Source organism: Sabethes cyaneus, chromosome 3, assembly GCF_943734655.1.
Source record: "Sabethes cyaneus chromosome 3, idSabCyanKW18_F2, whole genome shotgun sequence".
Taxonomy (NCBI): Eukaryota; Metazoa; Arthropoda; class Insecta; order Diptera; family Culicidae; genus Sabethes; species Sabethes cyaneus.
Window position 1 is genome coordinate 228,195,671 of NC_071355.1, and position 72,089 is coordinate 228,267,759.

Below are 72,089 nucleotides of genomic sequence, written 5' to 3' on the forward strand. Positions count from 1 at the left end.
TTAAAGTAACGGCCTTTTATCCTCAACAAACACATCCTTTCGTTGATCGTTTTCCAGTCCATTACGCGATCTTGCATTTTGCCTAACACTTCGAAAGCCGTTTCCAGCTCGTTGGTCGCTCTACCGTTCTACTAAAATTGGGCAATGCCGCGACGGATCCTCCATACCTTATCGCCTTCGCGATAGATCTCCTGCAGTGCCGCAATATCGAACTTTCGGAGTTCTAACTGATCAAGCACCACCCTGTTGCCACGCACGAAGTTTTGCGATATGCAGTTCCAGGTATCAAATCTCCATTCCATGTCCTTATTTCGTCGCTTTTGTCTACGCCGAATGTTTCGAGTAGAATTTTCTCAACTCTTGTTAGTTTTTTTTGGGTTTAGATAGGTAGATAGGTAGCCGTACTAAGGCCTACGCTACCGAGTCTCGTAATGAAGCTGCCATTTTGAAGTGTCAAAACACACTGTGCCTCCTTCCCTGTTGGTATACGACCTTAGTTTCCATCGGGGTTAGTTACCCGATCTCCGATAAGGCTGCTCGTATTCCGACTGGTACCACATGAAGGTAGTTATAGGAGTTGGTGGATAAGGACCTGCTAAGGACCACTATGGGGTATATTATATGCATTATCCAACCATTTGCCATACTACAGCAGTGGTTTCCATAATAGGTCATACTAAGGCACAGTATAAAGGCTTCAAACAGTAAGGATCGGAAACACACAACACAATAACACACGTCGGTCGGGACGTTTCTGATCGAAACGGGCCCAATCGGAATATAGAATCGAGGCGAATGTTTCAGATCGTCTGCTTAAATACGCTTGCAGCCATTTCCAAGTATCAGGACAGCATAATTAAAAAAATAGAATGAAGAGCAGTGGACCCATGTTGCTTCCTTGAGGAAAACATTTGATGAGCGGGAACCAATCCTAAAGCGGAATGCTTTGATGGAAAGGTACGATTTTAGCCACGCAACTAGCTCTCCAGAAGCTCCAAGACGAGACAATTTACAAAGCATTTTTATACTGTGGTCAATGTTGTCAAAAGTGGGTTTCAAGTCTGTATGAATCACATTCATCTGGGCATTACCAGGCTCGCAATATACCTAGAAGTATTTAAAGTGTAGTAAACTGATATCCACTGGGCGGCCAGGCATAAAGCCATGTTACAAAAGTGATATAAAAATAATGCAAAAACCCTAACAAAAGGGCACAACTTTAGCATAAAAATGACAAAAATGGTAAAGAGACATAAAAAGAATGGATTTACAGATGTATTAGAATAGCATAAAAATGCTACAAATACAATGGTGAAACAAAATTACGTACGACACAAAGAACTCCACAATTAAGTGATGATTCAAAACTGACTTGAATTCTTCATTTTGCAAAAATATAAAAACGGCTACAAATCCAGAACACTTGAATTTCAGTCAAGCATGCAAATAGCTGTAAAGTAGATTGTCGAAAGGAACTAGTAAGATACAGAAGACGTTAATTAATTGATCTTTTAACTGGCTGTCCACATGTTAGTTGTAAGACAATTATACTTCAAATCAATCTATCACAATAAATGGTGCTATCAATTTCGTGGAATATTTCGTGGAAATTGACGAGTGCAAATTAGTGTTGTAAATGATAACCCAGAATAGTTATTTATTTTTTCGGTTCAACCGTAGTACTAAGCAAGCTCCTTCGTCCACGGCATACCAGCTTCAAGCCAGTTATTTCAAGTTGACTAGTGTTACAAGTCTTGGAAAAATTGTCAAAATGCAAAATCATCGCCCATAAATAGAAGATGTGGTGGCCTGATAGCTTAAATCCTAGTGGAACTACAAACTCTAGGAAACTGATAAAAATTATAAACGGCGTACAGACATTTAGGCTATTTAAACATAATTCCATTTAACAAATGTATATAAATGTTTTAGTACAATTATTATCAATACAACGAATTATAGATTTGCGTAACAAACTGTTGAATATTTTCAATTTGTCAAGCGCTGTACCCACCTTCTTAGTCTTACGTGAACCCCTCGTTCGTTCCCCTAGGCACATACCTCCATCTTTTTTTTTCTTTTCTTTAATTTCAGGCTTGAAATATGGCCAAGTTATAAGAATATTACACATATTGTCACAAATAACAGAATTGATGTGGAAAAAATACAAGACTGGCACTAACATAATAACAAAATGACACGAATGATAAACAGATATAAAAAGGATATAAAAATGATTCACAGAAGAAGAGTAAGAACGATAAAAGAGTATAAAAACAGTATAAAACGATGTGATAACATCTTTTATAAAAATACATACATGCAATTATATAGAGCATGGAGATAATCCCAAGTAGCAACATGGGTTTTATTACACGCACCAAAATTTGCCTTAAATTGTACCTAAAAGACGAATCAAGAGGATTTTCACATAATAAAAACAATTATTTCAATACAATGATGATGTTTCATACGCTTCCGATTTACGATAAAATGCTTAGAGCTATGTTTTCCTATATGATTGAAACAATGCGGATATTTTCAACAATGCATAAGTCAAGCCAAACCTAATATTTACCTAATACAAACACTGTTTGTTCAGCTAAAGATGCTGAAAGTGATCCTTTCACAAATGCAGACTGTAAACGCGAGTTGCAGTAAATTAACGGGTGGCAACTAAAATTTTGAAATTTTTTCGCGGCCCTTATGCTCAACAACAAACGAGCTCAGAGAGAAATGAGAGTAGGTATGTGTTAGCTCTCTCTCTCCTCTTTTTATTAATATTTTTTGTTTTGTTTATGCTTGCCCAGTTTTGCGAAAAATGGCGTCGAAACCAGAAGCATTTCGGAAGCGCGTTGTACAGTTCTACCAGCTGCAACAGAAATCTCGTATACGATACAACATTTAAAAAGTAAATATGTTGCGGCTTTGACTGTTTACCATATCCTAAGATGCCCAACAACTATTCGCAAGTAAGGTAGTGGAAGACCAGCCAGAACTATGGACGCAGAAAGACATCGTTCTCTTTCTCGTTTCTTTAACAACAAGCTTTCTGGTTTGGCTATCAATTAGGATGCACCAGACGAATGTTTGAGGATAATTTTGATCCGCTTTCTACGAAAACATCATGCAGATGGACAATACGTGTTTTGGCCGGATAGAGCATCATCGCATTACGCCAAAAAACACAATCGTTCCTGAATACCCATTCGATTCCATTTTTACCCAAGAACCACGACCTGAAAAATCTGTCTTAGTGCGCCCAATCGAAGATTTCTTCGGAATTTTCAGTTCCTTGGTGTACAAAAATAACTGGAGAGCCACGAATTGCAAACAGTTGATTGGTAGAATCAAGAGATGCATTCGCAAAGTGGACATGACGGCCGTACAACGCTCTTGTTTCGACGTTAAACGAAAGCTTCGCCGAACAGCCGATTACGGACCGTTTTCAAATGTACACTATTTTTTTTTCAACAATGGATAATGTATCTTTAATTTCGGTAAATCAGATCTTCTTCATGTATCTTTGTCTTTTTTTGACAGCTTGAGAAAAAAATTCCAAAATTTTAGTTGCCACCCGTTAGAAGGAAGAAAGGCGGTCGACTGAAAAGAACTAATAAAGTAGGAACACCGATGAAGTCAAACGCTTTCAATGAGCTGTCCTGGTTCAATGGTTAATCTATCAATGACGAACGTAATTGAATTAAGGTTACGATCCCCAATAGAAATGAAAGAAAGATGCTCAACCCAATCTTTCACAGGTACCAAGACCAACATTCGTGCGGTTGTCGAAGAAAATAAACCACTCGAACTTTCCTGCTCGACTGCGAGGTCTCTTCTTCGGGAGATTCGCAGCAGACAGGTCAAAGCAGGTATAATGGTTTACTGGCAGTGAATGTACTAAGGCGTACAACATAGACCAACACAAAACAAATTCTATGAATGAAATTTAAATGTCGTGTCTGAGCCCACAGTTTGCAGCAGTCGCCACGATATTGTAGCATTGTAGGAGCGTCTTCGTTCGGTTTACCTGCACGCGCGTACTCTTTGATTCGACGCCCCCACATCCATCTTGCCGGTTTGTTTTTTTAATGAATGAAAACCAGTGCCAAATGGAATTGTCTTAGCTAGGTGGTATTAAACTTTCTACTTATGGATGCTGCACAGGAAGAGATTCATCCGAAACGCTTACTCGAACTGAGTTGGTGGTGGATATATATTTAGAAGTTTCACGAGTAAATGTCAGAAGCAAACCAAAATGAATTCAATTAGAATAATAAAAAACCGACTGTTTCTGAATAGAGGAGAATTAATGTAAATGTAATCTTCTCCAAAGCGCAACTTATTAAAAAAAATGGAATTTGTTTGTTCACCGGTCGTCAACCCCGTCATCCGAGCCGCTGGTTGTTGGTTGACATTTCCTGGCGATTGTTTGGAGCAATAGTTTAGAATTATTCAAATTTCATGTGACACATTCTGATGAGAAACGCTCCGCCGTGCGTGTTACGGTGGGAACGGATCTCTGCCTGCCTGCCAGCCTGCTACTGCTGCTGGTCCCGGTTCGGTTCGGGGTGAAAAGCCGAATCGGCGGCCACTGCTTTTGTGTCAATATTTGTCCAGGCCAGGAGGAATAATCTCTCCAATAGTGCGTCTTCGTTTCTCACCGCCGTCATCACATCGTACCGCACCATGGTGGTGGTGGTAGTCATTGGGGAGGAGGAGAACATTAGAAATTTCATTCATAAAACATCGAATACCATGGTGCCGTGGTGAGGTGAGCTCGCCCCGGGTGCATGTCGATTCAAGGAGCATTTCCTGTACCGTCATTTTCAACATTGCCCGATGTGAATGAGATTCGATGTCAATATTCATTAGATGCTACCAAATAACTGGTGCTTTGTGAACACGCACGGTTCGAGAGCAAGGGGTTGATGTGATTTCGTTCGTTTACTCACTGGACGGATGTGTAATATTTGATTGTCTGATGTGAAACACAAACGAACCGCTAGCGGAACTCGTAACCTTACTGTATCCTGTTGACATAACAGTTAAACAGTAAACGTTATGCAGTTATCAATCGTATAGCGTGCTAATGATTTCTAAAATAGAAACAAAGTCTAAGACCATAGATTTGTTCATGGCTTCAAAATTAGACTAAAAACATGTGAAAGTCATCAGCTCGACCATCACACGAAGTCCAGCTGTTGTAAGATAAATTAACCTGTCACAGCCTGTCGGCCAGGTCATGACTAACGAACAGCAAGTTGCTTCGAAACGACGAACCGCACAAGTTGCATAAATTGTCCCAACCCCTTGGGCCACTAAATTCACCTGTCCATATTATCCACGGTGGACGGCCCCAACCGGCCACTAATTTATTGAAATTACCCCCCCAAAAGTGCGTTTCACCTTATTGGGCAGCTAATTGATGAAATCTTTTCCGATAGACCATAACTTACGGCCACGACAAACAACCTGCCACGACAGTCATCGTCGTCGTCTTCGTTGTTGTTGTTGTTGTCGATCGGACAATGCCGGCGACATCCAAAACGGGACATGGCTAGAAAACCATGCTAAGACAACAAATCCAGCTAACAACCCACGCGCCTCCCAGTCGACAACGTGACGGCCGGGGTAACATAAACAATTTTCTAAATAACATAATTTGCATCTAAATTTCCCTTCTCATCTTCGGGGCTGCCGCGGCTCTCGGTTTTTGGGACAAGGCGGGCAACGTAACAATACATCGCACCGTTTCGATCGAATCCCGTTCCCGGCGGATCCGTTTTGGCATTCGTCGATTCCGGAGAGCAATTCCAACTCGGAGGCTGCTGTTGGCAATAAAATAAAACATCAGAAATCAAGTGTACAACTGTCGATTCCGATTTCGAGATGGGTTGCCGGTTACTGGCGGGTAGGCTTGAGATTGTTTTCCTTTTGGCTACGTCCCTTATCTAGAGTTTGTTTGCTCCACAGCCTGTTGGCAGGTATGCTAGTATTTCAGCTTCGATGAATTGAAACATAAAATATATGTTCAACATCGCTTTCTAATTAATTTGAACGGAATAAATTAATGGGGGAAGGCCGGGCAACCCGTTTCCGAAGGTTGTTTGAATGGAACAACCGTACCGGTGATATCACTGATAAAGACATACACCGACCGGAGGGAATTGGTGAGTTTTGGTTTGGTAAAGGAGCGTTCAGACGACCTGGGTGGTATCTGATACACATATGTCTGAGTTACTGGTCGCACAATAGTTAAACCGAAATGACTTAGTGAAGCTTCCGAATCTACTGGAGTAACTGCAGTTAGACGCAAATATGGTCTGCTGATTTCTAATAGCTTTCCGTAAGCAACCCAACTGGATATGTTGCAATTGCAACTTTAGGAAGGTGGAGCAACGAATCGTTAAATTTAAAACTGCCGATTGCAGGTACGAGATCGAACAACCCAAGAGTAGTAACTTGTTATCGCAGATTACCGGGTTTTGCGATGGTTTTTCGTGAAGTAACTGTTCCACAATCGACAGCAATAAACGGTGGAAAAACAAATAAGAGTACACGAATTCATAATTTATAATTATAGCCTGGTGACTACTACCGGCTACGAACCTGCCGAGTCGGGACAAAACCACGGCGCTCACGACGACCATCTCCGTATAAATTCCGGCCAGAAACAATGCAACCGAAAGAGAAAGGCTCGACGGCGGCGTGGTGAGAAGTTGGCCCGTGGAACCCTCAACAGAAGCAGCTTCTGTTTCTGCAGCAAAGCTTTGCTTTATAATCCTTCGCAAAAGCATCGCATCGGGAGGAAAATTTCCCGCCGACCAAAGAGGCACCTTCTTCTTCTTCTTCTTCTTCTTCTTGTTGTTCGATTATATGTTCTTCGGGGGCACTTTATGGATCTCGCCGGAGAGTATGATCGCGATATCGTAAATATATATTGTCGATTTTTTTTCGCCCCGTATCCCACCACCGCACTCCGGCTGGTGGATGCACTTGTGGTCAGAGCAAACACCGGAATGTGCTTTTGATGTGCTTTGGTGAGTTTTTAACTGCAACTGCCGAACCGATAACGTGCGACCGGTTACAACGCGAAGCATCGAGGTGGATGATAAATCGGAATTAAGGTCGGTGGAAGTTCGAACCCGTTTTGAAATCTACTTTTTTTTCGAACCAGAAATTTGTTTTATTGATTTAATTTTTAATTCGAATTAATCAACAATCGATAATAATAATTTAATAATTCAGCCTATATATCGAGATGCTTTTAGAGTTCAAACCAGAATTATAAAACCCGAATTAATCCACCTAGCGGCGTGACCTAGCCTTTCTACTGCCACAATAATCATTATTTAATTTCTAAAGAACTTAATTGTAGATGTATAGATGTTATATTAGACTATATTTTTAAATATTTAAATATATTTAAATTTTAAAAATCCTTATTTGCCAGTAAAATTCACAACGTATTGTGTAGAATAATTATATTTTCTTTCCTTGGGTGCGTAAATACATGTAAGCGTCATTTATGTTACTTAATATGTAAACACAAAAATAATGTAAACACAAAAGATAATTTTTACAGACATGAATGAATATGTATAGAAAATTGGAAATTAACCCTCTAACGGGTCTACAGACGGCCTTAACTTTCGGGCTTCAGAGCCACATACGAAACTTGTTTTGAATTGACAATATGAAGTATTTGTTCATAGCAGATTTTTTGATATTTTGATATTAATACCATGCATTCAAAAGTTAGCATCTTTGAAAAACAAGAGTTCAGAAAAATTATTATTATATTTCACTTATGAAGAAAAAGGATATCTACAACAAAATGATTGATCTCAAAATTTTACTATTAGTTTGCTTGGCTTCAATTTTGCAATATATCTGAATTAGACAAAAATTACTGGATAGAGCATTAGATATGAAAACGAGAAATGGAACTATTTCTTAGCTAGCGCTCCTTCAGATAATTATTTTTGCATGAAAATCAAAACTTAAGCTTCTTTTGAATGTACTTTCATGAAAAGATAGTCATTAGCTTGATCGCTTCGTTTTTACAATGTTAGAGGGTTAGGAAAACAAGACGAGGTCGAAAAATAGTGCCAAAGCTGCGCCATAAACATGCTTGAGAATGGGAAATACGATCGATATGATTCCCAGTGCTTGTTTTTTTTGATTTATTTATTAAAACATGATACATGACATAAGACATCTGTCCTTTAAAATATCACTAACGAAAACAAATCTTACAAAATTTCTACCGTGCAACGTTTACTTCCTATTTTTCATATAATTCTAAGCTCTAGTATCTATTGATTGAAAAGAGCATCTATTGATGTGCAGAATTTGTTTGGAATTTGTACAAATTTATTTGGAAAAATCAACTAACTTGTATTTTTGATTCAATACACCACTATACCTACATGCTTAAATAAACTGCTTTTCTTCGCTTTTTGCTTTTCTTGTACAATTGTGAGTAACAGCAAGTGAAGAAAATGACAATTGAAATCTGAAATCAAAGAAAAGAAAAAACTTTTCGATTGAATCCCACTATTTAATATTTATTTGCAACAGATACGTAGTTCGCCTACGACGTGCAGACTTCATCAGTGTCTTATTTCAAAGCGTATACGTATCTGTCGCGAATAAATATTAAATAGTGGAATTTAGTCGGTAAAAGTTTTTTCTTTTCTTTAATTTCAGAGTTCGTATTCCACTAAGAGGCTTCAAAAACTTCAGACAATTGACATGTTTCTCACTTTTCTTGAATTTCATTGCAAATTTTAAAATTGCAAATTGTCATCACATACATACATACATACATACATACATACATACATACATACACACATACATCACACACATCTCATACATTGAATACAATCAACATTTGATTGATATGTTTTGATTTCACACGTTTTAACGGTTTAATATACGGTGCTTAAGTGTTAAAGTTTGAATAACTTTTGAATGAAGCGTCCGATTTTAAATAACTCGGTTTCGTTTGATAGATCTCAGCAGTAATTTTCAAATAATCATAAAATGTGTGATGTTTTTCATTGAATTAATGTTTATATGTTTCAAAAATATGTTTTAAATACTATTTTTTCACATTTCTTTATGTAACTTTCAAACTACAAGTCCAATCGTCATGAAATTTGGAAGTTAAGGGTTTGCAAGGCTCCTCTTTCATATGCAATCAATTTTGTTCAAATCGGTTAAGAGACCTATGAGATAATGAAGTCCCATATTTTTCGTATTTTTATACATAACTTTTGAACTAAAAGTCCGATCAGTATGAAATTCAATAGCGACCAATGGGACACCTAGACCTTTCATTTGACACTAAGAACATTAAAATCGGTCCAGCCATCTCCGAGAAAAGTGAGTGAGATTAAAAGCGTCACATACACACACACACACACACATACACACACACACACACACATACATACACACACACAGAAAATGCTCAGTTTTCGAAACTGAGTCGAATGGTATATAACATTCGGCCCGCAGGACCTTCTTTCCATTTCCGGTTTTCCAAGTGATTTCTATACCTTTATACTATATATTTATATAGTAGAAAGGCAAAACTAAGAGCGGTTTCAAGTTTGTTTCCTCGTTAAGATAATTAATAAAAAAATTTCTTTACAACTCCATAGATCATACTACGAGGCTTTTTGAAGCAACTTTAATAGTTTGTCCCAGTTTGGCTTGAGTTTTCCTTAATCTAATTCGAGTACTGTGAAATCCGGCTATTTCAATATGGCTAATTATCCCAAGTCCTCATTCCTCAGGCATCACTTAATACGGCGGAACTGTTTGGTAATCAGTAATAACGTCTTGCACATTAGTGGTTGTGGTAGAATATAACTAGAATATTCCCGGACAAAAATATCGTATTGTTGTTAGTAGTGTCCGCTTGTGGGTCATAATTTGAAACGAAATTAGATTTAAATCAATTTCAAAACAAAATGAAAAATATTCGCTATCAACAAATCAATTCCAACCAAACCAAAGAGTAGAGAAACACAAGTAAAACCCTTTTTATATTACAGTGGACTCTCGGAAAAGTTAAACGATTGGGGGTCGATTCACTTTTCTGAAATGTTAACTTTTCTGAGTAGTTCTAAGAGTCATTGAAAATGATAAACACGAAAGCGAAAAATATATTCTCGGATACAGGATACAAATTTTTAAGTAGGGTATGTTGCTACATCGTCGTAAGTGCCTATTCCCGTCCTATCCAACACAAATTATTAAAAATATCAGCATTTTTATGACACACAATGCGAAACTAGTTATTCCCTAATATTTTAGTTTGTTGTCTATCACATGCGATCAATCAAAGTGAGCTGAGATCTATTTAAATGCTTTTTATCATTAAAGAAGTCCTACGTTCCGACGTCTTTTCGTGCGACGAAGAAGAAAATGTGGACTAATAGTTTTAATTTCCGTCATTCGTAAATGAAAATAACTCACGCAGGGCATTGTCGTTATTCTACAGCCAGGAAAACTTGCCTGATCTGCAGAAATTTTATAGAATAACATTTGTTATTCCGTCCAACACAGTTACATGCGCGTTAACTTCGTAAACATTTTTGTGATTTTTAGTTCGGACGATGAAAAATTTTTTTGGACGGATTTTAAAACGGTACGACGAATTTGAGAAATAAAGTCATTTGCGTAATTTCAATAATATGCTTTAATAGTCGCTTTTCAGTGATTCCAAAGTTCACGGATCGGATCGGTAAGTGTGTTTTAGTCAAATCAGCACAAGAATTTTTGGAGTATTCATTAAATCTGTCCAACAAATGATGAAAATTAGAATAGCTTTACTTATTACGACGGGAATTAGAAAAAAAAACCCAATCTGGAAGTTGTAACGTAAAGAAATATATAGCAAGATCTTTATGAAATAATACTTAGTTCCTTTCAGTAAACTTAAAATAGTCGGTTATACTAGTTTACTTTTGATTTTTCGTGATCCACAACAACGTTTCGATAATGTTCGTGCTTAGGCGTCAAGAAACCGAAAAAATGAGAAATAAAGATAGATGAAAAACACATGTGCGTGAATGAACGCTTTGGACAACCAAAAAATTCAAACTCTCAGAAAAGTTAGGGCAAAAATTAACTTTTCGGAGTGTTGCACGGGAGCTGATATTCGTTACTGTAGATGGTGCAAACTCAGAACTTTACGATGTAATACCAGGAGTTCTGCAAGGCAGTCATTTGGGACCACTTCATCCTACTGATAAATGAACTGCCTACCGTAATTGATAATGCCCTCGTATCAATTTACGCTGATAATGTGAAACTCTTTTATCCGGTGAGAAAGCAGGTAGATTGCTTAAAGCTTCAAAGAGATGTGCAACATTTTGAGCGTTTCTGTTCAGCAAGCAAGTTGAAAATCAATAACGAAAAATGTGCTGCCATGACGTTTACATGCTGCTCAAATCCGTTAATATTCGACTACAGCTTGGATGGAAAAAGCATTAAACGAGTGAGCAGGGCTAAGAACTTAGGAGTCAATCTAGACGCAGGGTTGACTTTCAACGATCACGCGAATACGCTGATTTCCGAGTGTCTTGCACTATTTGCTGTAGTAAGACGATTCGCAACAGATGACCCGTAAATTGCAAGCGTGGTGTGCAGGCCAATGAATGCAACATACATGAACAAAATTGGAAACGGTATAGAAAAAAGTCGTTAAATTTGCCGTGAGAGATTTAGGATGGAGAGGAAGTCTTCCGGAATATAAAGACTTGTGCTGGAAAATAGGTACCAGATTGTGGACGTTAGCTTTTTTCTCAATTTGCAATGAGGACGATACGACAGCGATTATTTGAAATCCAGAATAACTGCTAACCAGAGTACAGTAGTTCTGGGGGGACCAAGGCCCTTCAGTCTAGATCACCGTCGAGCCGAATACCATTTTGCGAAACACCAATTCTCGGTTGACCATAACGCGGAATATAGAGTTTCGCAGAATACCATTTCGCGAAAAACCTTACGCGGAATGTACCATTTCACGGAAAATCTTTTCGTAGAAGGTACCATTTCCCAGGGGTGACCCAACTGAAGGAAAGTAATAGAGGTCAGTAGATATAGGAAAATAAATAAACCTAGATAGAGGTTATCTCTACAGGGGGCTGACCCCCCCCCCTGCAGTGGCCGGCGCTTCCGACGGCAGGTCGCCGGCAACACTCGCGGCCAGTGTCCGTTTCGCCCTGAATCATCTAATGTTACTATTGATAGTTTTTGGTGGTCTTGTTATTGACTAATGTTTCATGAAAGAGTCTAAAGTTTCTCGAGTTTGAGAGTCCTTATCCCCCTACCACAGGGGTGAGGGGTCCCAAACCATCATAAAGAAATTCCTGCCTGCAAAACCCCCACATGCCAAATTTAGTTCCATTTGCTTGATTAGTTCTCTAGTCATGAGGATATTTGTATTTCATTTGTATAGGAGCCCTCCCACTATTGCAGGGAGAGGGGATATAATTCCCCTCCTAAACAGGGGAGGGGTCTCAATCCACCAAAGAAAAAAATTGCTTGTAAAAACACCCACATGATAAATTTGGTTCCATTTACTTGATTAGTTCTGGAGTTATGAGGAAACTTGCATTTGATTTGTATGGTACACCCCCCCCCCCCTCCTCAGCCCTCCTAAAAAGGTAAGGGGTCCTAATTCATAATAAAAAAATTCTTGCCTCCAAAAACCTTCACAAGCCAAATTTGGTTTCATTTGCTTGATTAGCTCTCGAGTTATGAGGAAATTTGTATTTCATTTGTATGCAAGTCCTCCCTCTTAAAGGGGAGAGGGATGATAATTCCCCCTCTAAAGAGGGGAGGGGTCTCAATTCACCATAGAAAAAATTCTGGTCTCTAAAAACACCCACATGTCAACTTTTGTTCCATTTGCTTGCTTAGTTCTCGAGTTATGCAGAAATTTGTGTTTCATTTGTATGGGAGTCCCCCCCCCCCTTGTTAGTGGGTAGAGGGGTCTCTAATCATCATAAGAACCTTTCCTAGCCCCAAAAACCCCTGTATGCAAATTTTCTCGCCGATCGATTCAGTAGTTTTTAATTCTATAAGGAACATACGGACAGACAGACAGAAATCCATTTTTATAGGTATAGATACTCTAATAGATGACGGGCGAAGTCCATCATTCTTGACAATAAACAATCTTAAGGGGGCATAGTACTTTTTCAATTCTAAAAAATCGAATTTTTTTTTATTGTTTATATCAAAAGATTAACATTTTGACCATATGTGGTTGAAGCCGTTTCGATGAATTCCAAAAAATGACAAAGTTACAGTTATTTGTACCCCGCATGTCTGGAGCGATTACACAGCGCATAAAAACTTCAATGCCGTTTTTCTCGGAACCAGGTTTTCAAAGTCGGTACCATAAATATCTCAAGAACGGCTCAAGCAATTTTCATGATTCTTTTTTTGTTCTAAAGCCAATAAAATTATCTAGTGTTTGACCCATCCTTTATTCGATATTGCAATTTTTGTATTTTTTAGAAATGTTTAAAGTCAATTTTTTCGACGAAAACCCTTACTTTTATGTTTGAATGTCCACCATTTTGTTATGCGTTCGAACTTAAAAAAAAGATGGGTCAAACACGAGATAATTTAGTATACTTTCATGTGGTTTTGGAATTTTTCAATTCGGATAAGCCCCCGAGCGCCAATCCATGGTACCGCAATTCATGTTTTTTTCGATTGATCATGTTCAAGGAGCCGTAGGGGAGGGGGGAAGAGGTTCCCATATGTAAACAAAATTGTAAATATTAGTCCAAAATACAATGTTTAGCAAAAAACCCAAATCGATTCGCCTTCCGCGTTATCGAGTAAAAAATATTTGAAATAAGACCAAAAATATGGTGTAAAAAGTACTATGCCCCCTTAATTTTTCTGAACAATTAACTTTTAAGAGAGTTAACTTTTACGAGTGTCCACTGTATAATAATAACAACACGAAAACCGTATTGAAAACAACACGGTGCCACCGGCATCCAAATGATTCTATCTTAGAGCCATCTATGCCTTCGCTCTCTCTTAGTACAAACTGCTGTATGAGCACCTTGCACACTGTGCAAGCTGGTCATTAAAGAGCAATAAAGTACACTTTGAATACATCGACGTATTTCGCACTAAAGTCAATGATGAATGTGGCAAAATTCGATTGCCGTCCCATTGCTTCTTGGCATGGAATTTTCAATTTTGCTTTTACCCCTACCCTACTGCAAGTTGCAGCAGCTGCTGAGAACAAACTCGAAAGTTTCTCATTTTAAGAGCACATTGAGAAAAGTGTGAGTACGAGCAAAGTACTTCTCTATGTGTGGATGTAATTCACATCTATTGCAGCACAGCAGTTCTCCTCATTGTGATGAAGCGAAAAGTTACGCTTTGTTACAATGAGTGAGAAAATAATAAGGTTACCGACGATTGCTCTAGAAAAATTGCTATTTACAAATAGCCAGCCACTCTTATCAAAAACCAACATTACTAAGAATTCTACAAAGTTTAGTCTCCTCCTCCATTTCTCCTAAGTTTAGTCGTCATCTCATTTTTACGAAGTTAAGATTTTTTTTCTCATTTTTTTTTAATTTTAAAATATTTGTTCGTGTTTTTCGAAGAAGCATGCAAAATTTGGAAATGGACAAATGAAAACTCTGGAAGTTATGAGTTTTTATATTTAGGCGCGTGTACGAATGTGAAGCGAGCGGTTACGTTTAATCGATGCTCTAACCTACGAGCAGCCGAGACGCCTTTGATGCGTTTAAGGGTGATCCCAAGTAGCACACTTTAGGTTCATTTAGTTGAAGCAACCGGATTACGACTGAAATTAGTCATAATTCGGTTACCACAACTACTTTGTAACAACCGTGCTAGTAGGGATGTGTCGATGAGGCGCGCGTGCTCCTCAGCTCGTTTGCATTAACGTGCGCACCTCGATATGAAAATTCATAGCGTCTAGAGTTTTCATTTCTACATTTCCAGTTTTTGCATGCTTCTTCGAGAAAGATCAACAAATATTTTAAAAATAAAAAAATCGAGGAAAAAGTCCCAACTTTGAAAAAATTCCAATTGTCTATAAAAATTCACTATTCAACTATTGGAAAACAATTGAGAATCCCGTAGAAAGTGCATTTTCGATCCATGGCTGCCCGTCTCCAATTTCTCGAATGTCCCACACTTTCCAGATCTTGCTCTACTTGGTCTAACCATTGAGCACGCTGCGCACTTCTACGTCTGGATTCGAAGCGAACACCATTTTTGCAGGATTGTTCTCTGCGCTTCTCACATTGTACCTTTTCTGGATATTGGGTTCGTCGAAAAGCTGCGCCAACTCGTAGTTCATCTGTCGTGTCCATACACCGTTCTCACAGACACCGGCAAAGATGGTCCTAAGCATACGACGTTCGAAAACGGCCTGTGCTTTCAAGTTCCCGTCGAGTGTTGTACATATTTTGTGTCCGTCTTATTAGCGTTTTGTACATGCTACATGTGGTACGGAGGTGAAGCTTACCTGACCTTAAGGTCTTGCGGAGTCCGTAGTAAGTACGACTTCCGACAAGAATACGTCTGCGTATTTCTTTGCTGTTGTTGTTATCAACGACACGAGGTATACAAATTCATCAACTACCTCGAACTCATCCCCGTTGACTAGCACACTAATACCTGCTAATAACAGGTACTTGATTCAAGACGTATTCATCACTAATCAAACCTTCATTGCTTCGCGCCTCAGTTTGGTATACTGCTCAGCAACTGCCTGGAACGTCCTTCCGATAATGCCCACGTCGTCGTCAGCAAGACAGATGAATTGGCCAGATTTATTGAATATCGTGCGCCGGATGCTTAAACCCAAACGTTTCATAACAACTTCTAGCACGATGTTGAACAGGAGACAGGAAATACCATCGTCTTGTCGAAGTTCCCTGTATGTTTCAAACGATAACGTGCCCGAAATCCTCACACAGCACTGTACACCATCCATCGTGGACTTAATCAATCTTGTCAGTTTTCCGAGAAAGCCGTTTTCGTCTATAATGTTGCGTAGCTCTTCACGGTCGTTAGTATCATAGCCGGCCTTGAAATCTATGAATAGGTGGTGCGTAGGGACTTGAGATTCGCGACACTTTTGGAGGACCTGTCACAGGACCTGTCCATTGTTGATCGTCCTCATATTCCAACTTGTCGAACTGCTAGTATATTGGGCATATTACTCCCTCCTACCGCTCTAACGGTAGCTTTTCTACTTCCCAGATCCTGACTATCAGCTGGTGCAGACAGGTAGCCAATCTATCTCCGATGCCATCTTTGCCAGCTGCCTTGTTGATCTTGAGCTGCTTGATGGCTTCGATCACTTCACCTATTGTGGGGGTCGGCGCATCACCATCATCCACCGAACTGATGTATTCATTACTCCTGCTGCCTCGTCACCGCTTCATTCAGGTGCTCCTTGTATTCCTAAACTTACTCATATGGCTATCGATTGGCAAATCATGCGCTTCAGCATGTCGTCAATCACGATAACAGCTGTACCCATCAGCGCGTGTGTATTGCCGCAGCTCTGGTTATACGAACCTTCTTTCTTTAACGCATCAATAAAGACAAATAAAACAGTATTGTTGATAATAATTAACTCTATAATTGTCGTATAGAGACCACTTTTTCGAATTCTGTTTGGCTGAGGTGCAGTAATCAAAAAAACAAAATTGTGTAGGCCTAGACTCCCATTGATTGAAACTTCGGGTCCCCATCCTGTAACGACGTAATTAATACGGCATCGAACTTTAAATAGACGGAGAACGTGCCTCAGTGTGCCCCACCCCGAGCACGCCAGTGCTTATGGGCATTGGCAACAAACTATTGTAATTCGCGCATGATTTGTAAACTGGCTTTATCGCAAACAGACTGACGGTTGATTTTGTACTACTGTAAACATCAGAGCTTGACTCTGCCCGAGTAGGAGCGAAGAGCAAAATAATATCAAAATGTGTTATTGGAAATCGAATGACACATATCAAAATTTGATCTTGTTTTGGCTGACATAGTTGGTAAAATAACAAAAAATAATATTAAAATTTTACTCATTTAAGGCCAAAAGAATAACTACTTGTGTTATTTGAATAACAAAGCAATAACATGACTGTATTCAGAGCTTAGAATAACATATTTTAGTATTATTAAGGTGTTGGATATCAAATGCAGTAGTATACGAGATATGAAAAAATCATTTTTTTAAATATTTATAATCTAAAATCTCTTTAATCAATAAAAAAAATTGTATGAAATATATCAAATGTCATTTTAAGGCCAAAATAAGATATGATAACAAAATAAGTTATTAAACTGTTCTTACAACCACTGTTTTAAATATTTTCTCAATAACAAAATGTGTTATCAATGTATCTCCATATCTTCAATAACAAAATATACCATTATAACACAGTTTGATATTGTTTTTATATTATTTTGCTCTTCACTCCTGCTCGGGTGTTCATCTTCATGTACAATCACACACCAGCAAAAGTAGGAAAATAGTTTGCCAGCTGGAACATGCATATGATTGTTACTGAATTTTTGAAATTGTTGAGTATCAGTTACTTCAAGTGTAAGACACCTTAAATGCAGTCCGAATTATTAAGAAAAATAAATAAGGCTTTTCAGGCAACAGTAGGTTTCTTGAGTAATTTGTAGTTATTCTAATTAGAATGTCAGCATAGGGGGCTGAAGGTTAAATCATGGCGATGCGTACATAATTGGCGTGATCTGGAAAATTGCTTTACCGTGAGTAAACTTTCGATATAAATCACAAAGCCACTTAAATATTCCCTACAGTATTGCTAGAAGTGGTCAAAAACATGCACCACTTGAAGTTTTTTGTAGTGATTCTATCTTTCATAGCGTCATTTGGAGGTAACTGTTTGATATAAAAAATAAATGTAATCTAAAACGCTGAAATAGTAATTATTTCAGCAAATCTTGAACCCACCGGAAATCATGAGGAGTTTGATTACCGAACCATGGTCTCGGTTGAGGATCAAAGGAGATATGGCAGACGATTTTTCTTTTTCTTTAAAGCCTACAGAGATGTGTCCTTTCTTTTGTATACCCGCGCGAACGCTGATCGTGCCCAAACCATTCGATGGAATTCTTCAACTGCCGATATGCAGCAGTTATTTTTCAACCCCAACCATCCTACACGATTCATAATTCACGGCTGGATGTCAGGTGGGGGCTGGGAACCTAGTCACCAAATTAAAAATGAGTATTTGAAAATTGGTGATTTTAACATAATCGTAGTGGATTGGGGAGCTGGTGCATCAAGTTGGCCTTATTTTCTATCCAGAAAGCGCGTTGCATCGGTGGGAGAAGTTGTTGCTCGACTGATCGATAACCTTGTTGCCTCATCGGGAATATCTTACACAGACATCACGCTAATAGGATTCAGTCTTGGTGCTCATGTAGCCGGCAATGCTGGAAAGTATTTGAAGGGTAAACTGGGTACTATTATAGCTTTGGATCCAGCTGGACCAGAATTTTCTTATGGCGATTCAGATATTTTGCACCAGGATGACGCCGAATATGTAGAAGTTTTACACACTAGCAAGTTTGCCGGATTCGAGGACCCATTGGGTGATGCAGATTTTTATGCCAACATTGATGAGCGGAATCAACCTGGTTGTATATTTCTAACTTGTCCCCACAGCCGTGCTCATGAATATTTCACGGAGTCGTTGAACAGTCCAATAGGATTTTGGGCGACGCCTCAGCAATCCTACTTCACTGTCACCAACGATAGAAATCTACGGATGGACCAGAAAGTTGCCATGGGTGGCGAGCCTTCGAACAGAGACCGTGGAGTACGAGGTATTTACTACTTCGAGACCAATAGTGAGCCGCCTTACGCCATAAAGAACGGTATGTCCGACTCCCGTATGGTTGAGCTGGAACCTCAACTATGGAACAGCGTGGATATTTCTATATATGTTAATTAGGCAATAGAGATGTGACATTTTAGCAAATTTAAAAGTACTCGGCTATTATATTTGTGTTGTGTGACCTGTGTATCTGCATGATGGATCCTGAATTGTGTTGTTTCTTCAAAAATGCGTCAGTAAGCGTTAATGATTAGGGAAGTTTTTTACGCCCGCCGTATTCACCAGATACCGTCCGCCGTCCGTCTGCCATTGATTTCGATCGCGGAAAAACACCATTACACTATATAAACTAATCTCAAGTTTTTAGTCTTGACCTTGAAATGCGGTCATACATATATATTAATATTTTTTTTTGAAACGATGGTTCTACAATTGATGAAGGGGAAAGAAATGAAAATTTTTTGGTGAAGGAGGGGAAGAGCGAAAAGGAAGGGGGGGGGGGTATTGGTAGCTATGCTTGACAAGTAATCATTTTGACTCCTACCTTTTGTCCAATGCTGGAAGGTGCATGAGTCGAACCAAGCTGTAATCTGAGATTATAACCGGATTCGAACCCACAACACCCGCCAGGGCATGTACCAGCGAACCACAGAGCCGGGGTGGCTCTTGCCGTATCAAGAATTCCTCTCCACTGTATTCGGTCCTGGGCTACTCGTCGCCAATTCGTTGCGCGTTTCGACACACGCAAGTCGGCTTCAACCTGGTCGAACCATCTAGCACGTTGAACTCCTCTATTCCTGGTGCCGGTGGGGTTCTTAAAGAGAACGCATTTCACTACACAGTCGTCCGGCATCCGTGCGACGTGGCCGGCCCACCGTAATCTCCCAACTTTCGCCAGGTGTATGATGGGAATCTCTGCAAGCAGTGCCTGTAGCTCGTGATTCATACGTCTACGCCACTCTCCACTTTCAGTTTGTACTCAGCCAAAAATAGTCCGCAACACCTTTTGTTCAAAAACGGCAACTGCATTATGTCTTCCATAAGCAAAGTTCCTGTCTCAAGTCCGTAGAGGACTACCGGTCTTATTAGCGTTTTGTACATCGTCAGCTTTGTGCGGCAGCGTATGCTCCTAGATCGAAGCGTCTTTCGGAGGTAAAAGTAGGCTCGATTTCCAACTTGAATGCTTCGTTGGATCTCCTTACTCGTATTATTGTCGGCGGTGACCAGCGATCCCAAATACACGAACTCATCAACCACTTCCAGTTCATCGCTGATGCTTACAAAACGTTATATTATTCGATGAGGTCTTTCGAGATACTGTACCCTGTGCTCTGTGCTCTATGCTCCGAGCTCTGTGCTCTGTGCTCTATGCTCTATGCTCTGTGCTCTGTGCTTTGTGCGCTGTGCTCTGTGCTCTGTACTCTGTGCTCTGTGCTCTGTGCTCTGTGCTCTGTGCTCTGTGCTCTGTGCTCTGTGCTCTGTGCTCTGTGCTCTGTGCTCTGTGCTCTGTGCTCTGTGCTCTGTGCTCTGTGCTCTGTGCTCTGTGCTCTGTGCTCTGTGCTCTGTGCTCTGTGCTCTGTGCTCTGTGCTCTGTGCTCTGTGCTCTGTGCTCTGTGCTCTGTGCTCTGTGCTCTGTGCTCTGTGCTCTGTGCTCTGTGCTCTGTGCTCTGTGCTCTGTGCTCTGTGCTCTGTGCTCTGTGCTCTGTGCTCTGTGCTCTGTGCTCTGTGCTCTGTGCTCTGTGCTCTGTGCTCTGTGCTCTGTGCTCTGTGCTCTGTGCTCTGTGCTCTATGCTCCGAGCTCTGTGCTCTGTGCTCTATGCTCTATGCTCTGTGCTCTGTGCTTTGTGCGCTGTGCTCTGTGCTCTGTACTCTGTGCTCTGTGCTCTGTGCTCTGTGCTCTGTGCTCTGTGCTCTGTGCTCTGTGCTCTGTGCTCTGTGCTCTGTGCTCTGTGCTCTGTGCTCTGTGCTCTGTGCTCTGTGCTCTGTGCTCTGTGCTCTGTGCTCTGTGCTCTGTGCTCTGTGCTCTGTGCTCTGTGCTCTGTGCTCTGTGCTCTGTGCTCTGTGCTCTGTGCTCTGTGCTCTGTGCTCTGTGCTCTGTGCTCTGTGCTCTGTGCTCTGTGCTCTGTGCTCTGTGCTCTGTGCTCTGTGCTCTGTGCTCTGTGCTCTGTGCTCTGTGCTCTGTGCTCTGTGCTCTGTGCTCTGTGCTCTGTGCTCTGTGCTCTGTGCTCTGTGCTCTGTGCTCTGTGCTCTGTGCTCTGTGCTCTGTGCTCTGTGCTCTGTGCTCTGTGCTCTGTGCTCTGTGCTCTGTGCTCTGTGCTCTGTGCTCTGTGCTCTGTGCTCTGTGCTCTGTGCTCTGTGCTCTGTGCTCTGTGCTCTGTGCTCTGTGCTCTGTGCTCTGTGCTCTGTGCTCTGTGCTTTGTGCTCTGTGCTCTGTGCTCTGTGCTCTGTGCTCTGTGCTCTGTGTTCTGTGCTCTACGGTCTGTGCTTTACTCGGTGCTCGACTCGGTTGAGTTTATGTTTAGAAGGATAGAAAATTTGATACATATTTTGTCCATGTCTTGTAAAATTACTCTTTGCAGAATTATAGTTTGTTTACCGGTAGCGAATAGTGATTCTGTCGTCAAGTATGTCGTTCTTCAGAGCCTCCAAGAGACGAATGTAGAATGTAGATTGTGAAAAAGCGTAAAAGAGAATGAATGCCAAACCTTGTAGAAGAAAAACCTTCATCAAAGTCGGAGCTATTACGAAAGTTTGATTGCCTATAAAATTGACCGCATTATAGCATTGCCGATGGGTACTCAAAAAATTAAACCCTGTCACAAGCAACAATACTCAATCGTTTTAAAATTTACGACAAAATTCAATAGTATTAAGTTCATTTCAACAATTTTTTTTTTCATCGCCATCAATGAAGTCCTTTATTCCGCCATCAGCAGTTGTGTCCATTTCAGTAATAATACGTGACGAAAAAAGAATCGGACAACCGATCCGCCCTAATCCTCACCGATTGATAGCGATCGCCTTTCAGAACACATTCACCATTTTTTCATTCACGACCAGATCGGACTCATTCAGCTCCGGAGATTCTTTTTTTTTTTTCTCCAGAAGGAATCTGATCGTTTCAGTCCGAAGGCGCACACAAAAAAAAAAACGAAAAAAAAGGACGACAACGATTGAAAAACCATCCAATGCACGGGATGACCTGAAAATGGATCACCGAAAATTACAGGTTGTTTTTTGTTTGAAGTTCCTTTCATCAGCCATCGCAGAAGGAGTAAAAAAATCACGGTTCTCGTGGGACGTCAGCCAGTACACTGCACCGGAGAGAAACTTTGTAAACAGAAAGAAATGCAGGACTGCAGGCAAACATTTTCATCTGGATTTGTAAGATTGTTTTGTCTACGTTTTCTTTCTCGGTGTGTTGGTTGTCCTTCCAATAATGGTTTTTGACCGAGTTCCCATGGACGACTGGCATCTTAAGTTGTTTACCGATTCTTGTGCAATTGAAGTGCAGCACACTGTGGAATGTTGCAGGGATGTTTGTTTATTTTCGATGCGCTCTATTAACTGAGAAGAGGATTAGTTGATAATAATTAACATTTCCAGGGAAGGCCATTCCTGGGTGGTGGAAAATATGAGAAATTTTTTAATTACAGTGGGACCGAAATGTTTTCAAACATCACTTATTTATATTTGTTTTTTTTTATGTTCAAGAAGAAATTGTGTACAGACAAGTACTGGTGGTCTCACTATTCATGGCATCGAGTCGAGATGCGTGCTCAAAAGGAACAACATTCCCGATGCAATCATTTTTCAAAGCCTTAATTTGCAAAGAATAGCTCCATTTAAAGCAGTTCACCTTACATCCTGTACCATTAATTATGCTAATAAATCAAATCGCCGTATCGTGTGCTAAAAAAAAATTACGGCTGCTTGTGTCCGACTTCAACGTTAGCCTTCGGGACGCACGGCAACAACAAGTGCCGCAGAGCGGAATCCTACGGTTTAATTGATATCATTACCAGACGACTCGCAAGCCGCAGCCCGAGTTCCTGGCTGGGTCGCACAGAAGTCGCCAAGTTCATGTTCAAGTTGGCCATTCATCATCGGCCTGTTTACAGCGTGGTGCAGTATTTTGACATTTCATTTCTCAAAAGTTGCACTCGGCGTTGTTCTGTCACGGCTCCCATCGGGCGCGGAATGATTTACGCCGACCGATCTAATGAATCTTCGGAAGCAAATGGCCTGAGGGCAGCGGATCTACCGTTTGGGTGCCCCCCCGATCCTAAAAAACGGGCGACGTTGTTCTCACCGCGCCGCCGCTTCATTTGACGGCAATTGAAATTTATGGTTCTAATTTCCGTTTCGGGGGCACACACTCGGAGGTAAAAGCCTCCAGTAGGTACTGACTGTCTGGGTGGTGTCTGGTATTTCGTCTTTGATCTCAACGAATGGTCACTATTTTGGAAGCTGTTAGAAGTCGATAAATAACGACGAATTAGGGCAGATGCAGTGGTAACCTGACAGCTTGGTTTTCATGTTTTCCACCGAATTTGGAAAGCGGAGTCAGACGACAGAGTTTTAATCGTTTTCAAACATTTTGGATTTTCATAACTAGTCAAAATCAATTCCATCGGGAATTCAAGCCACAATTCAGTGTAATATCCCGGAAGCGATTCGACTCGACTCAATTGAAAGTTATGAAATTTCCCTCTAATCTCCACTGATCCACCATCTTTCACACTTCGTTACCCAACCGGCGGTACACGGACGGTCCACGAAGTACCTCCTATTCGTCCCGAAAATTTTGCTCCCCCTCCCTCCCCTGTGGGTTGATACCAAAAACCGCATGGCGAACGAGACGAGGGCAATAAAAGTCATTATCCACCGTGATAGATGATAATGGTCGTTTCGTTTAACTGCACCACTGTGCCCCTTCGGGCGATTGGTTGGCTTGGCCGTTCGCCAAATTCCATAGAGCATCGTGAAACAAAACAAACCCCACAACACAAAACAAAAGCTTAGACTTAAAGGCGAGCGATTTATTTCACGACCCTGTTTGAAGAACAATAAAAATCAATAATCCAACGCTTTACGAGCTTCGCGACGATTTTAAAGCTCGATATTATGTAAAAAGCATGCAAAAGCCTCGACATTCAATGGAGATTCGGCTTAATTTTTTTCCTAGTTTTTTTTTTTGATAACGACACACAGCAGTTTCTTTTGCCACACGATTCCACTGCACCGGAATCGATGTTTTCGCAATAACAATTTATCATAAACGCCTGATGCTGCTGCCGTCGCGTCGCGAGGTGACTTTGGGACAACAATGAGTCTGCTACTGCAAGTAGATAGATCCTTTGGTAGGCTTGGGTAACTTCTTCAAAAGCTGGCGAGGCGCTCGCCAGAGAGCTGAGGGAAAATCGTGAGCTCCAGTCGATGCTCTAACTTTAACTTCAGGCAGGGAAAGCAAGCGAATAGATGTATTGTAATAGATTGTAAATTTATAACCTCATTTAGATGCTGAGTTGGTTTTTATTGTTTCATTGAAGTCATAAATATCGAAACACTTTAGTAGTTCATATTCTATGTGGAACCGTAAAATGCTGGCCACCGGTGTGAGTTCTCGTGCTGGAATGATAAGCGGCACCACTAGAGTCTCCGAAAGAATATTCTTTATGGAACACTCCCTGCTGCCAGGCCAAGTTTTTTGTCAAACTAAACCAACCATTGGAAACCGTTTCACCGAACACACATTTGTCATCAATTCTCCCCCACTTTACCACACCACTTTGCTCCGGTGAAAAAACAATTGATCGAAAACATGATGATTTACATACAACACGAATCAGATTACATTGAACTTTCCGGCAGAGCCGTGGCTCGGCTGCTAACAGTCGATGCATTTCGCAGATAGATGAACCAGGCCAACTTGTTGTTGACCCAGTTGCGGCAGAAATTGCCACCAACAACGAAGCACAAGTGGTTTCTGCTGCGAGAAAATTTTAACCCGAAAACGAGAAAAAAAACTTGACTGATCAACCTTTTGCGGTGTATTTGGCACAACAACCAAACGCGGTGCTGCGGTGCCGCCCATGTGATTAGCATAATTTCGTGTAATTTACCACCCTTTGTCTTAAATACCATCCAATCAAGCTTTCTTCCTATACTTAACCTTTTGGCAAACACCCGGGACTATCGCAGGCAGGGACGGCGACGGATTCAGCTAAGTGTATTTACTCGTTCTCTCCAGCGAAAGCTCAACAAGTTGCCGCCCGAACAGAGCCTGACGGCGGCGAGGCGGCCGGTCGTTGCGTGTTACACAAGCAGCCCAGCCAGGGTGCCGGCAGCGAGCAACAAGTGAGTGCAGTACCATAGTTCAACGTGTGTACCTACTACGTGCTCCTCAGCAGCAGCAGCAGACATGGACTGCAGTCATGTGGATTGGCGGCGGCGACGGTGGGCTTCAACTTGCTCGCACCCCAAGAGGAGGAACGAACGAACAGAAGAAAAAAACCACACAAACAAAAATGCCGACTCTCCCAGGCAAGTGTAACATTTGACTACCTACTTTGTCCAGAATGTACACGTTTGGCCGCGCAAATAGACCGTTGACGCACATGTAGCCGGCGGAACTAGGGTTGATCCAGATGGAAAAAGGGTTGCAACGGTTGTAGTTAAAACTTTCGGAAACTGGAAAACCATGCAAATCATCAATCGGAAAGGGAGGGCATGAATTCGGAGGATTTCGCATGACATAATCAAATTTCCATAAAACTACAGCTCGACAGTATGACAGTATGGCTGCAGGCCTGTATACAACCCACTAGTCAAAAAATTGTACTAACTGTAACCTTATTTCCTTTGAACATTCATGAGCTTCCTTTGGTTCATCCGCGGCTCAAATCCGCTTGGAAAAACCTGGAACTCTATAGCCTAATATGTGAACGAAAATTGTTCAAACGGTTGTACCTCAATTTATATAGCTACTAGTTGAGCCCAAATCTTATGATCCAGAAATTATACTGCTATAGAGCCTGTGTCGGTTACTAGACAAGTTCCGGGAGTACAACTTGTGACGACTCATCATCTGTCGTGGACTTTAAGGCAGCGTACGATTCAGTCAAATGAAAAGAGCTGCGGTTAATGTCATAGCAAAATGAAACGAGCTGTAGCTAATGTTAGGTGCTTCACACTCAGGAACGACAATTAAACTCGCCATCTGTTTAGTGTGGTTTCCTTTTACAAAAAAGTAACAGAAACCCCCCTCCCCCCTCCCCACAGGCCGAAGATTCCGTATGACGTTTAAAACTGCTATACCAATTTGACATGTGTGTTTGGGAAGGTTTTTGGGAACCCGCCCAGTTAGCTTCGAGGTACGATGCTGGTCTAACAAGCTAGTCGTCGTATGTTCGAATCTCGGCTAGGCGGGGCTTGCTAGTTAGAGTCAATAGGATCGTTGCACTGGCCCCGTAATTTTCCTGTACTCTAACAGCCGGCTGCGAAGTCTGTCGATAAAGAAGGGTAATGTCTAAAGACGGTATAAACCGATGGCTTTGCTTTTTTGTTTGGGAAGTACACCAGGGTGCAAAATCACCCGACTTTTTCAACCGATTTTATCGTTTGAACATTTAACCTAGTCCAATTTGATTTCCTGAAAGTGAAACGTTATTGAAAAGTGAGCAGTCATCCTGTCCGTTTGCCAGATTACTACCATATACTGCAAGAAGTTGTTCAGAACTGTTGTCGGAAACAGAGCTAAAGAGATATTTGTGCGCGGCGCAGCAATTCTCAAAGCGAAAACAATCAAGATTTACTTTTCCAGCTGTGTGCCGCGGTGGCTCTTGCCGTATCAAGAATTCCTCCCCATTGCACTCGGTCCTGGGCTACTCGTCGCCAATGCGTTGCGCGTTTCGACACACGCAAGTCGGCTTTAACCTGGCTCCTCTATTCCTGGTGCCGGAGGGGTTCTTGAAGAGAACGAATTTCACGGATGCATGTTTTCGGATGCATAGTCATCCGGCATTCTTGCGACGTGGCCGGCCCACCGTAGTCTCCCAACTTTCGCCAGGTATACGATGGGAATCTGTCCAAGCAGTACCCGTAGCTCGTGATTCATACGCTTCCACCACTCTCCGCTTTCCGTGTGTACTCCGTCAAAAATAATCCGCAATACCAATAGCAAAGTTACTGTCTGAAGTCCGTAGAGGACTACTGGTCCAATTAGCGTTTTGTATATCCTGAGCTTGCGGCGGCGTAGCGTATGCTCCTTGGTCGAAGCGTCTTGCGGAGGGAAAAGTGGGCTCGGTTTCCAGCTTGAATTTACTTACTTACTTATGTGTCCATGTCCGCCGCACTATGGTCGAAAAAGCCAAAATTCCAGACAAAAATCAATATCTCGAAAACCATTGGCACTACATATTTCATGTATTCAGAAGATTTTGTTTAGAAAAAAAGACCTATCTTTTGGTATAATTAGTCATTAGGGTGGTCCACTTTTACTCGTTATAAAAATTTTAACTTTTTTGTCTTGCGATATAGAGCAATACTTTTTACTACAAATTTGTAAATAATTTATTTTGCAGAAACTTTGCTGAAGAAACCAAATTTGTATCTCATCTGTGTATCACTATACAACGAATTTTCTAGATTATGTCAGGGTGGATCTTGAAAAAGCAGTTTTTTTGCTCTAACTTTTTATTTGAAAACCAATTTGAAAACTTTGTTCGGATGACTTTTAGAACGTAAAATAATGCATTTTTTACAACTTCTAGACAGTTGCTATCTATTGTCTGAAGGAAGATATTGAAGTTTTCAATTCAAAATATTGTAGTTTTCCACGGCGTCTCACACTTCCGTTGGCACATATTTTCGAAAACGGAATGAATGGTCTAAAAGTACGTATCTGGATTTACAAAATCCATGTAATGGCATTTTTCCAGACTTCTCCTATTCTGAGAAAAACGCATTTGAAAAGTTAGTATTTTTCCATATTCAGCCCCCTGTTGTCCAACGGTTCACCAATATCTACGATCCGCAGGGCCTGGGGAAAAGTTGGGTTCGAATTCTGTTATAATTGACTCCCATTATAGCTTGTTTTGTTCCATGTACCCGTAAGCGTTGCTTCAAAGGCCATCCCTTACCTGTTTTTTTCGCTCTGCAGACACTATAAGCACGTTTATTTCATAATTTTCTTCTACCGTCCCCTCCATTTATTGTAAAAAAAACTACCATTATAAATATCGCAGGTAAGTTAGAAAACGACGCTTTAAAACCTTTTTATTAAAAAGTAATATTGGGGGTACTTTTAAAGAAATGGACAAACGCGAATTGTTTTCTTTGTGAAAAAATACGCAAGGAAACTCCGTCGAAAAAATCCGAAAAGTATGTGATGAAGTGTGAGGAATATTTCAACGCACCATTACTAATTCCTGGATAAAGTTTTGAAAATATTGCAATAATATCGAATGATTATGATGTCCCGACTACTTCATCGATTGATACCGCATTCTCATTAAACAAGTCTCATCGAGATACAAAAATTAATTTTATTTTATGCTGTGGACAAAATGCAGCCCGATTTTTTTTTTGTATTGATAGGTCATTCTAAAACCATTTGGCCGAGTTGAGTGCTGAGAGAATGCGTAAAATCTCTCGTTATCAAGCCGTAGAAGTAAGCAACTGTGAGCTTATTCTGCTAGAATCAGTCTGCAAGGCGGCAAGCAAAATGGAAATACTTGTCTATACAAAATATTAAAAAAAATTATAGCAAATTCCAAAAACCTTGAAAACATTTTAGAATACCTCGAATTTATGTTAGTTTTCTTTCTAAAAAGATCAGAAGGTTTTTAAATAAGAAAACATACGCGATAGATCTACACGCTTAACGGGAAACTAGCAGTCATTAACTTTTCGTCGGAAAGCCCAATTCCAGAAGCAGTTTTTGGGCCCAAAAGCGGGATTCTGTTTACAAAAATGTAAATCCTGCGTTCTTTTTGCCAATCTGCACACTGAATATATTGAACAGAACGGAACAAAACACATGAACAGATTTTTGTTTCAATCAAAAATACTGCTTTTGAAATGGGCAGAATCGATGACGACTAATTCCGCCTTAAACAAAACTACGCAAGCGCAACACTTCAGTCCAGAGATGTAGAAATACTCTTTTTTTATAACTACTGTTTTTCATAACGATAGTTTTTTTTACAATAGATGGAGGGGACGGTAGAAGAAAGTAATGAAACAAACGTGTTTATAGTGTCTCCAGAACGAAAAAACAGGTAAGGGATGGCCCTTGAAGCAACGTTGAAGCTATAATGGGAGTCAATTATAACAGAATTCGAACCCAACTTTTCCCCCAGGCCCTGCGGATCGTAGATATTGGTGAACCTTTGGACCACAGCGGGCTGAATATGGAAAAATACTAACTTTTCAAATGCGTTTTTCTCAGAATAGGAGAAGTCTGGAAAAATGCCATTACATGGATTTTGTAGATCCAGGTACGTACTTTTAGACCATTCATTCCGTTTTCGAAAATATGTGCCAACGGAAGTGTGAGACGCCGTGGAAAACTATTATATTTTGAATCGAAAACTTCTATATCTTCCTTCAGACAATAGATAGCAACTATCTAGAAGTTTTAAAAAATGCATCATTTTACGTTCTAAAAGTCATCCGAACAAAGTTTTCTAAATGGTTTTCAAATAAAAAAGTTAGAGCAAAAAAACTGCTTTTTCGAGATCCACCCTGACTTAATCTAGAAAATTCGTTGTATAGAGATACAAAGATGAGATACAAATTTGGTTTCTTCAGCAAAGTTTCTGCAAAATAAATTATTTACAACTTTGTAGTAGAAAGTATTGCTCTATATCGCAAGACAAAAAAGTTAAAATTTTTATAACGAGTAAAAGTGGACCACCTTAATGACTAATTATACCAAAAGATAGGTCTTTTTTTCTAAACAAAATCTTCTGAATACATGAAATATGTAGTGCCAATGGTTTTCGAGATATTGATTTTTGTCTGGAATTTTGGCTTTTTCGACCATAGTGCGCCGGTCCGGCAGAACAAAGGGATGAAATCAGAGATCTCCACTGCTGACGGTAACCCGCCATGGCTTTTACCTGTCGCCAGGGCAGGTTCTCGTCTACAGCCCGGATGTCGTTGGCTAAGCTCCGTCTCCATGAGCCTCTGGGTCTGCCTCTTCTACGCTGTCCTTGTGGATTCCAGTCGAGTGCTGCTCTGCAAACCTCGTTCGCTCCTTTCCTCAAGGTGTGTCCGATCCACTTCCACTTACGCTCACGAATTTCTGTGGCTATCGGCCGTTGATGACACCGACGATGGAGTTCCTCATTGGATATCCAATTATCAGGCCACCAGGCACGAATAATATATCGCAGGCACCGGTTAATGACTACCTGCAGTTTTTGCGTTGTCTCCGCTGAGACGCACCACGTTTCGCAGGCATACAGCAGTATGGATTTAACGTTTGAATTAAAGATTCGGGTTTTCGTACGTAGAGTGATCTGGTTTGAGCGCCAAATGTTTCGCAGACCTGCAAAGGCACCCCTGGCCTTCCTGATCCGTGTGGCTATATCAGTCTTGGTACCACCATCGGGCGTTGTTTGGCTACCAAGATATTGAAAGACGGCTACCTGCTCAACTTGTTGTCCCGCTACTGTAAAGTTGGTGGAATTGTCAGTGTTCACTACCATAGACTTTTGCTACATTGACTGTGAGACCTGCTGCCTGGGAGCTCTCGGAGAGGTCGTCTAACTTGCTCTGCATATCGTTTCGGCGTTGTGCGAACAAGACAATGTCGTCGGCTAGGTCGAGGTCATTTAGCTGCTCCATCGTTAGAGGATCCCAAGGCAATCCTCGATTTGGTCTACTGTCAATTGCTCCAACTAATATCTCATCCATAACGACGAGAAACAGAAGCGGTGATAAAATGCAGCCCTGTCTCACGCCAGCAGTAACCCTTATGGGGTCGGACAAGACGCCGTCGTGCAAAACCTTGCACGAGAACGCCTCGTACTGAGCCTCGATGAGATGGACTAGCTTATCTGGAACTCATCTACGCCTAAGTGCGCCCCAGATGTTTTCGTGATTGAGTCGGTCGAACGCCTTTTCGAAGTCAACGAACACCAGCAGAAGAGAGTCCTGGAATTCGTTGATCTGCTCCAATATAATGCGGAGCGTTGTGATATGGTCTACACATGATCGGCCAGCACGGAATCCAGCTTGCTGCCGCCGGAGAGTAGCGTCGATCTTCTCCTGGCTCCGGTTGAGGATTACCTTACAGAGTACTTTGAGAGTAATACAGAGCAACGTGATGCCACGCCAGTTACCGCATTCCGTTAGGCCTCCTTTCTTAGGGACTTTGACCAATATGCCCTGCATCCAGTCCACCGGAAAAGTTGCGGTTTCCCAAATATTGCTGAAAAGCTGATGCATCATCTGGGCTGACAGCTTGAATGCGTCGTTGGATCTCCTTACTCGTTACTCACCGGGCGCTACATTGCTTCCCTGCCGACCTGGGCGTTCACATCCCCGATGACGACGTTGATGTACCGTGGTGAGCAGCTGTCGTACGTTGCCTCTGTGCTGTGCTGTGCATGTACAGCTGTGCATAGAATGCTTCCTTTTCGTCGTCGGGTTTACTTTCGTATGGACAATGCATGTTTATGATGGTGTAGACGGCCTTTTATTCTCAATACGCATATCCTCTCGTTGATCGCTTTCCAGGCCATTACGCGATCCTGCATTTTGCCCAACACTATGAAGCCCGTTCCCAGCTCTTTGGTCGCTCCACCGCTCTGGAAAAATTGGGCTTTGCCGTCACGGATCATCCACACCTTCTCGCCTTTGCGACAGATCTCCTGTAGTGTCACGATGCCAAACTTTCGGGGTTCACACTGATCGAGCGATCTGCAGTTCCAGGTACCAAGTCTCTACTCCATGTCCTTATTTCGTTGCAGTTGTCCATGCCGAATGTTCCGATTAGAATTTTCTTGATTCTTTTTAGTGTTCTATATTAAGATAGCTAGCCGTACTATGGCTTACGCTACCGAGTCTCGTGATGGGGCTGCCATCTTACAGAGTCGAGACAACACTGTGTCTCCTTCCCTGTTAGTATACGACCTTAGTTTCCACCGGGGTTGGTTACCCGATCTTCGCTAAGGTTGCTTGTATTCCGACTGGTACCGCGTGGAGGTAGGGATAGGAGTTACTGGATGAGAGGCTAACCACTATGGGGTCTGTTTTGCGCATTATTCAACCGATTCAACCATTTACCAAGCGAGAAAAATTAGCGACTGTCTTATCCGAGAACAGTTTGTGCGCGTTTCATTTGATAGGGATGTGCGATATTTCATGTATAACGGAGGTACCGATATTTTCATTCGATATATCAAGAATCCGGCATCGATACTATGTCAAGCGATATTATCGAATATTGATACTTTTCCATCCGATATTATAGATATCGAATGCCGTAAAAATGTCAGCTCTTCATGCATAAATCTTTGCCAACCTATCGAACTCGCCTTTTTCAGTTCTCTAGCATTTCAATAAGGCAAGTCTAAGAACTGAATCATACAGTATTCATACTGCGTGCCGCATATGAAAAACCTTACATAGTTTAATTGAGTCGGTACGCTGTCGTGCCTGATGAGATGAACTGCACGCTTAAAAAATCAACCGCGACCCGTTACGGTGTTGTCTTTTAAACACCGGTTTTTAACACTTCTGTAACACTCGGGATTGTGTGCGCTAGCTTGGTAAAAGTTCTTCGGATATATGCTTGGACATGTGTCTTTTTGCTAGCGTTAGGCTCTTGTAATTTCCTATCTATTTCATTTACTAATACGGCCAATTGGAATAAATCTGAAGCGCCTTCATGCGTGTTTCTGCAAACTTGAAAATACTCGTCTACGGTGGATGCCGATATCAGTTAACACTGGGAAATTTGTTAACCGGGTGCATTAAAAACTGGTGCTCGAAATATTGCAAATTGCTTCTTGTTTGTTTCTGCTGTTTGTTTACATGTATGAAAAAGATATGAACTTGGTTGCATCATTTTAGGAAACGGTAACGACCGTATAAGCTCTGTTTGTTATTTTTCCAGTGCCTGATTCCAATTTTGAAATTTATTTCTTAAGACGCGGAGGATCTTTAATTTCATAGATACCCCCCCCCCCTCCAGAATAACGCACTATTGAAAATAATGTGAGAAGGTTAACTGCTGTCAAAATTGTCGATAGCTTAAAGGTGCGGAGAAACGACAAAAAAATCAGAGGGGTTGTGTACAAGACACGACCGCATATATAGGTGACGCAGGACTACGTAAGTCTCTTTGTATAGTGATAGTAGCATGTATTCATGCTTGTAATCATTCGATTCTTCATGTATACATGCTATATGTAACATATAGACATGCTACATGCGTTGTATGTAACATTTATATAAGTAGTAACATTGCATACGTTCAATTCTCAAAAGATTGTGCATTTGAAAACAATTTAACAAAATCAAGAACACAAACTATTGCTTTCCTGCTACCTTACTGAAATTAAAGATTGTTTTTATTATCCATGGTTTCCCACGTTGAAGGGAGTTTACAAATTCAATCCTATTTTATCAACAGCACATCTTTTCACTACACTTCTAATGAAACGGTAAGCATGCGTATTCATACAGAGTCATATTGTAACAAAACACTACAGCTATAGCACATTTTTCCAACACAGAATTCAAAATCGCCTAGGTTTAATCGTCTCGCAGTAAAGAATTTGCGATCTGTTGGGACAACGAACTTGTGTCATTTTTTCTGGCACACTTCCCTAACACAGACATCAAATTTGACTAGGTTTAATCGCGTTCGTAAGAAATCTGTTGGCACGAGGAGGCTTTGTCAATCATTCTGGCGTACTTCCCAAGCAAGGACATCAAAATGTTCTAGGTTCAACCGCCATGTTAAGAAATCTTGTTGAAATGAGGAAGCTTTGTCACTTATTTTGGCTTACTTCCCAAGCACAGATATCAAATTGGTATAGGTTTAGATCATCGTATAGAATCTTCCAACCAATCACGAAGCGAGAATTCTGGTAAAACATAGGTTCATTATTTTCAATTTTTCAATAGTTCAACATCAAGAATCCATACTTCTCTTCATTTGGGCCAATTCTTAAAAGATTTTCCAATCGATTGGTGTAAGAATATTGAAAATCGATCAGAAAACCGCTGAGCTATTAGCGCTCAAAACCTTTCATTTTTCGTGACGCTCGCATTTTTCGATTTTTTTGGAATGACACCCTATCTCAAAACTTGCCGTAAGTCGTAGTCCTACGTCAAAACTTTGCGAGTGGGGCCATCGCAAGCTCGTAACAGATCGTATCCGAAAATTTTCTAACTATTTCGCTTGGATTTGGCCGTCATGTTGGATTTTATAAAAATATTTGCCATTTTCATCATGATTCCTCAAACCGATGTTAATTTTAAGATCACCATTGGATAGCTGAGAAAAAATGCTACATAAAACATTCATCAAATTAGGTGTGCAAAGGCATTGACTAAATGAAACAATTTATTTTCTGTAACAAGATTAATCAATACATAAGAGTTGTAAAGCTTGCTACAGATAATAAATTGTTTCATTTAGCTATTGGCACTGCTCACCTAATTTCTTGAATGTTTCTTGTAGCATTTTTTCTCAGCTATCCAATAATAGTTTTAAAATTAAAATCGGTTGGAAGGCTCAGGGCGAAAACGGCGATTTTTTGATAAAATCCAATAAGGCGACCCATTCCAAGATGGCCGCCAATTTTTTTTATTCCATTTGAAAGTTCTGTTTTTCTTGTTTACAGGACCGTGTCATATGCCAGTTGTTTCATTGTTATTATAGAAAATATTGCGAGGTTTCGAGGTACTTATCGTGTAATTCTCATTTTTACCCATTTTTAACCAATCAAATACAAAAATTCCATTATTTGAAGACCTCGTGTCAGTAGTGGCCTCGTTTCAACGAGAATTACTCAACTATAACTGTAACACTACTGTAACTATAACGCGATTAGCAGCAGGAGGCGGAATGAAGCTTTACCTAGTAGTGCCTACAAGCGATAACAGTATCTGGCTTCCGATCTCAAAGAGATCCGCCGAGAGATCGGACAGTTGAAGACTGACATAGCCGCCGGAAAGAACCGACACCCGGCAGAGCTCTACAAAAATGGTAAGGAGCCACTAGCAAAGGCACTTCACTGAATAATCTCAAGAATGTGGGCTCCTCCTTCCATACTATCGGAGGAATGGAGTAGTTAAAGCAATCCTCTTGTTGGGCAATATTTTCACTCTCCGCCAAATCCTCCAGAAATGTCGACAGTCCAACGTGCCCACCTATCCTATATTAACAGATTTTAGGGCAACATGCGATACAGTGGACAGTGACTATTGACGGCGATGAACTGGAAGTGGATGATGAGTTCAAATATTTGGGATCTCTGGTACGAGTAAGGAAAGCCATCGACGCATTCGAACTAGGCTTCGGTCAACGTGGATAGGCTGCCGCATAAAGCTAACGATGTACAAGACGCTAACCAGACTGGTGTTGGCCGTAGTCGAACGAAAGGTGTTGCGGAATCTTTTTGGTGGAGTACACATGAAAAGCGGAGAGTGGCGGAGGTGTATGAAACATTTAAATCTTTGCCTACAGCAAAATCAAATCAACATTGTCCAATTTTTTTCAATAATTTTTCACAAATTCAATAATAAATTTTTTCAACTTTATGATTCTTTTTCGATATTTGTTTTTGAAAAATAAAATAGAATTAAATGTGATGCCACATTAAAATAATAAAATATAGCTAACTTTGTTAAATGTATTTTATTTAGAAAAATCAATTCTTATAATTATTTCTTAAAACCATTTCCATTCGCTTTTAGCAACTGTTCCAATTCGTGCCCTTTTCGATGATCCTTGGCACCGGTCAGTCACGATGGTATTACTACAGCAATGAAGAATCATTCCCATTCGGTCGTACCCGGTGGTTTGGAGGTTAAGTCGAGCAACACTCGAGAAATACCGCCTAGATTACCGATTTCATCAACCATTTGTTGTAGAACCGGTAGCGGCAATTGGTCCGAGCCTGGCAGAGCAGGTACACCCGTCATGAAGTCGTTAGTTATAAAAGGTCTTAAAACAACAGACCGCTGGCAGGATGGCGTTCTTGGCGCAGGATCACGATCAAAATGCACGGGAATCAAAACAACTGGCATTTGCGATATTTTTCGGGTGCATTCATTTTCCAGCAAAATCCTGTTGGTGATACTGTCAGCTTGTCGGATTTGTCCAACTACGTTTTTCGTTAGCAGCGTGGGGGTGATATCCTGTACAGGATGTTTCACCGCATCGCCAAAGATATAGCACACCCGATTTACGTTGTGCAGTATTCGAGGAATAAGTTTTGCCAAGAACATAATGTCTGGCCAGTTCGGTTGTTCGTTACTACTCAAGCCTACCGCATAACTGAAGGTGCGCTTATCGCCTTGTACTCCAACGCTTCGAATTGGCAGTAAAGTTGCGTTTAATTTTATATTGTTTGATATACGTGAAAGGGTTTCTTGCTCCTCTCTATTTGTCGTTCCAGTAACACAACTTAAAAGTGCGTGTTTTTTATCCAGCTTGTTCTTGTAATCTACTATTACGTTGGCTATAACCTGCGTATCAGAATAGTCTACCATATAAGCTGCTTCCGCGCAAAGTACTCGAATTGCGAGACCGGGCCCAGGGAACGGGTGCCTTTCGATTAGGTGTGCCGGCAGTCCCAACTCGTAACCCAGCCGTCGAACTTCGTCCTTATGAAAGTCCTGTAGTGGTTCAATAACTCGCCCGGCGTTTCGAAGCTGTCGAATCAATTCTGTGTCGTTGTGGTGCGTTTTAATCGTGTCAGCCGTCGAGTTAACCATGGTTGATGCTGATTCAATTAAATCTGGGCGAAGGGTACCTTGAGCGAGAAACACTTCACCGGCATTCAGGTTCATCTTCTTCAATATTTCGTTCGAAACTTTAACGAACACATCACCAATTATTTTGCGCTTATCCTCCGGGTTAATAGTCTGACAAAGCATCGGTGTATCTCGTTCATAAAATAAGCCGGGAACCTTGATTGTTGTTGAACCACGCGAGAATTGGAAAAATGCATCCTTCACTAGCAAATCAACACCGAGCTCGCGGAGGGACTTTTCGACAGCAGAACTCTCATCTTTACGCATAAAACCATTATCGATATGAACCGCTATTATTTGTTCAGGCTTCAAGGCCTGCCGTAGAAGTGCTGCACAAACTGTCGAATCTACACCACCACTTACCAGCATCAAAACTTTATTGCTCCCAACGCGTTCTTTGATGTACTGAATGCAATTTTCCCGTCGACTCCGAATAGTGAAATTCGGTGACAATCCACAGATATTTACGAGAAAGTTAGCCAGCATCTGCTTGCCATTTAATGTTATGTCCACCTCGGGATGAAATTGAACACCATAGATCCGCAGTTGTCCATTATAAAACGCGGCAGTAATCCCGCTGGAAGAAATTGCACACACTTTCATTTCGGCTCCAAGTCTAACGACGCTATCACTATGTGTCAGGAGAACCGTTTGCACTTGTTGAAGCCCATTGAACAAAGGGCATGCTGTGTCCACTTGCACCGTGTATACGCCATCTTCTCGAATATCCTTTTTTTGCACTATACCTCCAAACTCTTTAACGATGATATGCATTCCATAGCAAATGCCTAGAATAGGCAAGCCCATTTTGAAAATGGCCGGGTCGTAAACAGGTGCATCATCATCGTTGATTGAATTAGGCCCTCCAGAGATAATAATGGCGCGACAGCCAAAATCTTTTAGCTGTTGAGCGGATGTATCCAAGGGCAAAATTTCTGACCTAATCTGTAGCTCTCGTACTTTACGATCGATTAACTTTCCATATTGTGATCCGGCATCCAAAATTACCACTCTTTCTTCATTTATTGCGCCGTGTTTTGACGGGCCAACCGATTTATTTAGCATACTCATCTCTTGGTTTTATTAGTCGTTGGTAATAGATTTTTCAAGGAAAATAGCTTAAGTACGGAAAACTGCTCGAGACACTGACTCAACAATCAACTCGATCTATCTATTCACGCCAGAAACCTCGTGGATCCAGGTTTTCAAATCAAATCAATTTACTGGGGCTACAACTTTCTTCTCTGATGATGGTTTGCGGCTAACTAGCTAGATTTAACAAGCAAATAGGATTAATAGGCAGTGTCAGGATTTTACCTGCACCTTCGCCTACCTATGCAGGCAGTAGCTGGGTAGGAATGGAATATTTACAAAAACTAGAGTATGAAACTAAAGTATGGAATAGGAATGATGATTACCTATCGCCTTTACCTACTTGCAGCTTGAACACTCGAACAAATCGTACTTGTAAATTGACATCGTTTAATGATGTCAATGTTATCGATTAATCAGACTTAAAGTCAGGCCTAAATTGTACTTTGAAAATGATCTTGAAATTTGATTTGAGATTATACTGGAAATTTGGAATAACAGTGGCTTGAAATTGGACTAGAAATTGGCTTTAAAATGTGATTGGACATGAGAATTGATCGGAAAATGTACCGGAGTTACCGGTTGTACATTGAGAAATTATTTTGTTATACATTAAATTCAATGGAAACTTTTTCGGCATCGCCTTGATAAAGAATACATATTATTCGAAACGTTGGTAGAAGAGAAAAACACCGTTTTTTCTAAAAATAAAAAAAAATAAAAAAATAAAAAATAAAAAACACACATAGTAGAATTAAATTGGATAAGTTTTCTTATTTTTTATTTTTAGGTTTCGTATTCTACTAAGACGCTCCAAAAACTTCAGTCACCGTTTTTTCTGCTTATTTACTACGACTGCGAAGCCGAAAAAGTTTCCATTAAGTGAATCACCAGTCGGTAAAAGATTGTAGTACATTAAATTTATCATGGAAGGTGAGATGAGCCCCAGCCTGGAAATCCAATTCAATATGAGTCCAATTTCAAGTCTAATTCAATCTCAATTTCTATACCGATTTCAAGTCTAATATCAAGTGCAATTTCATATTGAGTTTCATGTCCCATTTTAAATTCTTTTTCAATTTTAAAACAATTTCAATTTTAGCTCCAATTTCAAGTCAAATTCCAGGTATAATTTATAGTGCAATTTTACGACTTATTTCAATTCCCATTTTAAACCCTATCCGAATCCGAATTCGGAACTCCGAAGTTTATAAAGCGTTAAAAATAAATTCGCCATTTTATGATCACTTGATTTTTTGACGTAGGACTACGTCTTTGTTTACTATACTGGGACTGGGTAGCACTTTGTGAAAACAAAAATTGAAGTGTAACGTATGAATGAAAGATTTCAAATGCTAATAACTACTAAACTACTGAACGAAACTAAACAATTTATATGTCGTTGGATAGATAAACTGATCAGCAATTTTAATGGGGGTGTAAGAGAGCAATTTTGAGGAGGGCGTAAGAGGGGGGCTCCTATACAAATGAAACACAAATTTCCTCAAAACTCGAGAACTAATCAAGCAAATGGAGCCAAATTTGACATGTGGAGGTTTTTGAAGGTAAGAATTTTTTCTATAGTGTACTGAGACCCCTTCCCCTTCTACGAGGGAGGGGGGGGGGGAGGGTTCCCATATAAATGAAATACAAATTTCTTCATAACTCGAGAACTAATCAAGCAAATGGAATGGCATGTGGGGGTTTTGAATTTGTTTATTTTATGAATTTTGAGACCCCTCACCCCTGTGGTAGGAGGATACGCAATTGGCAACCGGACCGTGCCGGACCGACCGTGCACACAAGTGATTTTTAAAAGAAACCTTTATGTTTCAAAGGTTGCAGGCGTTGTACTTATGAACCCCCGTCCACGTTTTTTCAAAGCCACCATTGCATTAAATGAAGAATTGAATCTGAATATTTCGCTCTTCTCTTTTAAACATTCACTTAAACATTGGCATTGGCAGATTCTTATAAACATACATATGCCAGAAATGCAGTTTGCATTAGTCTTTGATCTGATGATCTGATATAGTCCTACGTCACCCTTTCGTACAACCCTTAGGGTTGTATACCTTGTAGTTTTTCATGCCTAAACATGCTTTAAGCTTAGGAGATCGGTGCACCACCTTTAATTTAAATCTGAACATGTCGGTGGCCATGCCTTGTCTGTAACCAAAATCAGGTCCCTGATAGGACACCATATTTTCGAGGTAGGAAACACAGCTCGCTTCCTACCAGGTTTGTACAAAGCTAAAACTAATATATGTGCCAGTTGGCGCGAGCACCGCATGAACACTCCGTCATCCGGGGACGGATTTATTGTGGGTCCAAAAAAAGAGGTGCAAAATCGGTGTTAAAAATGCGTGAATCTACAGCGATGTCAAGCCCCAATAGTACCACAATAGATCAAAATAATGGTCCCAGTGGTCAAATCTTCCGACAAAAAAAAGCCCCAACAGCTCAATCTATGTATATCAAACAACAGAGTACGTATGATTCGATGTTTATAAACAAGCACTCTCTGTTTGACTATTTTGTATGTTAAGTTTATCTGCGAGATCTGCATATCTAACTATCGCCCAACTAGCTTCGAGGTACGCTGCTGGTACTTGCTAGATATAGTCAGTAGGATTGTTGCACTAGTCCCGTACTATAACAATCGATTGCGAAGTCTGTCGATAAAGTAGAGTCAAGTATTAGAAAGCGTCGACTCTGTACTACTGAAAAATTGAAAACTATGAAGCATTATCCAACTGTTTACTCTCGGAAACTCTAAATATAATTTATGAATCAACGAAAGGTAAAGGAAAGTGTGATTCATTTTTATTATAATCAATTTATAGTACACTTAAATAAAATTTTATTCTTTCTTGTTGATAATTCCGTATCTGTGACGTACCTCCAAAGACAAAACAAACGATACCACAGTTTTGTTTTAACAGACACTGCTAGCTCATAATCTTAAAGTTTCATTACGATCAGTAGAACAACGAAAAACTTATATATCTTCATGTGCAAAGGAGTTCGTTCTGAAAAGAACGGTTTTTGATAACGGATAAAGCACTGTTACGAATTAAGACTTTATTCTCATTTTTTAGCAGCAAAACAGCTGGAACGTTCGGCAATGGCCACTCCATTCAGTGGTTTGTTCAACTGTTTGTCGTTACGGATGGCTAGCTGCAAACGACATAAGTTGATTCTAGCTAGAGATGGATAAAACGGTTTTTTGTGTGAGCGGCTTTCAACTCTTTATTTTCTGCCCAAACCGATTCAAATGAGGGGCTCATAGTTTATGGTTTGTTCATTCGCTAGGTTTGCGACACTAAATTTCGTTTCATGAGCCAAACTTCGTGTTAGGATGCGTTCTGTGGTTTTAAAAGCTGTTCTTTTGAACACTTTTTCTCACGAACTGGTTCATTTGAACGGACATCGTGAGCCAGTCGCCCATTCTTAATTCTAGCCTTCTAGTTGTCACGAGCGGCATAACCTGTCAGTTCCAAATATTTGCACCAACACGGTCAGCGTAATTTCGCTTTGGCTACAACCTACCGAAAACTTAAGAACAACATGTGTTGTAGTTTGTTGTAACGAACCAAACGGGATGGCGTAGGGTACCGGAGGGTATTTCCAGTTTGCCACTAAATTCGGCATTTTGTTGCGTTTTCCCAAATAAAATATTTGCCGCTATATAACAATACTGAAACGACTGTAGCCCTCATAGGCTTTAATGTGTTATAACTATTTTCATACAAATGTAAGAAATTTGCTAAATTTTATTCAATAAACATGAAAACCACTATTTTTCCACTAGCACGTAAAATTAGGCTGAAAAAATAGAAGCAATCGCTTACGCGTATCCGCTCTCGATGATGGTTTGGAAAACACACTATTTTGACCACGTTTACCTATTCTAGAAACTAAACAGCTGAGCTGTGAATATGGCATCACAAAATTCTACTTCTTTTTATCACAGAGGAACACAAAAATTCCCATCTGAAAATATAAATCAATTTTCATTCACTAGCAATTTGCAGCATTTTGTTTTTTAATTTCAGCCTATTGAAGAATCTTCAATGAGCCGGTATTTAGGCAATACTGACACGTTATCCGTTATCACGTTATCCATCTGTCTTTCTTTTGATCTGTTTTTGAAAAACAGTAATCCACCGAATATACCCTTGAATGGTGATATTTTCTCATTGTAATTTCTCAGGCTTCTTCAAATAGATACAGCTGATTTTTGGTAGTCGATAAACCTTTGAAAAGCTCCGAAAATATCCCAAAAGTCGTAAAAACCAGAAGATAGGAGACACGAAGAGAATGTCTCATTGTTACATAGTCTATTTGAAAAATTACCCGAGAATTGTAAAATATTGTTTATTCAGATTAATTTCCTTGGAGTGTTGGACGTGGCAGCTGGAGTTCGCTCCCACGTTCTTTCGGTTAGTACCCGAATGTTTTACTAACCTCTCGGTACAAAGAGCAGTCATATAAAAATAATTTCGTAGCATGGGTGAAGTTTGTGACGCGTATACGGGGAGTGATAGAATTAGGAGAATAAAATAGCTTTAAATACTGTTCGGACTCGATTATCCGGGAATTTTTTTTTAATAATTTATTTTAAACCCAAATGTTTTCACGTTAGATAATATTGTGGCATGACAAATACTGATTCACCTCCCTAGAGGTATAAAATTCCTTTCCTATATATGTATATCAACGAGTAATTCAGATAATGGTAACAATTTTTAATTTTTAAATTGTGTGGTATGATTTATAATTCAGCATCATCATTATCATCATCGTCAAAATAATCATCATTCTCAACAAAATCATCATCATCATGATAATCATTATCAAAGTAATCATCATCACCATCATCACGATCAGCCATCATCATCATTACCTGTAAAAAAAATTCAAAGCAAGGAATTTTTTAACTTTAGGGTAATTTATTCAATAATAGAAAACATTTATGGTACCTAAAACTAAAACAAAACATGACCTACAAAAAAAAAATTTATACCACAAATAAAATTCATCAGTGAAAAAATCGTTAGAAAGGATTTTACTAACTTTAGGGGAGACTAATCAATACTACGAACTACATATATTGCCCCTTTTATGTAAATAGTCATACTACTGTGATAATCATTTAATGCAACATACCGCATTTTGCACTGTCAATCTGACACTAGAGTGGCTTTTAGTTTAATGAACTTAAAAGTTTCGTCTTCTTTTTCCTTCTTGCCCTTCTTATTCACTTCATTTTCCTTGAGCGAAATCGTGTGCGAGATTCGACTGTGATAATCGTGTGATTCGGGGTAGTCTAAATAGGGGCAAATGTCGCAATATTTCATTCTGATCACTTTCAGGACATTTCGCACTTCCTTCTACCTATCTGTGGACATTTGTCACCTTTTCACAGCGCATGTCCCAAAGGTATGAAAACACGCGATTTTAATTGCGCCGAAATGGTTGATTATACTGGTTAACTATGTTCAGAGAATTTTCACTGCGTAAAAACCTCTTTCTTATGGTATGAACGATTCTTTGATTAACCCCTCTAAAAGTAAGAGAGAAAATTTATTTTTCAAGTAGTAAGAGATAGAGCAAAACAATGTTCCACAAAATTTTTGAGAAGATTATTATAAAGAACTTTGCCAAAGAAAGTAACCTTCTAGCTATTATAGTTGTGGATCTATATCGAAATTTCCCAGTTCATCCAATTAATCATTCTTCGTATCAGGCACTTCAACACTTAGGGGAAATGTGTGTAATGCCCTCCTCTCCCCCCACAAAGAATAAATGGATATATCTTTGTTTTGCTTCCCCAAATTAACATTACAACTACGAGTTTATGTTGGTATTTGAGCTGAAAATCAATTGCAATTGTTTATTTCATTTATTATTGTGGAATAACTATACTAGGAATCTCTACCTATAAAAATGGATTTCTGTCTGTCTGTCTGTCCGTATGTTCCTTTTAGAATCGAAAACTACTGAACTGATTGGCGTGAAAATTTGCGTGTAGGGGTTTTTGGGGCTAGGGAAGGTTCTCTCGATGGCAAAAGACCCCTTCACCCACTAAGAGGGGGGCTCCCATACAAATCTATGCCTATAAAAATGGATTTCTGTCTGCTCTATGTTTCTTATAGAATCGAAAACTACTGAACCGATCGGCGGGAAAATTAGCATATAGGGGTTTTTGGGGCCAGGGAAGGTTTTTATGATGGTTAGAGACCCCTCCCCCCACTAAGAGCGGGGGCTCCCATACAAATGAAACACAATTTTCTGCATAACTCGAGAACTAATCAAGCAAATGGAACCAAATTTTACATCTGGGTGTTTTGGAAGGCATGAATTTTTTCTGTGATGAATTGTCCCCTCTCTCTGTTTAGGAGGGGGGCTCCCATACAAATGAAATACAAATTTCCTCATAACTCGAGAAATAATCAAGCAAATGGAACCAAATTTGACATGTGAGTGTTTTTGGAGACAAGAATTTTGTCTATGGTGAATTGAAACCTCTCCCTACTTTAGGAGGGGGGGGGCTCCTATGCAAATGAAATACAAATTTCCTCATAACTCGAGAACTAATTAAGCAAATGGAACCAAAGTTGGCATGTGGGGGGTTTGGAGGCAGGAATTTATTTTATGATGGTTTGAGACCCCTCACCCCTGTGGTAGAAGGAAGGACTCTCATACAAATAAAACAGAAATTTTAACTCAAAAACTAATCTAAACTAAACTCGAGAAATTTTAGACTCTTCCAGAAAACATTAGTTAATAACAAGACCACCAAAGCTACCTATAGTAACCAAGCCAACCCCCCCCCCTCCTCCCCAGATATCACCTCTGTCTAGGTTTTTTTATTTATTTGTTTTCCTCGGTCTACTGGCCTCTATTACTTTCCTCCAGTTGGGTCCGAACGAGCGATAGCGAGTAAGGAGTGGATCACCCCTGCGAAATGGTACTCTCCGCGAAACACTATATTCCGCGTTATGATCAACGGAGAATTGGTTTTCCGCAAAATGGTATTCGGCGTAATTGAATACTTCACGGCGAATATTTGAATGCTATCCGCTTTATTTTATCTGGCTAAACAATGCAATGGGAGGAGTTGTTTTTTACTTGACTGCGAGGAACATTTTAAATTACCCATGCTTCCATAGTTACGTAACCGCCATAATGAATCATCTAAGGTCTCCTCAGAAACTTGCAAAACTCGAAATTGTGACAAAGGTCAACCGATATTCACGATTTATGTACAGCACAGTTTAATTTGTGGCAATACGAAGTTTGTCGGGTCAGCTAGTAGCAAATAAAAAGAATGAAATTTTTATTTCAATAAAGTTATAATAAGTTTTTTGATAGCATTCCAACAATTTGTGGCATTTAGCCAAAACCACCCTAATAGTTAAAAGTAAACATTTATAACGCTTTGTGCTATGAACTGAAATAAACATAATTTTAACAATATCATTAAACTGCAGCGACTTCAGTATGCCCTTGCACTTCTACCACGCAGTGCAAGGCGCGTTAATATTAGCCATCTTAATGCACTAATTATGTTAACCGTTTTAATATGCCCATTTGCTGGCTCTTGCGGGCGTGCAGTGATGAGAGGATTTTTCTCGAACATTCCACAAATGCATGGCTGTAAGCTGTTGTTGGTGAACAACACGCCTTGGCTTGGTAGTCCTGCTACATAGTTGCGCTACGTGAAAAGGTCATTTGCTTTCAGCGATGGCTCCACTATTTTGTTATCATGCCTACCAACAATTGATAGATTTGTTTCAACACCTTTCGGTAAGCTATTCGGTCTATTTTTGGCACCAACCGAACGTATCGCGTTTAGCCTACGGTGCACTGCAGGGTCCCAAATGGATTTATTGAATGGAATCAGCTGCCTAACAGGCTCGCACCGCATGCGCTCCGGTGATATATGACAGGCAAAGGTCAACTGAGAAAATAAATGAATCAATCCCAATCTTTTCACGCGTCGATATCTTACACCTGGTCCCGAAATGGAGCTTTCCGAATGGGCCAACCAATGGACATGGCCGAGTTACCACCTCTCGAACACCTGCTTGGGTTGCATGTCCAACGTGGGCTCAAACCGTCTGCAGACTACCTATTTTGGGAGGGGCACTTTTACGACCAGCCGCGAGGAAAAAATGCCTAAACAGAAAACTGTTTGAAAATTGGTATTGTTCCACGTTAGGGTCGAAGCCAGCCATCGATCGCCAGACAAATAAAATGGATACATAATTATATTTGTAACCATTTGCAGCCACCCATTGCCGCGGGCTTAGTCTAGCTCGGGACATCCGAGGGTAACCGTCTCGACGACGACGACAACGACGCTAGGCTAGTAGACTTTTGCCAGACTGCAAGCCATGAACACTTGCCAGTAGGCAAGTACAAATTGAGCAATTAATTTAAGCAGTCGAAACACACCCGCAATGGCAGTTTAGCGGAGCTACACATTCGCCGGGGTTCGTATCTCGTCACAACCTTTCAACTTCAAGTGTCAGGTTCTTTTCTGCGGCGCGGCGGCGAGGTGCAATTTTGACTGATGGGTCGCGTGTGCCAATTGTATAACAACCGGCCAGATAGGGAACCTGAGCAGACAGTGCGCGTACGCAACGGTGGAAATACGATAATGGAAGGATGCCGCAATCCGTTGCCGTGCCGGACCGGTACGTTTGGCGGGCCACTCAGATTGGATACCATTTTTATCTGCTTTTGGCATAACATATAGGTACGGTACGTACGTGTTGGGCTTTTGCTTTCCGAAGAGACCATGAAGTGAGGGCTTAACGGGCCATCTGGAGCAACCAACGAGCGAACCCCGGTGAATGTGATGACACTTTACGGGGATTTTAATTCCGATCTCACGTTCGACATTTAGAGAGTGAAAGATGCTCGATGGTCGGCGCATCATCGCTTCTTCGTAAGCTTCTGTGATCGATGCACCGAACATTGAGGTTAAGTCTGCTGGCAAGTGACCCGTTGCAGGCGAATTGAATTTTACTGTTAGGTTATTTTTATTGTCAATAATACTAGCTGTAATAACTAGCAAAATTATTTATAGCTCTCATTCTGCTAGAATTTCAACTACCTATGTATAAGAAAAGCGTTTGTAGCCAAATAACTTACTGGAACAAAAATTGAGGTAAAAATTGACCTACAACCAGCCAATAGCTTTCCAGAATATACACCAACCAGTTTAATAATGAAATCCAATCTATAATATTGATTCTCGATAACTCAAAACAAAATTTCCAAACGATAAACAAACTCTGCCCGCAACCAACTTTCCTTTTTTCAACCTTTTTCGTCCTCAGTCACCTGTTCCCGGGCGAATGATTTATACCGCCAGATCAGCTATTGAAACGCATTTATTTACATTCTTTTCTCTAAACAAGTTTTCGAATTCAAAACCAGCACGGAAAACAACGCTTGATTAATGTTCACTTGACATAATTCCAGCCATTGGGACACCCTCATAATCCAGCTTTTATTGGGCCATCATCGACCTAGGAGGTCACCCGTATGGTTCCTTTTCGTTGCAACACCAGCAACAGGGCCGCTAGATCAACAACGGTGTAAAGGGATTCCGTACCGTACCTCCTCAGACGGCTTCAGTCAGTCAGCGCACACACCGTTTGTGGATGAGTGAAAATTTATGTCACCCCGGTACAACACCTTGGCATTGACCGGTGCGGACAAAAGATAGTCCATAAATTTTCCCCTGTTCTAAGGTGCATCCATAATACTCCCGTCCTGGACAGTCCATTTCAGCAGCAGGGAACCTGCGCAACCATGGGGGCCGTCGGGCCACCACCGGCTAGGGGATGTTGTGACTAGGATTTATCGAAATGCGATGCGCTCATAATAATTTTGTAATCGTAAATCGCACACACCTCCTAACACGAGGACGAGGTGGTTCGATCAGTTCTCCGATCGCGGTTTGGGCTTTGTTTCGCAACATAGTTGGACGGAGACGATCGCTTAGCTCGGCCTAACCCGGCAAACGCGCTGGCGAGTGAAAATTAATTTGTCAAATTGTCGTGAAATTTATTCGACTAGGAGCCGAGCAGTTCCCTGCTGCGTTTATCGGGACGCGATTTATGTCATGAGCGCAGTTTCATTCATATTTCTCTAGTTATCTTTTTTGTGTGTTTTGTACATTTTTCGATGTCCCGGTTCGCTGTTAACCGGGGGGTAATTTACGACTGGGTGGGCTGCAATCCAGATTCTGCTAAGTCTAATGGCTTTTTAGCTGGGTGATTTGTGGTTATTTGGATATACGAAGTCATAAATTATCACTTTGTTGACACTTGCTGACCAGCTTGAATGCGAAACATGTTTCGTCGCCCTCCTCGACAGCAGCAACAGCAGCGCCCGCTCGATGAAAGTAAGTCTTTGCTTTGGCCGTTTCTCATATTCGATTGTACCTAAGCTGTGAATATGACGTGACCTTAACTTCCAAATCCTCCACCTTTGGATTAGTAACAATAAAAAGGCAGCAATCACGTACCTTGTACCTGTCAACGCACTCAATTACTCATCTGATAGCGCTTCTTGAAGTCAAATTACTACACTTATTGCATCACTTCGACAGTAGGTAAGGTATTCCCGGCTGGCGCAGCCATGAACAGTTTAGCGCCATATGCGACAAACACGCAAACAAATATTTATCCTCGAATTTAGCGAAACGTAAACAAAACAAAAAAAAAGCGCGCGCGCTCACACACCTTCGTCGGTTATTGTTGTGACCGTTTACCCGCATCCTTCCCGGGCTGTCGTCGTATCGTAACGATCGTCACGGTGACACGCAATATTACCGCGGTAATTCGACCGCGGGCAGCAAGCAGCTAGAGGCACACGAGAGATTCGCAGATCGTAAGGTTGTTTATTTTTTCTTTTTTAATTTATTTTATTTGCTCACCTTATAAAGTCGACCTGACTCCCCTGGGTGTACGTTTTGTGCAAACAGACACCTCTTAACCTCAAGGTTCGATCTTTTCTTTTTTTCCTTGCGAGGAACTCGCGCAATCACACCTTGCTGAAGTTATGCAAAGTTACGACAGAATAAATATTGCTTAATAGTGAGAGTCAGATCGTTCCGGATAGGTTTATTGTTCGGTTTCGGTTTAACAATGCAATGTTCATCATTTTTATTTAGTAATCGAATTACGCGTACATCTGTAAGAGAAACGTAATATTTGTTCCCGTAAATTGAATAGAATTACAACACGCAATTTTGATGTGGGTGCTTTACATATTTCTGAAAGCTATGCCATTCACATTCGGATAATTTAAAATTTATTCTACATAGTAAGCAAATATGATGGACAGTAGTGGACCAAGATGGAAGCCCTGTGGCACTTCAGATGTAACACTTTTTTACTGATGGCAAGCTTGCCTCAAATCCATCTATTTTGTCAGTCAACTCATTTTTGGATCCCCTTAAAAAGTCTTAAAGAGGTAAATTTACTTTATCAAACTCTTTGCTTTGCTCAAAATTAAAGCCGAAGGTCATGTTATTGAGTTAGGTATACATTAAAAAACAAGACTAATTTCGGATGGTGATGAAAAAAACTTCAGAAGATAATTCAATGAAGCAATGTTTCCTTAAATCCTAATTTTACTAAATCCTCTACAAAAATACTTTGATGGCAGTTGGTCAGAACCGTGGCCATGGCCGATAAAAAGATTGACGTCGGCAAGTTCTTCAACAGTTTCATGACCTTAGTAATCAGCTATTTCTCCGTTTGGCCATGAAATTACCGAACTAGAACCTGTGTTGGAGGTTCGTCCAAAAATTTTCTATCGGTCGCATCCGAGGGACGATGAGAACGTTGGCGGTCTTCGGTACAACGCTCATCCCTTTCAGTAATCTCTTAGCTTAATACGTCGAGGTCCACAACCTCCTCGGCGTGATATTTCTTGGTGAACCCATTAGCTTCCGAGTGGCATCTCGTACTGTATATCCCCCTCCTTTCACTAAAAGCCCCGAAGGAAAGAAGAGCGGCTTGGACATTACCTTTTTGATGAACCAGGCTTCCCTTCGGAACTCTAGCCTTCCTCAAGAATGGAAGGAATGTTGTAAATGCCGGATCGGCTATATGCGGCAGACACGTAGTATCTCGCGATGCCCGATTTCTTCGCTCCGGGGTGAAGCTGGTAGTATGAACAAAGTATCGAGCGTAGTTGCTTGACTGTTATCGCCATGGCTACTGCAAATCAACGGATAACGCACTCAATTTAGCAAACGTTAACTATAACCCTCCGTTACTCGCGCTGTTGTATTTTGTACAACGCCTGTGAACCGTTAACTTTATCTCGGTATATCTCGGGATTCCAGCAATAAAGAAAATTTCTGTTTTCAGCTAAGTGTATCCACAGACCAAGATCTTTTAAACGGTGGAAAAAGTTGCATAAGTTTTACACGGAGTGGCATTAGAATTGGAGTGAATTCTGTAAGGTTTTAGCATGCCTAGGGCTGTCCTGCACTCAGTGCACCTATTTTGCATTTTTAGCTGTGCACCTGAGCCAATCAAAATTCAAAAATGTTATGTATGGGGCATTTATAGAGTCGATTATTATCTATAAGATTGCCGAACTAAATATTACTCTATCTTAAGTATTTACGGCGCACTCTCACTTCACACTGGCGCTCTGGGTGCACCGCCCAGTGTGAACTGGGAGTGCGCCGTAAATACTTAAGATAGAGTAATACTCAGTTCAGCAATCTTATGAATAATAATCGACTGTATAAATGCCCCATACTTCACATTTTCTAATTTTGTTCGGATGAGGTGCTACAGCTAAAAAAGCAAAATAGGTGCACTGAGTGTAGGACAGCCCTGAGCATGCCTATAAATTGAAGTTGGCGCGAGTAACGAAAGGTTAACGAAACGAAAGGTCCAGCAAGCGAACAATCTCTTCTGAACACACTCCTTTTCAAAAATTTCCTGGTTCATGACATCTCGCAAGTATCATTTGCAACCATCAGCTGCAGATCGTTTGTCATACGAGAAACTTTATCGGACTTACTTACTTACTTAGAACAACATAAAGCCGGGGTAGTTCTTGCTGTATTAAGCTTTACTCTCCGCTGTACTCGGTTTTGGGCTACTAGTCGACAATTTGTTGAGCATCTCGGCTCACGCAAGTCGGCTTCGACCTAGTCGAGTCATCTAGCATGCAGAACGCTTCCATTTCTGGTTCCGGTGGGGCTCTTGAGGAGAACGGATTTCACACTGCAAGTCGTCCGGCATCCTTGTAGCATGACCGGCCCATCGAAGCATCCCAGCTTTTGCAATGGAATCTCTCCAAGTAGTGCCTGCAGCTTGTGGTTCATACGCCTATGCCCTTCGCCGCTTTCCGTTTGTAAATAGTCCAAAAATAAAAATAGTCTTTAATGCATTTCGTTCAATTACGTTATTCGTAGGTTAGCAAAGTTATTGACTCAAGTCTGTAAAGGACTACCGGTCTGATTAGCGTTCTGTACGTCGTCAGCTTTGCGCGGTGAGAGAAAATTTGATGGTGGTATGGTATGGTATGGTCCCAGCTAGCACCAACTCGTATATCAATGTTCGAAGACTATCGTAAATATCTCCTAACAAACTCGAAATCGTAACTAAAGCTGGATAAAGTGAGATCAAGTTGATTTTTTGTCGTATATAATGATAATGACTGACATACATACGATTTTCAGCACAAAATCGTAAAGTAGTACGGAACGACTCGCGCTTAATCGGATATTATCGTATATAAATACTTATATAGTCGTAACGCTCAACATTATTCGTAATTACGTATATCACCTCCAAAATAGTACGGATATGCCAATTTTGCGCATGAAATACGATTTATTTATTATGTATATCTGTACGTAATGATGATTTTTACCTTTTTATACATATGAAAATGCTAGCTGGGGTATGGTATCGTATGGTATGGTATCGTATGGGATGGTATGGTATGGTACGGTACGGTATGGTATGGTATGGTATGGTATGGTATGGTATGGTATGGTATGGTATGGTATGGTATGGTATGGTATGGTATGGTATGGTATGGTATGGTATGGTATGGTATGGTATGGTATGGTATGGTATGGTATGGTATGGTATGGTATGGTATGGTATGGTATGGTATGGTATGGTATGGTATGGTATGGTATGGTATGGTATGGTATGGTATGGTATGGTATGGTATGGTATGGTATGGTATGGTATGGTATGGTATGGTATGGTATGGTATGGTATGGTATGGTATGGTATGGTATGGTATGGTATGGTATGGTATGGTATGGTATGGTATGGTATGGTATGGTATGGTATGGTATGGTATGGTATGGTATGGTATGGTATGGTATGGTATGGTATGGTATGGTATGGTATGGTATGGTATGGTATGGTATGGTATGGTATGGTATGGTATGGTATGGTATGGTATGGTAGGGTATGGTATGGTATGGTATGGTATGGTATGGTATGGTATGGTATGGTATGGTATGGTATGGTATGGTATGGTATGGTATGGTATGGTATGGTATGGTATGGTATGGTATGGTATGGTATGGTATGGTATGGTATGGTATGGTATAGGGGGGCTCTGTAGCCGCAAGGTTACCGAGTCTGCTTTGACAAGCGAATGGTCATGGGTTCGAATCTTAGTAGAATCAGGCCATTCGATGTCAAAGTAACTTTAGCATGGGTTTATTCTCTGGCCCCTCATCACCCTTCCTTCATGCTGAGTTCTACATTATCCTGAAGACGCTTCTTATGGTTAGTATACTGGTATGAGCACCTAAAGAGGAAATGGTTTTGAACCTCAGGAGGACTCACCAGTGCTAACTATAACGAGGCGAAACAGGTTTGGTATAGTAGGACATGCATCGAAGCATGGGTAAAACCCTCAACACATAAGCACGCATAAAAAAATATATAAGCTTATCGTTTACTCAATAACGATAAAGCACAGAAATGCAGTGCAGAATACAGCATACACCCGGGCAACATTACAATAGATCAATAATGTTGTGGTCAAAGTGATAAGCCCATACAAAAAAAAGCATGGTATGGTATGGTATGGTATGGTATCGTATCGTATCGTATCGTATCGTATCGTATCGTATCGTATCGTATCGTATCGTATCGTATCGTATCGTATCGTATCGTATCGTATCGTATCGTATCGTATCGTATCGTATCGTATCGTATCGTATCGTATCGTATCGTATCGTATCGTATCGTATCGTATCGTATCGTATCGTATCGTATCGTATCGTATCGTATCGTATCGTATCGTATCGTATCGTATCGTATCGTATCGTATCGTATCGTATCGTATCGTATCGTATCGTATCGTATCGTATCGTATCGTATCGTATCGTATCGTATCGTATCGTATCGTATCGTATCGTATCGTATCGTATCGTATCGTATCGTATCGTATCGTATCGTATCGTATCGTATCGTATCGTATCGTATCGTATCGTATCGTATCGTATCGTATCGTATCGTATCGTATCGTATCGTATCGTATCGTATCGTATCGTATCGTATCGTATCGTATCGTATCGTATCGTATCGTATCGTATCGTATCGTATCGTATCGTATCGTATCGTATCGTATCGTATCGTATCGTATCGTATCGTATCGTATCGTATCGTATCGTATCGTATCGTATCGTATCGTATCGTATCGTATCGTATCGTATCGTATCGTATCGTATCGTATCGTATCGTATCGTATCGTATCGTATCGTATCGTATCGTATCGTATCGTATCGTATCGTATCGTATCGTATCGTATCGTATCGTATCGTATCGTATCGTATCGTATCGTATCGTATCGTATCGTATCGTATCGTATCGTATCGTATCGTATCGTATCGTATCGTATCGTATCGTATCGTATCGTATCGTATCGTATCGTATCGTATCGTATCGTATCGTATCGTATCGTATCGTATCGTATCGTATCGTATCGTATCGTATCGTATCGTATCGTATCGTATCGTATCGTATCGTATCGTATCGTATCATATCGTATCGTATCTGTCTGTCTGTCTGTCTGTCTGTCTGTCTGTCTGTCTGTCTGTCTGTCTGTCTGTCTGTCTGTCTGTCTGTCTGTCTGTCTGTCTGTCTGTCTGTCTGTCTGTCTGTCTGTCTGTCTGTCTGTCTGTCTGTCTGTCTGTCTGTCTGTCTGTCTGTCTGTCTGTCTGTCTGTCTGTCTGTCTGTCTGTCTGTCTGTCTGTCTGTCTGTCTGTCTGTCTGTCTGTCTGTCTGTCTGTCTGTCTGTCTGTCTGTCTGTCTGTCTGTCTGTCTGTCTGTCTGTCTGTCTGTCTGTCTGTCTGTCTGTCTGTCTGTCTGTCTGTCTGTCTGTCTGTCTGTCTGTCTGTCTGTCTGTCTGTCTGTCTGTCTGTCTGTCTGTCTGTCTGTCTGTCTGTCTGTCTGTCTGTCTGTCTGTCTGTCTGTCTGTCTGTCTGTCTGTCTGTCTGTCTGTCTGTCTGTCTGTCTGTCTGTCTGTCTGTCTGTCTGTCTGTCTGTCTGTCTGTCTGTCTGTCTGTCTGTCTGTCTGTCTGTCTGTCTGTCTGTCTGTCTGTCTGTCTGTCTGTCTGTCTGTCTGTCTGTCTGTCTGTCTGTCTGTCTGTCTGTCTGTCTGTCTGTCTGTCTGTCTGTCTGTCTGTCTGTCTGTCTGTCTGTCTGTCTGTCTGTCTGTCTGTCTGTCTGTCTGTCTGTCTGTCTGTCTGTCTGTCTGTCTGTCTGTCTGTCTGTCTGTCTGTCTGTCTGTCTGTCTGTCTGTCTGTCTGTCTGTCTGTCTGTCTGTCTGTCTGTCTGTCTGTCTGTCTGTCTGTCTGTCTGTCTGTCTGTCTGTCTGTCTGTCTGTCTGTCTGTCTGTCTGTCTGTCTGTCTGTCTGTCTGTCTGTCTGTCTGTCTGTCTGTCTGTCTGTCTGTCTGTCTGTCTGTCTGTCTGTCTGTCTGTCTGTCTGTCTGTCTGTCTGTCTGTCTGTCTGTCTGTCTGTCTGTCTGTCTGTCTGTCTGTCTGTCTGTCTGTCGGTCTGTCTGTCTGTCTGTCTGTCTGTCTGTCTGTCTGTCTGTCTGTCTGTCTGTCTGTCTGTCTGTCTGTCTGTCTGTCTGTCTGTCTGTCTGTCTGTCTGTCTGTCTGTCTGTCTGTCTGTCTGTCTGTCTGTCTGTCTGTCTGTCTGTCTGTCTGTCTGTCTGTCTGTCTGTCTGTCTGTCTGTCTGTCTGTCTGTCTGTCTGTCTGTCTGTCTGTCTGTCTGTCTGTCTGTCTGTCTGTCTGTCTGTCTGTCTGTCTGTCTGTCTGTCTGTCTGTCTGTCTGTCTGTCTGTCTGTCTGTCTGTCTGTCTGTCTGTCTGTCTGTCTGTCTGTCTGTCTGTCTGTCTGTCTGTCTGTCTGTCTGTCTGTCTGTCTGTCTGTCTGTCTGTCTGTCTGTCTGTCTGTCTGTCTGTCTGTCTGTCTGTCTGTTGCAGAGCAGAGTTGTGCACTATGGTCAAAAGTTTTAGGTGTGTACATTATTTTGTCACCAAATCAATGCAATTGAAGCTGTTAAAATTTGAACGTCCTTCCGTTGGCAATCAACGATTAGACAAGAAAATGTAACCATATTACTTTTGAAAAAGGCCAAAACCAAAGGCCGAAACGTCAGGCAGCATAAAAAAGCCGTTTTCAATATAAAACTGACTGGAAAGCCGAAAATCCGCAATACATCAATAGTAACATTAGATGATTCAGGGCGAAACGGACACAGGCCGCGAGTGTTGCCGGCAACCTGCCATCGGAAGCGCCGCCCACTGTGGGGGAACAGCCCCCAGTAGACATCGCCTTTATCTAGGTTTATTTATTTCCCTAGAACTACTGACCTCTATTACTTTCCTTCAGTTGAGTCACCCCTGCGATATGGTACTTTCTATGAAACGATTTCCCGTACATCCCGCGTAAGGTTTTTCGCGAAATGATATTCTACGAAACTCTATATTTTGCGTTATGGTCAACCGAGAATTGGTTTTCCGCAGGTATTTGGTATTTGGGCCGAATGGTATTCGGCGAAATGGTTTGCAATGATGGCGAATATTTCAATGCGATCCGTTTTATTTTATCAGGGTAAGCAATGGGGGAGTTGTTTTCTATTTTACTGTGAGGAAAATTTGTATATTAAAACACCCATGAACTCCCCAGAAACTTGCAAAACTCGAGATTGTGATAAAGGTCATCCGAGACTCAGGATTTATGTACAACACAGTTTAATTTGTGGCAATACGAAGTTTGTCGGGTCAGCTAGTTAGACATAAAAATAGACTTGAAATAGGACCCAAAATTGAATTTCAAATTTACTTAAGTCCTGAATTAAAATGGAGCTTTAAATCAGAATTAGAATTGCACTTAAATTCATATCTATTTCGGTCTAATATTAATTCTTAATATTTTATAATTTCCTTTTGCCGATCTATACATATTCGCTGCAAATTCGAAAGAGTAAGAATCACATTTCTATTTATATAACCTTCGAACGACCGCAGAGCTGCGTTGGGGTCTGGCTAATCACTTAATTGGACAAAAGATGAGCTTTACTCCGGCTAACCTGTAACCGGTTTCTCTAACCGAAATTCAGTCGTAATTTTCTCATAAAGGAGCATCTCATGGAAAAGAAGCGTCAAAAAGCGATAAAATCGATCGTGTTTTAGCATCTAATAAACAACGTTATTGAGATAATTTTCCACTGCGCTTTTGTTTCCTTTAGTTTGCCGAAGGCCACACACACTCACACTGGCGCGAAAAAAAGAACCTGCTTCGTTGAGGTAATTTGTGGTTTTGGTCAAATACCTTGCAGCACAAAAGCTAGGAAAGATGGGCTAGGACAAAGGGACGGACGATGCCGGGTGGGGCTATCTGAAAGAAATCCCGCCGCGATCGAATGGGGCATAAAACGAGAGCTTATTGAATAGCCTGCCGCGATAAACAGGCAACAAACATAAAAGAGGTACAAATTTATCCGGACTGGACCCCGCGCGCACAGGCCCTTCCGTGCCAGGAGGTCGCTGTCTAGGATTGCGCGGTCAGGTTCAGGCCAGGCCAGTTCTTATCTGCGCTGCGGCTGCGTACGAGAATGAAGCTCTTGAAAAGGGAATAGACTCTTACCGCACACATCGGCCGAGCGCACCATATTAAATATCGTAAAGTAGGTTTTTATTAATAAATATATTTTCTGCTGTAAAAATATTTTCCTTCCCATTCTTTTCTTTGGGCTCGTTTTTCACCTTCCTATCGGAGCTTAGAGTGCGGCTGGGATTTACTCTACCTTTTATCGGCTGGAGCAGCTCGTTTCAGCTCTCGGGCGAACATTCCGAAGAAGGGGAGAAACGGGAAAGATAGCATCAATAGCGATACGGTCCGAAGAGAAATGCAAGGTGAGCATAATGTGAACGCATAGTGCCAGATATTTTTACGACGATTATTAATAATCATAACTCATTTCAATGAACACACATTCAATTGGTACGGTGCGGTGGTGCATCGTCAGGGATTGAGCGCTGAGATGCGAAGGCGGTCGGCCTGTTCACGGCGGGACTCGGATGACAGAAACCACCTGGATCGCTGGTTGCAAGTATCAGGATGACAGTTGCAAACAGGTTTCCTCGTCGGCGTCAGGTGTAGCATCCACCCAGCCCGTCACCTCTCTGGTCTAGTTAGTCGGATCTTAGTCTGTCCGGAGTTGTGATCTATTTTTCTCGCGGTCGATGTTAGAGTTGTGTATATAAAACTGGTTACCGGTGCCAGGTGATATGGGTCTTTGAACTTCGACAAATGGCATCCTTACGGAATTATAAACTTAATTCTTAGTAAACTTATATTGAATATAACTCAACACTTAATCGGAATAAGATCACCATTACAAAAATTTTAATTAGCGTTAAAACGGAATGGATCAAAATTGAATAAAAAGTTATTTTCGGTTACCAATATTTTGCATTTATCGACCATAACGCCATCAGTCCAACGGAACTCGGACGTGACTCACCATACCATGTCTAGACCGGTTTTCTTGCACTTATTTCCATATTTTTCGACTGCAACAAATCCACTAAATTAGTCACATACTTGTTTCTCGACTAGCTAGCACTGCAGGCGCACCTGATGAAAAATCAAATACCGAAATGCACCCGCGATAACTGGCATCATAGAGCTCGAGCGCCCTAGAGCCAACCCAACCCAATAACGGACAAACGGTCTAACGGCTCGCGCGGCATGTGGTATCACGGGTGATACAAGCGACAAGACTTGTGCACCTTTATCGGCTCCAAGGTCAAGCGGGGAACCGACCACAGCATAAGCTCCAGCCGACTTCTGCGCCGAACAAGCGCTGCTGCCCGGTTCCAAACAATCCGCACCTAAGCGCCATACGCCAACGACAACGACGACGTCGACGTTTAACCTGCTGCCCCTGCAACCCATAGAGCATTGAGACCGCATTAGGCGCACTGGCAGTCTATTATAGAAACTGCCAGCTCCATGGATGCTGATCAGCGGCAACAGATACCTACCGACCAACTACCAACCTCCGTTCGGTCACTTGGGACATTGGTCTGCGTCCCTGAGGGGGGTCCCGATCTCGTAATGTCACAGTCGCGAAAAGCAATTTATCTTGCGCATTAGCCAGCCGCATTGGTCGGGTACCGCAGGCAAACGCACAGCCATGAGTGCGAATCTAATCGCACCTCCCGCAGGAAACCCAATCGGATTGCCACGAAACGGCCAGCGAGATCATCGGGGGTGATATTCGGGCGACACTCGACGAAGGGCCGCCGATATCGGCGATCGACCCTATCTGAAAGTCGCACTAGCGAAAGAGTCAGATTCGGAGAATAAGATCAAGACACCGAGAAAGAGACAGATAGGCAGATAACCGGGAAGGAAACGAGCTAATTTTCACCCAATATGCCGCCGCACTAAAACGATCAACGTTGGAGGTCCCTTCGGTGCCAAGTGGGTCCACACGATTCATGCGGATGATATAACACGGTGATGCCGCATAAACTACATAAACTCTTTTCTGTCGGGTTGGGTTGTGTTTCTTTTCTTTTTTTTTTGTTCGCTGGTGTGTTCAGCGGCACTTGTGAATGGGTGCTGGTTAATTATGAATTATGTAAATTCTGCAGCCGGTTTTCTGCTGGGAAAACTTGTGCGACGATCGCTTAACGTTTCTTTTTCTTTGCGCTAGTGGGTGAACAGTGCGTTAAACATTTCCCTAATCGACGTATGGGAAGGGTGGTATGCAGCTGGCAGAGTTGAGGAGGTTTTTAAAACTGTTATGTAGTTAGATGAACTACGACTTATGCCTGTGAATAATCTAATTATACATTCGTTCAACAAAAAACAACAATGTTGTTTTGCTATCCATTTAAGGGTTAAAAAAAATTCGACACGAAGTTTTACTTGAAATTAGGATTAACATTTTTCGTTCTATACTCTACACTCACAAGCTTAACTTCTTGACTGTTTCCTTTTTTCGCTTTTCCAGTCCCGTTTTCCACTTTTTGCTCTGTTTTTTATCCTTTTGATCCTCTGTACCGTTTTCATGGTTTTCGCTCTCAATTTTCTATCGTTTTTCCTCTTTTTGTTTCAATTTACCTTTTTCCCGTGTTTCCTGTTTCATTACTCCGTTTTTTTTCGTTTCCTGTTCCATTTTTTCTTATTTTCAGTCCTAGTCCTTCTCAGGTTTTTAACTCCTTTTTTCTTATTTTCTTTCCCGTTTTCCATTTTTTCTCCTCTCTTTTCGCCATTTGGTTTCATTCCCAGTGTTCGTCTTTTTGTAACTCTAATTATCTCCTTTCCTTCTTGTTTTTCATCTTCATCTGTTCCATTTTGCCTCTTTTGGTTGCCCCGTTTTTCCGTCAGTTATGTAATGTTTATTCTAATCCCTTTTCTTCTTTTTCTGTTTCATCTGCCCGTTTTTCTGTCCCATTTTTTGTCCCATTTTTCTTCTGTTATATCCAGTTATGGAATATCAGTGATCACGATCCGTACAGTACACGACAAACAGCGAATCATTAGCATTGATCACAAGATTTTGTCCTCTAAACAGTCTCAGTTTTCGATCACAGCGTTACATCTTACCTGGATCTTATACCTTACACCTTACCTAATGAATCTGAATCTGATCGCTCCTATGATCTTGATCGCTAGAAGCGATTTTTTCCATTCCTGGTTATATCACATTTGGCTTCATTTTTCCGTTTTTCTTGAATCCTCTATTGGCAATGTTTTTTCTCTCTCTAAATATTTCTTTTTTCTCTTAACCTCTCTTGTTTTCTGTTCCTTTTCTCATCTCATTTTTTCTCCATTTATTTTTTCAGTTCATTTTTTCCCCTTTCTCTGTTATTTCTTTTTTCATCTTTTTCTGTCCCGCTTTTCGCTAGTTTTTCTGAGTTCTGATTTTTTCCGCTTTTCGTCTTTTTTACTGCTTTAACTTCTTCAACTTAGCTCTCTTAAGTTTTATTTCACTTTTGAACACACGAGCACTGTTTGGTTGTTTTCTTTTGCAATTTTCCTCAAGCCTGGTCAATAACGGTGTAGCAGCACACGGGCGGTATCCTATGCTTATGCCTTTGCCACCCACTATTTACTTCTTTTTTCTTTTTTCAACCTACTACGTCAGGCTTGTTAGACCAGCATTGTACCCCGGAGCTAACTGGGCGGGCTTGCCCGTATAAATACCCCCTCTAATCTGAGAGTGTCAAAATTTAGTCATGGCTTACTACCATAAAAATAAAAAAAATTACTTCTTTGGGTTACTAATTAGAGACATGGTTTCTTCAGTAAAGTTGTTGAAAATGTAAAAATAAGGCCATTGCAAATCATATTAAAAGTTTTTGTCACCCCCCTCCCCCCCTTGGAAATTGGCTTGAAAAATCGGGGGGCAAAAAAATAATTTGTAGGATATGAATTATTTTTTTTATAAAATCAATTGATTATGGGCTCTACAGCCTGAAAAACTTGAAAAATGAGTGTACGAGCTTCTAGCATGGAAATTTAAACAGCGGAATTTCCGAAAATCGGCCAAAAAAATTTTCTTTCGGTTTTGTCTTTTTTTCGTAGATTTTTGCATAGAAAATTACCAACGTATATATTAAAAGCAAGAATAGATTTGGTTTTCACGTTTAAACTTAAAATAAAAATGCATGAAATCCTTATTTTTTTTGCTCGATTAAAAAATTCTCTTTGTTTTTTTTCGCCCCCCCCTTTAGTGGCCCAACACCGGAGGGACAAAAACTTTTTAAAATATTTGTAATGGCCTAATATGTCTATATCTATCCAGTGCAGAACTATAGAGGATTTTCTTAAACAATTCTTCAACAATTAGTTTTTCATACTAACCTTTTGTTGGTACCAATCAAAGTCAATCAGAACGATAACAATATTCCGTGCCACATGAACAACACAAGATGGCCGGATCATGGATTTAATTAGGGTAATAGGTAATGCAGGATTTTTGGAGTGCTTTTAACGTTTATAGACATAAATAATATGACATATGTATTTATTTTCACTTTTTAGGTGCGCGGAATCAGGTGCAACTTGCGCAGAATTAGGCAGCGTGAATAAGTTCCAAACGAAAATTATACTCAGTTGTTGGTCGACTTTTAATACCCATCTTTTTTACCAGATATTAACCATAACTCTACGAGTTGCTACTATCAACGTCGTTAATACAAATCTAGATTGCTTATAATAGCGGAAGAATCATAAAAACGTTTTGCAGAATATAATACCTTCACGGTATCCACTTGCATCATTTAATCTAATAGGCTTATAAAGTTAAAGAAAAGTATAGCTTAAATAAGCGATAACCTTGTAAAGTAAGTTGCTAGAGCATTGCAGCCTTCTGCAAAAACGTGTGTTTTGAGTGATTCGATAATTTCTTAGAACAATATGTTCTTGTAAAATGCAACTAACAATAGCTATGCAAGAAAAACTAGTTTTTAGGGAAAATGCTCTTTATCGCTCCACCCGAAAGAGATAGAAATATCATTTCTTCAGCAAATTTGTTTGTATTTATATTTGCTACAACTTTGGCACTTAAGAGCTCGTATTGAAAAGCCTGTGATTTGATTCATATTTTGATGTATTTTGAGTCGATCTGGACATTCCGGAACATCCGGCATCGGTTCTACCGGGCCTCAAAAGTGGCCATTTGGAATTCTCTCCAAAAACATGGCAAGTGGGGTATCAAATGACAGGATTTTTCAACACGAGCTCGTTAATGGACATTTGGATGTATTTTAAGTCGATCTGGACATTCCGGAATATCCAGCATCGGCTCCACCGGAACTCAAAATTGGTCATTTGGAATTCTTTTCGAAAATATGGCAAATGGGGTGTGAAAATGTCCAAATCGGCTCAAAATACATCCAAATGTCCACTAAAGTGTTCGTGTTGAAAAATCCTGTGATTTGATAGCCCATGTGTCATATTTTCGAAGCGAATTCCAAATGACCATTTTTGAGTTCCGGTAGAACCGATGCCGGATGTTCCGGAATGTCCAGATCGACTCAAAATACATCCAAATATGCATTAAAGAGCTTGTGTTGAAAAATCCTGTCATTTGATACCCCATTTGCCATATTTTCGAAGAGAATACTAATGGATGATGGATAACTTTTGCGCAGTCAATTAAGCAGATTTCTAATTTTATTTCATCTGTTACTTATGACGTCAAAGAAAATCCCACCGCGATCTGGAATATCACCGGGAAAATGGAACCATAATTTACCAGCATACTTTTCCATTAAAGGCCAATCTAATGTGGTTCTTTTAAGACTTGTTGCATAAAAATCGATTGAAAATCGGTGGGGATAGAGCCAAAAGTGTAACTGAAAGTACCTTCATTTTTGATGTCGGGGACGTAAAGGTTAACAAAGAACGCAATAGTTGTTTGAAAACTGGACATTTGAAAAACTAAGCTCAATTTTGTAAAAACGGTTAATACAACGGTTTAGGCAACAATTCATCCTATCGCTACCAACATCTAAGGCTATACCCGAACGCAATGACTTCCCCATCACAATCGGGCCATTCCAGCCAGCGTTTCAACTATCGTGAACAACAGTCATTCCGATGACTGAATTTTTCCAATCCGCTATTGATTTACTATCAGAACGTGCGTGGATTTCGAACCAAAACCTGTCATCTTTTTATTACCCTAACAGAGTCGAACTTCACTATAACTTGACTCATTTGACAGTACCGTGTCAGCCAAATAGAATTTGTAAGAGGTACACCGGTTAGGTTAGACAAAATGGTCAGAACAGGCAAAATTTTGACAGAATTCAAACAACCATAACTTCTACCAAATAGGAAATTTTTAGATGAAACCAATTGCACTCGACGGAAAAATTTTTCTAGTTTCTTTTAAATGGTTTAAGAGTCGCAGTTGCCAGTGGACACCAGAGATATTTTGGGTTGACAAAAATTAAAAACCCGTACCGGGCCCGAACTCTAAAATTATTTTTTTCAATACCCGAACCAGACCCGTACCCGCCCTGTATGAGTACGGGTGCGAGTTTCTGGTGAATTTTCCACTACCCGACCACCTCTAGTCTTTTTTTGTAGAAATTATAACCGTTTGTATTTCGTCAAAATTTTGCCTGCCCCGATCATTTTGTCTAACCCCTGTATATACGGGCCATTTATATTATAAAATGGGACATCAATTGGCTATCAACAAGGTAACAACATTGTAGCGCTGTGAATACTAAACATATAGCAAAACTTCATTTAACAATATTTTGAATAATATCTAGTTCTACAAATGTTCCATAGATAACTTTCTCAAATTTTGCTTGGTTGAAACGATACTGTCGAATGAGTCACAATTGAGTCAAAGTGATCGAACCATCCTTCACCCAAAGGTTTATCATATTATCTCCAAGTTTGAATTGAAAAATGAAGAGATACACGAAATATGAATAAAAACAAAGCACTATTCAATTTCAATGGTAATTATTTTTATCTAATTGATGACTATTCATTTGGTTTGATTTTCAAAAACGTTTAATTAACAATCATTTGAAAATATGGCAAAGTCTTTTACTGGCTAAATTTTTTAAGAATATTGAGAATTTATCGATTATTTTGACATTTTGATATTTTGACAATCTGCATAAAACTGATTTTAGTGTCTAAATTTGGTTCCGTAGGATGGTGAAATTGGACTACTGAGTGCCGAAATTAGGGCCCAAAACACATAGGGTATGTTGCTGCTTCGTCGTAATTGCCTATTCCCGTCCTATCCAACACAAATTATTAAAAATATCAGCGATTTTTATGACACACAATGTAAAATTAGTTATTTCCTAATATTTTAGTTTGTTGACTATCATACGCGATCAATTAAAATGAGCTGAAATTTATTTAAATGCCATTTTTCATTAAAGAATTCCTAGCAGCCAAATTTCCTACGTTTTTTCGTGCGACAAAGAAGAAAATGTCGACTAATCGTTTCAATTTCCGTCATTCATAAAATGAAAATAACTCACGCAACGCATTGTCGTTATTCTGCAGCCGCTTTTTAGTTAATTCAAAGGGCACGGATCGGAAGATAAGTGTGTTTGAGTCAAATCAGCAGCAGAACTTTTGGAGTATTCATTAAAACCACCTAAGAAATTATAAAAATTAGAGTGGCTTTCCTTACTACGACGGGAACTAGAAATAAACCCTATTTAAATAATTGTTGTAACGAGAAAATACACGTTTTTGACTGAATGATATACTGCAGCAGAATTGGCAGCAGAAACATTTAAATCATATTATCGAACATTTACTATTTCGTTTCTACTAAGTAATATTTTAAGATAAAAGTGTTATAATTCCAGTCTAACTAATTTAGCAATTTAAGCGCACTGGTTCATACGTCCCTTTAACAAGTGACAACACCGCGTTGCTCAGCAATATGTACACCGGGAATATCTGCCGAAAAACAGATTGTTTTTTACTTTTTGTACGTGTGTTCCTCCTGAGCACTTGGCATAATTTATGACATTCAAATACAGAGCGCGGTTATGCACCGAGAGCAGACCACTTCTAAATAGGACCATCAACACATCTTTCGAGTGCTTTTCACTTTTTTTTTCGTTTGGTCGTACGCCGCCAAAAACGTTCGTGAAGCAAACGAGGCAGACAATGATTATTATTTTGGTTCATCAAACTAAGAAACAAGAACAAAACAGAAGATCGATAGAATCAGTAACCAAAAAGTGCTGAAAGTGAATGGAAATATGACGCGAGGATATTCGACCTGAAGGACTTTCGCTGGAAGTACAAAATCATGTCAGAGACAATTGCCTATCTGCTCCCGGTGTACATATCTGGATCTGTAAAATGAGGCGTTAAAATTGTTTTCATGAAACTGTCCAGAAGCCGTCGTAAAGCTCGGATTTCCTCTTGTTCGGCAATTAGTGTGCCGAAACCAAAAATTCTCTGAATGCAATTAATGATGATCCGCTTAAGCACAGAAAAGGATCGTATATTCAGAGAGCAGCTTGTTTTCAGTTGACAAATGCCATATTTGCACCAGTCAGTCCCGAGGGACGCCGGGAATCAGTTTACGACAGAGCAACTGCTGTGGATTGTATTCACTCCTGCGGACAAATGAAACCTGCTCCGGCAAGCATAGACGAACAGGCTCGTGTCCGGGCACAATTCAACTGCAGCAGCAGCAGGGCCTTGAAAGCAAGTAAATCACCTGCGCACCCGCATCTTGGCTTACATTTCGGTTAATAATTTATTCGCTCCGTGTTGCTGTGCATACAAAGTTCCTGGAAGGGTGTGTGTTCTGTGCGCGTGGACAGAAACCTGTCGGTGCGGTGGTAGCAAGCGTTTTGCCATTGGCCTAGACATATCTAAATAACTTCTGTTGATAAGACACTTGCTCCGCTCGGCAGGTTGTTCCTGTTTACAAGCGTACAACTGAAGGCGCGGTCTGTTCTCTCTGACAGGTGATATGTGCTGGAAATAGTGAGAAATATTTAATATGTTGTAACGTAACTGAAAATGATAAACAAACAATTATTTCACCGAATTTATTCGCACTTTGAAGCAACTGCATCCAAAACAACTGCAAGCACGTTTCAGAAACCTAAATGAATGTACCTGCCGACAGGAAACCTTGTCGTCTGTCGAAGGTTCTTCTGGGTGTCGTCCATTCTCCAAGTGCGCGCTTGTGCGATCATCATTTCCTCAATGTTATCGCTGTTGCTCATATCTGGCATGCGTGTCGCGTCATCTCACGGATTTGGGCAGTAGCCATTGTACGTTGTCATTCTGCCGGCACCCACCGCACCGTCGCGTCGCGTCGACGGACGGGTAATCCACTCTCTGCAGACGCAAAAACAATGACATTGAATTGAACGGAAAGTCATCGGCTTAACTAAAATAAGAAGAATTGCATAATTGACAACCACAACCCGAATGATTGCTATCAATGAAATTATCAATAGCTTGTGCCCATAAACAGTGAATACCAACCGGTCGGTGGCACCGAGCGGGCAAGCGAGCGAATGAACGAAGCGCGCTTGCAACAGATCATTCCGGATCATAAATCTCGCATTGAAATTCAGGCCTTTCCAACTTGATTAAAGGCAGGGTCAACCTGCCCAGTGCCCTCCTGAGCCACCCACCGGCTGACCGAGCGATCGTGGCAGGTTCAACCCTCGCAGGTACAGCTGATTTGCATACATATTCCATACGACACGGTAAAATCCTTCGCGAAACTGTCTACGAAATGTGCATTGAAGGATAACTCTCTCCTCATCTGAATATATACTTCAAGAGGCCACCGAGCCAGTCGTCAATCGTTTCAGAAGTACATGCAGAGACAGAGAGAGTGAGCGAGGGACGAAGAATTGCTGCATAACTTAATTGATGACAAAAAGTCCAAGATAATATTTCCTTTTATAGGCCCAGCAAAATTGATGACAATAAGGCACGCGAGATTGCGGATGGATTTGTTTGTCCGCGCGCCGTTGGTTGTGGTCTGGTGCGCACCGTAATGAGCCACCAATTCGCCGGGTCAGGATTACGATGCGATGCTTCGAAGGACTGAGTGGGGTTACGCGTCGCGTCGCCGCTGCTGTGGTGTCCTTCAAGCGGTAGTAGTAGTTGGAAAAGTGAACAACGAATGTGAACAAGTTGTACAACGAACTGCGGCTGAATATGGAATATGGATGGAACTGGCGGAGAGTCCTTAACTAATTGGTTGTTTAGTGCGGAGTTTCTTCCAAGAAAGAATTAAAGATGAAGATTGGACAGACCGTTGTTGAATGTTTTGAAAGTAAAATGCCATAACTTTTTTGTTAAAAGATCATTTATAAAAACTAAATCGCCTTTATTTTTCAGAATCATGTTACTCTTTTTATTTTTCTGATGCTGACCGATGTCCTTCAATCTCCGATATTCTTCAAAAGTATTTTTTCATATTTGTAACAGACCTTGCTTTGCCGATGCTATGAATTTAATTTGTTCAATAAAGATTGCCATTCATTAGTTAACCGCCAAGCAATTTTAGTGACTCCGAACTATCAATCCTATCCATTACCTTAATTATGACTACAACAATTGGCCGTCAAGTCCGTCAAGAATCTCGGAACAGCGTGAAGAAAATGTCTGATGCGGATCTGAGAAAAGCGATTTTGCAGCTTACCAATCTCATGGCGAGACAGCAGCAGTGCAAATCCGGCTGGCAGCGGCAATGAGAAAAGTATCGAATCCCTGGCCAGCAGATTTCCAGTATGATCCGGAATCGGGAGTTTTCTTCACCGGCTGGTACGCGAGATACGAAGACGTTTTCACGAAATACGTCGAACCCATGGGTGATACCGTCCGAGTGAGATTGCTTTTACGCAAACCAGGCACTTCGTTGCATGAGAAATACGTAAACACTTACTTACTTACTTAATTGGCCTAACGTCTTATGACAAGGCCTGCGCAGTATAATTTCTCCATCTGTTTCGGTCCATGGCAACTGATCTCCAGTTCCGCGGGCACCCAGTGCTCGCCAGATCTCGCTCCACCTGGTCTTGCCACCTCGCTCGCTGTGCCCCTTTTCGTCTTGTTCCTACCGGATTTGATGCGAAAACCATTTTTGCAGGATAGTTGTCCGGCATTCTAGCGACATGTCCTGCCCAACGTATCCGTCCAGCTTTAACCACTTTCTGAATACTTGGTTCGCCGTAGAGACGCGCGAGCTCTTGGTTCATTCTTCGCCTCCATACACCGTTCTCTTCCACTCCGCCAAAGACGGTTCTTAGCACCCGCCGTTCGAAAACTCCGAGTGCTCGTAGGTCCTCTTTTTGTACAATGTGCACTTTGTACGGGGGCTCAGATTGTTCGACCGCAAGTGTTTGTGGAGTCCGTAGTAGGCCCGACTTCCGCTGATAATACGTCTTTTAATCTCACGGCTGGTATTGTTGTCCTCTGTTGCCAGCGAGCCAAGGTATACGAACTCGTCGACTACCTCGAACTCATCCCCGTCGATTACCACGGTGCTGCCCAAGCGAGCCCTGTCGCGCTCGGTCCCGCCCGGCAGCATATACTTCGTTTTAGACGTATTTATCTGCAATCCAATCTTCTCTGCTTCGCGTTTCAGTCTGGTGTACTGATCTTCCACCGCCTCAAATGTTCTGCCGACAGCATCCACGTCGTCAGCAAAGCAGATAAATTGACTGGATTTATTGAAAATCGTGCCCCGCATTTCGATTGCCGCTCGCCTTATAACACCTTCAAGCGCAATGTTGAATAGCAGGCAGGAAAGACCATCTCTTTGTCGAAGTCCCCTGCGAGATTCGAATGGGTCCGACAATCCACCCGAGATTCTCACACAGCACTGGATCCCATCCATCGTAGCCATAATAAGTCTAGTAAGCTTACCCGGAAAGCCGTTTTCGTCCAAAATTTTCCATAGCTCTTGTCGGTTTACGCTATCATATGCGGCTTTGAAATCGATGAACAGGTGGTGCGTGGGGACTCGGAATTCGCGGCACTTCTACGTAAACACTATCCTTCCCAAATATTCTACAATATCAATACTACACACTGGACGAGACCGTTTAGAAGCAGAAGAAATAGTTCGGTCGCCAGAAGTCTGTTTTGCATTGTCGTTACCAGTGCCTACATTACTCCAAAAACGATGCAGATGACTTCACATCTTATACTGCCATGGTGAACTAACACTGTGAAACTTTTCTACTTCAACTTCAACTCTGGAGAACTTTGTATAAGAATGTCGTCGCGTGGCCAAGTTTAAGTAGGACACACTGATGGTGGAGAGCAAAGAAACACGCAACGTCAATATTGTCCCTCGCAACCAGAAGAATTCTGAGAGGAAGAAGAGCCAAAAATTGTCCAAATACCCTGTTGGTAGCACGGCTACAAGGATTATGTCCGTGAGCGGCCGTTTGCTGCGCACACCTGCTCCAGATGCAAGCAACAAGGACACAATGAAGGCTGTTGTCCTAGTAGCAAGTCCGGCCCATCACAATAGTCGAACCCTTAAGAGAACAAGACGTGAAACATTTTCGCGGTTTGCACATTGGAAGCAAGTGGAAGGTGTATCGGTCAAACTTCAACATGACCCGGCATCCGACATCACCAACATTTCGAACGAAACGTGGATAAGTATCGGACAGCTGACCGACGATAGAATCACAGCTTCCGGGAGTCCCCTAAATCTTGTCACTGAGTTCGAGCCGGAGTTCGGCGACGTCACCAAAAGTGGTCGCATCTTCATTTCGGACAACGCTGAACTCAACGTTTTGGGAATCGAGACTATGGATCTTTTCAATCTGTGGTCAGTGCCGATTACCAGCCTAGTCAACGGCAACGCCATCCAACAAACGCAAGATCAGTGCGTCAACCGTTCTAAGCACTAGTTCCTGGAAGTATTCCAAAGCACGCTGGGTAAGTTCTGTACCTGAAACCCGACGCACGTGCTGTCTACTGTCTCAAGCGACCAGTTGCATAAGCTGCACTGCCCAAAGCAGACGCCGAACTAGAAAGGGCGATATCATTTTTCCGGTTTCCAATTCTCGAACTGAGCAGTTCCAATAGTGGTCGTACGCAAATCGGACAATGTATCAGTCCGTAAACAAGATCTGTATCTTTTGCAAGATATAGGGATACAGGGTAGCGGATTACTCTAAATTCCAGGTGTTACATGTAGGCGTAGTGTGCAAGGTCGTCAGTCAAAATTCGCAATACGATCGGAACTGTTACAATCAACATGAACAGTGTCCGTGCAAGACATATCGAGGATGTGAAATTGACGGATGCCGCTTACGTCTCCACAAATTCATGCGACGAAACTTTCAGTATGGCCAAGAACCGTCAGCAACGGCACTTCACGGGATAATATCAAGGGTTTGAAAGGATGAGAAACTTCCGGAGAAGTGGCTGGAAAGAGTGGTTTGTCCCATCCACAAAAACGCAATCGACTAGATTAGTGTAATTACCGCGGCACTACGCAGATCAACGCAGCTTACAAAGTGCTCTCCTGAATTTTGTTACGTCGTCTATCCCCAATAGTAAGAGAATTCGTTGAGCAGTACCATGAGTGATATAAGGGGGCCCGTATTACTACGGAGTGAATTTCTTCAGCAAGAGTAGCGCAGACGACCTCGACATCTTGACTAAAAGCCTTGGGACGGTGGAGGCAATCTACGCCAGATTAAAAATGGAGGCTATGAGGATTGGATTAAAAATCAATCGTCGAAAACCAAATATATGGTAAAAAGAGCCTCTAGACAACATTTGCCACCCACGGACAATGACTATTGACGGCGATGAACTGGAAGGGGTTGATATTTGGGATCTCGGGTCACCGTTGACAATAATACGTGTAAGGAGAATCAACGATGCTTTTAAGCTGGAAGTCGAGCCTACTTTTCCCTCCGCAGGGCGCTTCGATCAAGAAGTATCCGCCGCCGCACAAAGCTTATGATGTACAAAACGCTAATCAGACCGGTAGTTCTCTACGAACTTGAGACAGTAACTATGTTTACGGAAAACATACATGCACTTTTCGTATTTAAACGAAAGGTGTTACTGACTATTTTTGGTGGAGTACGAACGAACAGCGGAGAGTGATGTCCGGTACGACACGGCTGCTACCCGTCCAGATAGGCACCACAACGGCTACTTTTGATAATAGAACGCACTGGCGTTGCTATATATTGGCACGCTCCCCGAAAACGCAAAAAACCCGATCGAAGTACTTTGTCTTCGGCTAAGCACCGGTGAGCACCAGAGCATCTACGGGTGCACATAGCCACTATCGGAACCATTCACCTGTGTGTTACACGCTGGAGTTTGGACCAATTCAGAGCTTGTTTTGAACCAACTGGTCCGCGGTTACATTACACTGGACGAATCCGGCGTGGCACTTCCAATAGCACTACTCGAATAAAATGAAGAAATTGGGCACATATGCTTCTTTAATAGCAGCAAAATAGACCGGTAAAATAACGCGACGGGTCTGCTACCGAAGTGAGAAGATATAGAGTTCCCTAATAGCTATGGGTACAAGCGTTTGCGCTTACTGGAGAGACGAGTTACCAAAGAAGCTCATCTTTATGACTGTCCGTCGACAAATCCAGGAGTATCACAAGAACACAAATGCATAGAAGTGCTGGTCCCTACTAACACGGTTGTTACCACAACTACAGTGACCTACTTCTGGTCATAAATAAGCTTATGCAGCTAAAAGTGCTAAACTTGTGCTGCTTGGGGTACTTGCCGTTGGAACTAGTACTAAACCGCAAGAAACCCAGTAACAGGCTTGTCATTTTCTCATTGCTTGTGCACAAAGTGCAACTTTTCGCTTCATCGCTATGAGCACAACTACTGCAACAGTTGTGAAAGCCACTGACACAAAGGGAAAAATATCAAAATTCAAAGAGAAGTACACGCTTTTTCCATTGCGCTTTTTAATGGGTATCCCACATCAAATTGCACCACGGAAGAAAC

General features: G+C 41.1%; 2 protein-coding genes across 2 annotated transcripts; one reads left to right on the forward strand and one right to left on the reverse strand.

Annotated features, from left to right (window-relative positions):
- The first annotated feature begins 15,929 nt into the window (after positions 1 to 15,929).
- LOC128740836 (phospholipase A1-like) lies at positions 15,930 to 19,040 on the forward strand. Its single transcript, XM_053836404.1, has 2 exons — positions 15,930 to 16,020; positions 18,019 to 19,040. The coding sequence occupies exons 1-2, from the start codon at positions 15,930 to 15,932 to the stop codon at positions 19,038 to 19,040; spliced, it is 1,113 nt and encodes a 370-aa protein (XP_053692379.1).
- A 16,905-nt stretch (positions 19,041 to 35,945) lies between these two features.
- Positions 35,946 to 47,013, reverse strand: LOC128740837 (GMP synthase [glutamine-hydrolyzing]-like). Its single transcript, XM_053836405.1, has 2 exons — positions 46,929 to 47,013; positions 35,946 to 38,002 (listed from the first exon to the last, which is right to left on the reverse strand). The coding sequence occupies exons 1-2, from the start codon at positions 47,011 to 47,013 to the stop codon at positions 35,946 to 35,948; spliced, it is 2,142 nt and encodes a 713-aa protein (XP_053692380.1).
- Positions 47,014 to 72,089: the final 25,076 nt, after the last annotated feature.

What these genes read in the sequence shown, in the direction of transcription:
- LOC128740837 (XM_053836405.1), bottom strand. Translation starts at nt 47,013, where the DNA reads ATGTTCGGTGCATCGATCACAGAAGCTTACGAAGAAGCGATGATGCGC. An exon ending in TCACTCTCTAAATGTCGAAC is followed by an intron (nt 38,003 to 46,928) that starts GTGAGATCGGAA and finishes AATAAAACCAAG; the next exon opens with AGATGAGTATGCTAAATAAA.
- LOC128740836 (XM_053836404.1), top strand. Translation starts at nt 15,930, where the DNA reads ATGTTGAACAGGAGACAGGAAATACCATCGTCTTGTCGAAGTTCCCTG. An exon ending in CGAAATCCTCACACAGCACT is followed by an intron (nt 16,021 to 18,018) that starts GTACACCATCCA and finishes TAATTATTTCAG; the next exon opens with CAAATCTTGAACCCACCGGA.